General features: G+C 35.6%; 3 protein-coding genes across 3 annotated transcripts; all 3 read right to left on the reverse strand.

Annotated features, from left to right (window-relative positions):
* Window positions 1-8,683: 8,683 nt before the first annotated feature.
* On the reverse strand, window positions 8,684-15,966 carry LOC145050470 (uncharacterized). The gene is made up of 10 exons (XM_078998715.1): window positions 15,589-15,966; window positions 15,375-15,464; window positions 14,878-14,935; window positions 14,375-14,799; window positions 13,960-14,281; window positions 13,579-13,881; window positions 13,360-13,503; window positions 9,045-9,125; window positions 8,874-8,905; window positions 8,684-8,737 (listed from the first exon to the last, which is right to left on the reverse strand). Exons 1-10 carry the CDS (start codon window positions 15,964-15,966, stop codon window positions 8,684-8,686), a joined length of 1,887 nt encoding a protein of 628 aa, XP_078854841.1.
* A 16,720-nt stretch (window positions 15,967-32,686) lies between these two features.
* LOC145054214 (protein NOI4-like) lies at window positions 32,687-33,805 on the reverse strand. Its single transcript, XM_079002355.1, has 3 exons — window positions 33,665-33,805; window positions 33,115-33,306; window positions 32,687-32,919 (listed from the first exon to the last, which is right to left on the reverse strand). Exons 1-3 carry the CDS (start codon window positions 33,668-33,670, stop codon window positions 32,893-32,895), a joined length of 225 nt encoding a protein of 74 aa, XP_078858481.1. The 5' UTR covers window positions 33,671-33,805; the 3' UTR covers window positions 32,687-32,892.
* A 6,801-nt stretch (window positions 33,806-40,606) lies between these two features.
* LOC145054215 (acetyl-CoA acetyltransferase 2-like) lies at window positions 40,607-43,780 on the reverse strand. Its single transcript, XM_079002357.1, has 13 exons — window positions 43,641-43,780; window positions 43,277-43,345; window positions 42,921-43,019; window positions 42,653-42,826; window positions 42,462-42,567; window positions 42,223-42,361; window positions 42,058-42,135; window positions 41,905-41,970; window positions 41,726-41,811; window positions 41,279-41,489; window positions 41,156-41,197; window positions 40,975-41,061; window positions 40,607-40,849 (listed from the first exon to the last, which is right to left on the reverse strand). Exons 2-13 carry the CDS (start codon window positions 43,323-43,325, stop codon window positions 40,760-40,762), a joined length of 1,227 nt encoding a protein of 408 aa, XP_078858483.1. The 5' UTR covers window positions 43,326-43,345; window positions 43,641-43,780; the 3' UTR covers window positions 40,607-40,759.
* Between the last annotated feature and the right edge of the window lie 28,309 nt (window positions 43,781-72,089).

Consider the following 72,089-nt stretch of genomic DNA (forward strand, 5'->3'; position numbering starts at 1 on the left):
AACAACTTGGAATGATAAAAATCAAGTCTTGTACACTTACAAAGGTTCATAAGAGTGTCAAGGTGGAGAATAGAGACTTGCTTGCTTGATCTTTGCTTCCTTCCTCCTCCTTCTTCCTTCTTAGCTTCAAAAAAGCACCAAACTGGCTCTAAAAATGGAGGAAGATGGTTAGGGTTTCTTTCAGGGCTTGAGGGGATAAGGATGGACAAACCCTAGCCTCCTTATTCCTTTAAATAAGGAGAAAAAACCCAAAAGATTAGGGTTTTCATTCCAGCCATCAATATGTCGTGTTCCAAGAGGCAACACGCCATGTTGACCTTAATAAAAGTTGTGCTTCTTCTTATATAGACACGCCATGTTGGTTCCTCCAACACGCCGTGTCCAATCCTCAAAAGGGAATTTATTCCTAATAATTGTTCCTCAAAATTTCGGGTGTTACAAGCACCCCTAGTGGGGTCCAAGGGGCATATCCCCTGGCGGTGGTCAAGGGGCGACGCCTTGAAATCTAAATGAATTTCTATATTAGGAAAGACTTTAACCATGCATTTCCCATCAAAAATAGGTTATGATATCATGATGATGTTAGATTTGGTTATATCTAAATAACCATATTTCTATACTAGGAAAGACTTTAACCATGCATGTAACCACGATAAAACAACTTCCAACCATTTTCTTACATATATATAAGGATGATAAGTGTTCTAAAATCAGGTTTATCACTCATATGCACGAAATTGATCATAACTAATTCTCCATCTCATCAAACACAAAACTACATGGTACTTTCTATGTTTTAGATTTGAAAGTGGCATGACTTTTGAATTGCCATTCTTGGATTATCCCAAATTTGATTTTGTGATACTCTAGGCTATAAGGTCGAAATCATAGATCTTGGAAACTGATTGAAATCATGATCCTAGAAATAATTCAAGTATATTGATATTCTTAAGACCCCAAAACCTAACATGCAAGAAGTAGTAAAAAAAAAAAGCAATATTGACACATAATTAGAATATGAAAATTATCATATTGTTGATCCAAAATAGAACACATAAATGTGTTGGGTTGAAGTTTGTTATTAATAGTTAGTTGTTTTCAACCAATAAAAGTGGTCACAAAATGCATGCATATATTCCCTTACAGCAACAAACCAGAGATACAACCAAGGGCAAAACAGTCCAAGAAACTTTAAGTTGGCTTGAAAATTATAATGCAACAACAACAACATAATTTGAAGCAAAAGAAATCACCATTTATTGAATAAACAATCAAATATATCACTATTTATTCTAAGAATAATAAATTCACTAAAGTAGTTAAATATAGTAGCATAAAGCAACAACAACACCACAATTTGAACAAAAAGAAATCACCATTCACTGAATCAACAGTCAAAGAAATCATTATTTATTCTAAGCATGATAAATTCACCAGAATAGTTAACAGTATGTATCTAGTACTAATTTCAAAAGAGTTTGCTAGCCAAGAAATACACAAGTATCCGAACCATGAAAACCTCTTGGAAAAGATTTCCAACTCGGGTATCCCCTTTATAGGCAAAAACCTCCACAAATTCACTAGCAAACATCAAGAAAAATGCCACATCAGCTTCTCAGTTAACTACACGGGCCAATAATGCTTTTCCGGTTCTCGGGGGTCCACAAGCAAAAACCCACATGGTAATTTCGCCCAAGGTTTCATATATGTACTATCTTCTTTAATGCATAATACAATCTACAAAAGTTCAACACGTATGCCCGATTAATCTTTCTTTCATCATTTATATCCCAAGTCAAAATAAGCAAAGTGGACAAATTAGTAAATTACCTCGAGAAGTTCATCTTTGGCAGCATCAACTCCTTCCACGTCATCGAAAGTTATGGATTGTTTCTTACTCAGTTTTCTATCTTTAATTTTTTTTCAAAATTTTGCAAACTGTTATGGTAATACCACAATTGCCAAATATTGATCCAGATAGGGGCTGTAACAAACATGTTAAATACTAACATTTTCATTGATTCTTATGAGAGTTGTCATGTCAATGGGCAGGCCAAGAGGGCACCGAAAAAAGATGTCCTTCATTACTCTGGATCAATATTTCGAGATTCCATCTTTCTGGTTCATATTTCCCTATTTCGTTTTTTTGATTTCAAGGTTCCATCTTTCATGTTTTCCATCTTACTAATGACTTTTTTTCATTGTAGATTAGATCTGGATACGATAACATAACAACAACGAAATCCTTCAGAAAGAAAGCTTCAAAGGGTTGAGATTCCATATGGTTATGATTGGAAAGAAAGAGAGAGTTCTCAGTTGTGGTTTGTTAAAGATCGATTAATAGTTGTTTCCTTATATAGTTCTGTAAGTTTTTCAAGTATCAGTTAGGGCATCCACAATCCACTGAACTCTATAGATTTTAATGTATTGTCACATCATCTATTAAACATCTATACAATACCACACACAACCCATTAAACACTTATTCAATCCTAATCACCACTTTATCCCTTCTATTGAATCATTTAATGATCATTCAATTCTACTCCATGTAATCACCCATACTTCATTCAACTCTTATTCAATCCTAGTCATCACCCCATTCAACTCTTACACTACTTGCATTGTGGATGCTCCTAGTTAAATCTATACTCCAATCTAGGGAGGTTGTAATTGTGTTAGAAGAAAAAGCAATAAGAGAAAAATAAGAGAAATTATCATGAAGTAGACTGAAATCCCATATTCCAGTAGAACCACGTACCTGGTTGATATTTTTGTTTACATATATGTGATTGATATAATTGTTTGCTAAAATATTCAAATTGAAGTTGAATCCTGAATATTCAGGTTTCAGTTCTAATATAAGAACAATATGAAGACAGTATCAAAAAGTCCATGACTAAGATCAAAATGCTATAAAAAGAAATTTTGAGTAGCAAAATTATAAATTCTCAACAGAAATTATTCATAGAAATTGAAAAGGCAATGGAGGTTATCCCAATAGAGTTTAACCATTTATATAAACGATGTTATGATGTTCTAGAATGATCTCTGAAAGATTCTAGAACATTATGGAAGACTACAAAAGATTCTTGAATATACCGAAAGACTATAGAAGATTTTAGAACATCATGGAAGACCATTGAAATTATGGAACATTCTAGAAGATCGTGGAAGACACTGAAACGTCATAGACTTCTCTAGGACATGGTAGAACATTCTAGAAAATATGGAAGCTAGTAAATAGATATATAGTATGGTAGATAATTCTAGATGTATCTAGCAAGTAGAAAAGTCTATAAACCTTTCTTAAAGGATATGGTAACACGTAACGCTTTGGGGAGTGGGGTGTGGTTTGGCTATAGTCCTTGCCACGGTGGTGGCAGGGGAACATCGGGCCCTATGCAGTTCAAACTGCAGTCAAGCTAAGAGCAATAGATTTTGGCCGCACCTCTCTCTCTCTCTCTCTCTCTCTCTCTCTCTCTCTCTCTCTCTCTCTCTCTCTCTCTCTCTCCTTTTGATACCACTCCTTGTGTGTGGCAAAAAACCACACTTTTGTCGTAAAAACTGACACCGCGCTTACGTGGCAGTGAAGGGAGTGCGGTTCTTGTGGCACCACTCCCTCCAGCCCAAATAGGTGTGGATCTCATTTTCTCCAAACCACCCCACCATCCAAGAAAGCAAATTGTAGTAGTTTCTCAAAAGTATAAGTTCTTTTCAAGTGGTCTTAATAAAAAGTGTTAGTGTTTCCTACATAAAGAGTTCTGTTTAATACTATGTTCATATGTCTCAATCTTCAATATATATCCTGTCTTCACATAGATATGATTCACTGTCTTTCCATACACGACCACAATGTTTGCATTTGGATACTGAAGCAACATATATTTTAATCACTTTATAAAAAATTAAGTAAATTTTTAACTATTTTTGATCGAAAATACATTAAGCTTTAGTTTCGAAAACTTCCTTGGAAGATTTTTCGTCAATGTAGCAATGCTCGTAGCATCTGAACAACTTTTCTGAAAATTTTCACTGAATCAACGTCATTCCTGTCAAAAGGTTGGGGAGGAGGAACATAATTGTGAGTTACTAGATTTTAGTAGACGTGAGCCGGAAAAAGAAGACTATGGTAAACTAAAGTATGGAAAAACAGTTTTTGGTTCACGAATACCAAACGAAACAAGTTCCTCGTTCATGAGCATCCACCATTTCACTAGAAAAAAGTAATGTGTATTTTTTTCCATTGAAATGGTGCATGCTCAGGAACGAGGAATTTGTTTTGTTTGGTACTCATGAACCAAAAATAGTTTTCTCCTTATTTTAGTTTCCTATAGTCTTCCTTTTCCTGCTCGCATCTACCAAAATCAACTAACCCACAATCATGCTCCCCTCCCCAACCTGTTAATAAGAACAAAGTAGGTGCTGAGAAAAAATTCACAAAAGTGGTGCAGATGCAACGAGCATCAACTACATTGTGGAATGATCCTCTGATGAAGTTTCTGAAACAAAAGATTAAGGTATTTTTGATCAAAATTGGTTAGATACTTACTTAAATCTTTTTGAAGTGTTTAAAATATGCGCTGTGTCAGTATCCAAATGCAAACATTGAGGTCATATATGAAAAAAAAAACATCGAAGCACATCTATGTGAAAACAGAGAAGTAGATCGAAGAAAATCAAATTGAAGATTGAGACATAAAATTCAATATCACCATTAAAGTTTGTTAGTTTAAATATCGCGATCACCACTTTTTAATATCAAATTCAATTGTTTGTCAGTTTGTTAGTTTAAATATCGTTTTCATCAAAGTTTAGTCTTTTAATCACTTGAGAAGTAGTTTGCTAACTATAAGATCCTTGTGGATTCGACCTTAGTTGCTGTAACTATTTAGTGGCGATTAAAGTTATTTTTGTTCGCATCAACGACAGTGATCAACTTTTTCTTTTAAAACCTTTACAAAGTAAACAAATCCAACCATCATAAAAATCCCCATGGATTTCTTCATAAACAATTTCCTCTGTACCCATGCATATAAAATCAATGCCCTGAAGTAGTTTATGGTTGACTTCTGTTTATAGGAAATTCATTTTAGTTTGATATATTAATGTCAGGGAATGGTTGATGGTTCTGAGATTTTAATTTTACAAGTAAATTATCAACACTAGAGTTTTGTGTAGGACATGTGCCAAATGATGGCAGTATGGCACCTCTCATTAACAAGCTTCAGAAATTATTTATTTTTGGAGTCTATAGGTGCTATAGTTTTTTTTGTTTTTGGTGTTGTTTATTTTTGTAGTGCTTATGTGTTATAGTGTTTATTAATGCTAGCTTCTGTTTTGGAGTCGTTAGGAGCTCTGGTGTACTTTAATGTTATCGTCTATTTTAGTGTCCTTAGGTTCTGTAATGTTCATTTATGTTGGCTTCTGTTTTGGCATTGTTTAGTTTGGAGTCCTTAGTTGCTGTAGAGTGTAGTGTTTATTAATGTTGAGTCCAATTGGTGTTATAGTTTTTGGTGATGCTGCTTTACAAGCTTCGAATTTTAATATCAATTCTGAGGTTCAAAGAAATTTCGGTGTTCATTAATGATAATTTGATTGCACGTATCATTAAAAAGCACTCCAACCATTATACATAAGGTACTTGACCAAATGTTAGTAAAATTATAACTGTCATTTTGTTGCAGAATTTTACAACCATGATCTTGCAAAGCAGAACACAATTGTATATAAGATCCCGACCTTAAGGGTGTGTTCGGCACGGAGCGTTTGAGAGTTTCTAGCTTCTAGCTCCGTTTTGAACACAAAGCCCCGTTCGGCACTACAAGCTTCTAGGGTTTAATTTAAACAAAATGCTCCAAATCCAAATGTTACTTCATGTAGCGTTTAACAAAACGCTACAAGCTACAAGCTACCCATTACCCACTACAAGTCACCAGCTACCAACTAATTTTGCCGAACACGCCCTAAGAACTTGGTGATTATCTTTGAATATTATATTAATATGTTCTCATCCCAAACAAATAAACATACCCAATTTTTTTAGTCATTTTCTGTCACTTTGCTTAAATTTAGTCTAATCAACACTATCGACAACCTATATCCACCCTGCCAAAAGATCTATATACTTACAAGAAACACAAAATCTAATAAAAGCAAAATCGAGTGAGCCATCTTGAGAAAAACCTATAGATAATTAGTTTGAAATCAATATCCCCGACGTGCACACTTTCTAGTGCCATTTGTCCAAACAAATACAGTGACTTAGCTTCGGTAGATCACCAACTTACAACGTACACAAACATAATCAACACATTGCTATGTTTAAACACTTAAAGTAAATGTTAATCTTATTAAGTTTAGCACAAACCTCTACGAGCAGCAAGCAGTAAAAATTCATTAGCTATATTTTCAAGATCAGCCCCAACTGTGTATGTGAAGCAACAAGGTCACAAATGACAAATGACCTGGCACTCGTTCAATCACTGAATACCTTGGAGATATGCGTGCCATTGCTGATGACCTGGCACTCTCCCAAAGTCCTGTCACAGAAGAAGACCTATTGGTGCATATTTTGTCACTACTTGAATATGGAACTATTGTAGTTGCTATCAAAGTGTCTGAAACACCACTCTCCTACTCTGAATTGTTTGACAAACTAAGTGATTTTGAGCGAGCCCTTAAGGAACACACTGCCTCCTCTAACCCAGTGATAACCACTGTCGATTGCACTTCACGACAATCAAACCGATGCCAACGTGGCCCCAACAATCGATTTTCCAATCAGCAACGTAGCCCAACCAAGCGTAACCAATGGTTTTCCTCGGGATCTGGTGGTAGTCGCCCAAACAAAAACAACTCTTTTTGTCAGTTCTGTAACATCCCAGGTCACATGACTAGTGATTGTCAAAAGCTATCACGATTCCTAAGAGAAAACAATGTCACTATCAACAACTCGCAGCCACCTAGCTAATCATGTCGCTAATGTCACTATGTCCGGTTCACCTGCTATCTCACCACTCTGGCTATTTGATAGTGGTGCCACTAACCATGTCACAGGTGATCGTTCTACTCTCTAAAATATCTCACGCTACTACAAAAACGAGCATCACTGACGGCCAAAACCGTTGGTAATCCGTCGCTAATACTCTTTACCGACGGACTTCTAACAGACCAATCGGTATATTTACGCTAATTGTTAACGGATTTCCGACGGCTACTACTAATTTTTAGCAATGGATTTTTTCCGTCAGTATTTACTAACGGATCACCGACAAAATAATTTTTGCAACGGATTACCGACGGAATAATTCACTAACGGATTACCAACGGAGTTTGAAATAAACTCACTAACTGATTAGATTTTTGTGACAAATTTAGCGACGGATTTTGACATTATAAAAAAATTATAAAGTAATGAAAATATTAAAAATAATTACATATTTCAACACAAAAAAGTCTTAAACATACATCAAATCTATATTTTAAAACCAACAATATATATAAACATAAAAAAAAATCGCTTTTCGACATACATTAAATTGTGGCTGTTCATTATTTGGTTAAAACCGAATTGTCCAATCGGATAATTTGGATTGGACTATTTGGTTCGGATATTCGGATTTTTGGATTGATTTTAAACTAAACCAAATTATTATTTTTGGATTTCGGATTGGTTTTGGTTTCTAAAATAAGAACCGAATAGTCCAAAAAAACCGAATAACTTATTATTTATTTTTAATATATATCTTTAATCATTTATAAATTTACTAAATTATTTTTTTTAATTATTAGAATCTTTCAACCAAGATAATACTTTAATATATACTTATCAAAAGTTTTTTGTCAATGAAATATTAAGCTATAGCTAATTTTTCTTAATAGTTTTTTATAAACTATAATTCATAGCTAAAAAGTTTTATTTAGTTACTTTTAAAGAGTTAGCTAATATTTAAGTTATACATTATTTAAAATGTATTGGTTCATAAAAACCGAATTGTAAAAACCAATCCAACCGAACTGTAATTTGGTTGGATTGGATCGGATTTGAACTTAGTTTGGACTATTCGGATCCATGTTTTGAAAACTGAAATCCATGTGGATTTACTTGATTGGATCGGATCAAACCGATCCATCCAAATGAACACTCCTACATTAAATCCATATTCGACATTTAATGAATAATACTAAAAAATAGTAGCAATCCTTCTTGATTAGTTTGTGGATTCCACACCTGTCATTGAGAGATAATGTCCCGTTATGTACTAACTTTTTACAGATTTGCACTTCTATTTCCCATGCTTGCCATTATTTTTGTCAATATAATTTTTAAACATTAGTTATTTAGATTTTAGACAACGTTTATTCAATAAAAAAACAAGACCTTACTTCTGCACATGATAGTAAGCTATAATCTCCTCAACTCCTAATAAAACCTGCATCATAAGAACAATGATGATAAATTATTCTAAGCACTTAATAAGTCATTAGTCAAGAAATAAAACAAAATAAAATGTGTTAATTGTTAAATGGGTAGTAATAATTATTGAAGAAGAGATTTAAGTACAACCCACATAATTTAACAAACATGTTACCCAAATATTACAAATATCAAAAATCAAGAGCCCTATCATTTATATAAAGATTACAGCCATGAAATTTTAGTTGAATAATTAGAGCTTAATTATTCAACATTTCTCAACTGTTCTAGAAAAGATGGATTTACAATGGGAAACACCTGCATAACCACCACCACAAATAAACTCCTCAACAATTTTGAAATATTTTTTTACAAATTTATACATAAAAATAAACAAGATGAATTCACCTCATGTAATAAATTGCTTCCTTAACTTGACATGTAGAAAACTCACTTTATTCTTGAAGGTAGAATGAAAGAAATTACCTGTATTAACGATTAAAGCAATTAAAAAAAAGCTAAATTTAATGAGAGAATCTCAAAAAGAAAAGGCATATGGGATAACCGGAAATATGGCAGAGTACTTTAATTGATTTGTTGATTATTATAATTTATAGCATCTTACTTTCATTTCTCTTAACAATTACAGAAATCCCATCCAAATACATAGCTGTTTTCACTGATGTAATTGTGTAAACTAATCGAACTATGATGTCACAATAAGAACATAAAAAAATGGAAGTACAAAGTTATGATTTTTTAGATTTCTTAATAAAAATGCAGATTTTACCTTATCTATAAGTTGCAACGATCCATTAGTGGGATGAGATATCTCATTCTGACACTTTCAGCCCCGTTCCCAAACCCGTAACTATTCGTGTCATCCTATCTCTAGCTCTTCCCCACAACTGGACCCTACGCCAACTTAATGTCAATAATGCATTTCTTCATGGGACACTTCATGAAGAAGTCTTCATGAATCAACCACCAGGTTTCATTCATCCTCAATTTCCTAATCATATCTGCAAACTACGAAAATCTCTTTCCGGCTTGAAATAAGCAACACGGGCATGGGACATAGAGTTGACATTTATCCTTCTTACTTGTGGTTTTCACAAATCACAAGTTGATGTCTCTCTCTTTATCTACAATCATGATAAAATATTGTGCTTTTCCATGGTATATGTTGATGATATAGTTCTCACTAATAACGACAACAATTTCATCACTCACTTTATTGGCACCTTATCAAATCGGTTTCCTATCAAAGACTTGGGACCCCTCCATCATTTTCTTGGAATTGAAGTTATTCCCACTATTAATGGCCTCTTCCCATCCCAACATCGTCATACTCACTTTATTGGCACCTTATCAATTCGTCAACTCACCGAATCACTTGAATGACTCGTCGAGTTCCATAATGTTTGCAGCAGTAAACCCTCAACCGTAAACTCCTGACCGAGAACCCTTTGGCCGTAAACCCCTTGGCCGACTCGTCGAGTTGATTAAAGGACTCGGCGAGTCCCTTTAGTCCTTCCCGTGTTCGGTCCTTTACAGTGGAAACCGAGGCTCCAAATCACAGATCCAACCACTTTTGGTGTAGTTACCACGTAAAGTTGCAAACTTTACGTGTTATGAAAAGCATCCAAGGCTAGAAACACTTAATAAAAGCTTGAAAAGGGACTTAAGCATGAAGGGGGGCCAAGACTCGATAAAGTTGGCAACTTTAAGTCCCCAAAGGCCCTGAGATATCCAGATCTAAAGCCATATGCTCATAACAAACTCAAATCCAAGAATGATCTCAAACCATGCTAACAATGGCCATGAACTTCCATAGAAGGAAATCTAAGCAATGAAAAGCCAAGGTTTCAACTTTATACCTCAAAGTAGCTGCAACACTGGAGGAAATCCCGGATCCATTCAGCACAACCTCTTCAAGCTTCAAGTTCCTTCCAAAAGAGCACTAAGAATCACTATCCAAGCTCACACACACTTAAAGAGAGAGAGGGGGCACGAACTAGGGTTTCTCTCGACAAAGTGGGGAAATAAGGGAGGCTGCAAATGAGACATAAGTCCTTTAAATAGGGTACCAATCCCTAAAATTTTGGGTTTCCTCTACAGCGCCTACTCGCTGAGTCGGGGCCTTTCGACTCGTCGAGTAGGGTCGAAATCTCGCAATCCTTTAAATGACTTTACTCGCCGAGTTGGGGCTCCCAACTTGCCGAGTCCCGGCACTAAAACCCTAAAAGCTTGCATCCATTAAGCAATTCCTGGAACAGGTGTTACATAATGACCATAAAGTTTTCACCTTTATGCCATGAAAGCCCTTCTAGACCCTAGATCTGAAAGGGTATTCACTTAGGACGTCCAAGTCCCAAAAGCTAACATTCTTGGACCAAAATATGGAGAAAATGCCCTAAAACTATATCTAAGCATATTATAGACAAGATAGGAGCTTTATACATCTAATGAACCAGAAATGAAGCTAGACTTTTGGATCTACTCTTCTCCAACACTTTCTTGCTCCTTCTTCAAGTATCTTCTTCAAAACCACAAAGAATACACCAAGAATGACTCAAAACTCTCAAAAGTGTACTAGGGTTTGGGACGATGGAGACTGCAAATGAGGCCAACTTTTGGAGGTTAAGGTGTTTAAATAGGGTGAAAAACCCTTAAAATTAGGGTTTCATTCTACCGGTCCTACTTGTCGAGTTGAGGCTCTCAACTCGTCGAGTAGACTTCTCATTCCGCGTCCAATTTCCATCCCTACTCGAAAAGTTTGGGGCCTCCAACTTGTCGAGTTTCTATACAAAAACGAATAAATTTTAATTAAATACATACCAAGAATCGGGCGTTACATGGCGGCACCGGATGCTTCGCCGGTAATGACTTCCCGACGATCTCATCTCCGTCTCCACCAAGTATCCAACCTGTGGTCGTGTAGGAATTTTTTTTCTTGAAAATACATCGATGGAACTGTCACTTATGATCCACGCAAACGATCTTTTCTTGTTGTACCCACTTTCGATCGAATGGCCCTTTCTGAGTGAACTTGATGTAAAGCCATGGATGCGGAATTCAATGCTCTTCAGCAAAATAACACATGGGCTTTAGTTCCTCAATGACCTGGTGTTAATGTGGTTGATTGTAAGTGGGTATATTGACAAGAATAAGGCATGTTTGGTTGCTCTTGGTTTTACTCAGCACTATGGAATTGATTACCAGTACACTTTTAGTCTAGTTGTAAAACTAGCCATAGTTCCCTTAATACTCTCATTGGTCGTTTCTCGAGGCTGGCACCTTCGTCAAATTGATGTCAGGAATACTTTTCTTCATGGATTTTTAAATAAAGAAGTTTATATGTAGCAACCACCAGGTTTTGAAAGTCCTCAATGACCTCAATACGTGTGCAAATTTAAAAAAAAAAAAAAAAAAAAAAAAAGGCAATTTATGGTCTAAAGCAGTCTCCACGTGCTTGATTTTCTCGGCTTAGTGACAAACTCTATCAACATGGTTTTCACTCTTCCAAACTCGACACTTCCCTATTCATATTTCATCATTGAGATATTACCATCTCCATGTTGGTTTATGTCGATGACATTGTCATTACGGGGTCTTCTCAAAAAGCAGTTGATAAGTTGATTCATGCATTATCTTCTTCCTTTCCAATTAAGGATCTTGGACGAGTGAATTACTTCTTGAGATTGAAGTTGTTCACAATTCAGGGGGAATCACCTTGATGCAACATAAGTATGATTTTGATTTACTGCATCGTTGCTAATATGGTGAATTCTAAAAGTGTTTCAACCCGATGTTTGTCACTTATAAACTGGCATGTGATTATGGCAAAGCCCTTGGTGAAGATGATGCTTTTCAATATAGAAGTATGGTTGGCGGTCTACAATATCTCACTTTAGCACAACTTGACATTTCATTTGATGTTAACAAAGTAGGTCAATATCTTTCCAAACCCACAAATATCCATTGGGAAGCGGTCAAGAGAATTCTAAGATAAGTAAAAGGCACGATGACCACAGGGCTACACAGTCGATGGTCTAATTCTATGCTTCTAAGTGTGTTTATTGATGGTGATTAGGCTGGATGTTTATATTATCAAAGGTCTACTAGAGGTTTTGTTGTATTCTTAGGGCTAAATCTGATTTCTTGGAGTTCTCGCAAGCAACCTACAGTGTCTAAATCGGTCCATTGAGTACAAAAGTTGAATACAAGGCTATAGCTAATGGTATTGTAGAAGCAACATGGGTGCAATCTTTGCTTAAAGAATTGGGTGTCCGACAGCCCCGACCATTAGTCCGTGGTGCAATAATCTAGGAGTTACTTATCTAACAGCCAATCTTGTGTTTCATGCACGTATAAAACACATAGTGATGGATTTTCTTTTTGTCCGTGAGAGCACAAAAAGGCGCTCTTGATGTTCGTTTTATATTGCCAAGTGATAAGTAGTCGGTGGATTCACAAAACCAACAATGCATAACATGTTATATCAACTAAGATAAAATCTGAATTTTGTCACGGTTAAGATTGAGAGGGAATGTAAAACGGAAACCTAATAGATAGATTAGCATGATTCAGATGTTGTATTGTAAAAATTAGATCCAATCAATGAGGATCTAATCCTTATCTCTATGTTATGATTGTACCTGTATAAATATAATTGAATATATCCCTATGGGATCGCTTCGCCGAATACCCTTTTCATAACCTTCAAACTTTATATTAATACATTCTCATCCCAAACAAATAAATATATGCAATAACTTTAGTCGCTTTGGTTAAATTCAGCCTAACTTTCACTATTGACAATCTATATCCACTTTGCCAAAAGATCTATATACTTACAAGAAACATGAAATCTAAAAAAACCAAAATCGAATGCGCCATCTTGAATGAATCCTATAGATGATTAGTTCGAAATTAACATCCCCCGGCATGCACGCTTTCTAGTGCCATTTCTCCAAACGAATACGGTGAGTTAGCTTTATTGGCAGTATCATCATTATAAATCTTCGTTGTTGCTCTCTCAACAGCTTCAAGAACATCCTCCTTGGTCACAAAATCAACACCTAACAACATACCCGATCATAATCAACACATTGCTATGTCTAAACACTTAAGTAAATGTTAAGTTTAGAAGAAACCTCTACGAGCAGCAAGCAGTACAGCTTCATTAGCTATATTTTCAAGATCAGCACCAACTAACCCTGGTGTACGTGAAGCAACAAGGTCACAAATGACTTTTTTGTCCTCCGTCATGGGTACCTTCTGTAAATATAAAGCAAAAATCTTTCTCCTTCCATCTTCATCCGGTTTACCCACAACCACTTTCCTAGAAAACCGACCCGGTCTCATCAAAGCAGAATCTAGTAACTCGGGTCTGTTAGTAGCAGCCATAACCACCACAGTTGCACCCTTCTCAAATCCATCCATCTCAGTCAAAAGCTACCACATTAATGACAACATTTCATGTCAACTATTTCATTGTTTGACTTTGATCATGAGCATTAAATTAAAATTATATTTACCTAAAGTCTGGTCACGTTCAGAATTCATAGTATTTCCACGTTGCCCTCCAACAGAATCTATCTCATCAATGAAAATAATAGACGGTGAATGTTTTCTTGCCTCTTGGAAAAGATTTCGAACACGGGCAGCCCCTTTACCGGCAAAAACCTCCACAAATTCACTAGCAGACATCGAGAAAAACGCCACGTCAACTTCTCCGGCCACTGCACGGGCCAACAATGTTTTTCCGGTTCCCGGGGGCCCCGCAAGCAGAACCCCCCGTGGTAATTTTGCCCCAAGTTTCATATATCTACTATCTTCTTTGATGCACAAGACAATCTACAAAAGTTCAACATGCATGCAGGATTAATCTTTCTTTCATCATTCATATCCCAAGTCATAATAAGGAAAGGGTACAAATTAGTAAACTACCTCGAGAAGTTCAGCTTTGGCAGCATCAACTCCTTCCACATCATCAAAAGTTATGGATTGTTTCTTACTCGGTTTTCTATTTTTAATTTTTTCAGAACTTTGCAAACCTTTATGGTAATACCACAGCTGCCAGATATTAATCCACGCAGGGGCTATAACAAACATGTTGAAAACGAACCTTTTCATTGATTCATATGAAAGCTGTCGTGTCAATGGGCAGGCCAAGAGGGCACCAAAAAAGATGTCCTTCATTGCTCGGGATAAATGCTCAGAGACAACTATGCAACCCGATGCTTGTTGTTTTGGTACAAAGGCTACAAGTGCACAAAAAGAAGCTCCGACAATAACCATGTATATCTTTCGACTCAATTTGCCATCAGACATCATTGTTGTTTTAGGGGTTTTTCTTTTAGCTTCCTGTGTGTCTGTAATGTAACTCAAGAAAATTATCCAATGAATTCATGTTGTCAATGTAATCACACATTAAAAGAAAAGTTGCATACCATCTTCGGTCTCTGCAACAATAGTACTGTCCTCTTTGGCCTCCGATTGACACACAAACTTCACAGATGTTGCAGATACTCAGTAATGCAAGAGTATATATATAACTCATACATAAAAAATATATATATAAAGTACCCATGTCCCAAAACTTGAAGTTTTAATTCTAGAAATTCAAACATTTAACTTTTACATATGATAATTATCATAAATATCTACAATCAACATTATTCTTATTAGTTTTTGGAATTCAAAACCAATTCCTTTCACTAGAAAGAGAGTAGAATTTAATTTAGACTTTTATGAATGTACAAAGGAAGTCAAAAATTGGCTGCTACAAAATCACCTGATTATACTATATACCATTGCAACAAATATTGGCCACAACTATGCACTTAAAACGCAATTTCATGAAACAAATATTGGCCACAATTATGCACCTAAAACGGAAATTCATGAAGAACAGATTAATTTACCAATAAAAATACAGTCCACGAACCTTTGTACCCGTTTGCACCACATCATCCCAGCCCGACAAAGGGCCCCAAAAATCAGCGCAGTTCATGTTGCCACCAAAACCGTTATGTTCCTGGATGAGGAAAATCGCGTAAAGAAAAACAGAACCTAAGAGTAATAACATGATGTATACGACTGCATAAGATTAGGAGATGCAGCATGCATGCATATGAAAAAGAAAAAGTATTTCGGTTGACCTTTTTAAGGACTGGGGAGATGGGCACTGCAGCATGGTTCGAAGAAAGACGAAGAGACAGAGGACGCGAGGAAGAGGATGGTGGCGGAGTATATGAGAAACTCTTTTTAGAGCGAGAAGTATTAGATGCGAAACTCTTTTTAGAGCGAGAAGTATTAGAGAAACCCCTTTTAAAGATAGAATGACGCTGTTGAGTGGAATTTATGGCGATCATCAGCGGGGGGATCAACAAAAGCGGGGGGGTCAACAAAAGGTTTGCCGTCGTTGCCATTGGGGGTTTCGGTGCCTGCGCAGCGTTCAAGAAAAGGTTTGTCATCGTCATGGGCGCTTTTGATGTCTGCGCAATCATCATCGGGTGATTCAACAAAAGGTTTGCCATTGACACGGACAGTCTTAGTGTCTTCCGCAATGTTTTTAAGGAGTGAAGAAGCGTATGTTTATGTATGGCGGGAGTCGAGCAATCGCAGACAAGAGAGACTTAGGTTTTATTTGAAAAAATAATTTTTTTAACAGGGGTAAGGAAATAAGGAATGGAACTCCAATTCTTCTTATAAATTCATTTAATTTTTTGATTTATCTCAATGAATCATAAGAATTTAATTCAATTTCATAGAAATTTATTAATTAATTTTTTAAACCAAACACGATTTTTATGAAGTTTATTTTTTCAATTTCTTCAAAATCCTACAAAATTCATGAAACAAATATACTCAATAGATTTAAAAATCCTAGAACATTAAGCCAAATCATGCACATGGGTCGGGCCCAACATTCATATAAATAGGTCTAGCCCTATGCATTTATCACGGTATAAAATCTTATAGCGTTCACTTGCCGTGATTTAAAATAGCGGTTCTCGCGGTCGAATGATGGTGGAATTGCGGTTTTTAAAAGTTATATATATATATATATATATATATATATATATATATATATATATATATATATATATATATATATTATAGAACCATCTAAATTGACTTCAGTTTGATTAAAAAACACAATTTTATTTCACTGTTAGTTTCTTCCTATATTGCTTTTGAACTCATATTATTTGTTATTTTGTAATTCATCTCTAACATCTATGTATTTCGAATGTGTTTTTATTAGACCTCTAGTAGAAGTTTCATAACTTCCCCCGACACTTACATTATGTATACTTGCATTGTTTTTTTTTATAGATTACAAGAAGAGGTTTATCAGGTTTTTATTTAACGATTTCAATCTTTCACAATAGTTTTTTGTAATAAATTTCAATATACTAAACTACATGTAGTTGGTAAAATATTCTTATATACAGTTTGTGGTGCAAAATTAAACTTATAAAACTCTATAAAAATATATAAAGTCTAACATAAGCTCTAATAGAGGATACAAGAAATATGGTAAAGATATTTGATTGAATTTTGTTAAAACTATGTAGTTTTTTATGGTTCTATACCTAATATTAGGTACATAACAGCCACATATTCTCCATATATATATATATATATATATATATATATATATATATATATATATATATATATATATATATATATATATATATAATCAAAAAAAGTAACATGTTTATAAGTTAACACTATAACATATTGCACAAAAAGAGTTACAAGTTAAATGCATAAATGGGGTTTGATTATAATTACAAATTAGTTGCATTAACCAAGGTTTAATTACAAATTAAAAGTTTTTATATCTTTTTGGCTTCCAATTTGTTTCCATCTAGTTTCTTTCGAGTTCTAATTAGGTCACAACATTAAAAAAAGGAGATTAGGATTATAATATTACAAGTTGTGGGCTAATCCATATCAAAATACTTATTCTTTTATAAATTTGTATAAAAAACCCTAAAAAACCCAAAAAAAATCAAATAGCGGGAAAAAACTGGGATACCGGCATTGAAATATCGATGAAATAGCGGCCAATACCGGTTGATAGCGGCGATAATCTCAACTCCAATATTTCATAACGCTATTTGAAACTGGTATTTTGCAAACACCTGTGAAATGTTATTCCACTGAGATCGAGATCTCGATGCTATTAACTGACCAGGCTTAGCCCAACATATAATAAGTGAGCCCATGCCAACATACACATGCAAGAGTCACAAAGACAATTAGCATCCTATATAGTATAGTGAGAAGACACACCTCAATTTGAAGACATACAAATCTCACACTCAAGCTTTTGATACTGGAACTCCCCATACTAATCAATACATAATAAGACCATAATAAAAAAAAATTAAGGTAATAATCCACACTCGACGGTCTTGGTTCATAGATGCTCTACTTGGGGTAAAAGACCATTTTACCCTTCTAAGATTAGAACCCACTTCATTCGACCTAATATCCATTTTGTCCAAAAATCACCCTTTTGGTGCTACGCCTAGTGTACACCATGCTCTATGCCCAGCGTAGAGCCTCTGATGGGAAACAGGAACAATTTAAGCTATGCTAAGTGTAGCCCAAATTAAGCCCATCGTAATTACACTGTATTGCCAACTTCACATTAAGCTCTTAATACACAATGACTAAACATCAATTTTTCAGATCTATACCTAATGAACATCCTAATTGATAAATTTTCTGACTTTACACCTTTGCATGGCTAAAAGGGGCATAAGACCAAACCCTAAGTCCATACATCCTTAAAATACTCAAGAGCTCATGCATGGATGGATGGGAGTGACTAAGCTCCCATTTTTTATGACTCTACAAGCTCAGAAACGACTATAAATGATACTCATAAGGTCTGGAGTAGCTCATACTCATTAATACCAAGGTTATGGGACAAAAAGCAAAACTATTTATTGGCTAACTAGATCTAACATAAAGGAACGTCAAGATGCAAACTTTATACCTCCTAATGTTGGATGATGAAGTGCAAAGTCTGGATCTACAAAGCACGGAGCCCAAAAATGCTTCTCCAATGGATTCCTTCTTCAAGAATGCACATAAAAACACACAAAGGCTTCAAAACCTCCACAAGGTGGCTAAGGGTTCGAGGACACTAAATATGAGGGTGAAGGTTGAGCACTGAGAGGCCCTCATGGAGTTAGAGCCTTTAAATAGGGTTCACAACCCCCTCAATTAGGTTTTATCCCTTCGATGGAATCTTTCACCTACGCCAAGTGAAGGAGGCAATCCTATGCCCCGCGTTAGGCACCTAAAATGAACAAATGCCAAAATTAAATATTGAGAAGCATACATGAGGACATAGGTGTTACAGTTGGATTTTTCCATAATCTCCAAAGTATATCTCTATTGGGGTAAAAACATATTGTGAGTGTCGGAAGACACATAAATACTACGAAAATAGTTTAGATCCCTAAAGCTTTCCATCGAAATTTTTTAGCGCAAAATGGTGATAATGTGATGGAGGAATCCACTGAAGATGCAGTTAAGATGATGTCATCTATATAAAGTAGTATGTAAGTCGTATATGGACCATATCGATAGATAAACAAAGATATGTCATGATTACCAATACATAAAAGATAAGCATCAAAACGTTGAAACCAAGCTCGTAGAGCTTGTTGTTGAAGCAAGCAAACATGATTCGAAAAGTGTGTGTCCTGAAAACTGGGTGCTTGTTACATCTAAAAGATTTCAAGCAAAACATTATTGACATCAAGTAGCCTAATGATGAGATACAACAAGATCGAGAACTGTACATATAGTAGTTGGTTTAACCACGAGGTTGAAAGCTTCATCGCAATCAATACCCAATCGTATGGATAAACAAAATCAAACTCGAAAACTATAACGTCCCATTTTTCACAACCCAAAATTTTTCATTTTTATTTAGGTAAAACTTTACAATTTATAAATAAATTATTAAGAAAAACCATTTATTCCAAATTATATTTATTTAAAATCAGAGTATTATAGAAAATGCGAAATCCTCAATGTTGTTGAAGACTGTGTATAGTCCCACCTCCGCCTTCCCATGGACACCGATGATACCTGAAACAATAAACAATCATAAATCTTAGTGAGTTTCCCCCAAAAATACCACACATAACCAAAAAAAATAAACGAGCAGTGAGCTCAATCAGTCATCGGACTGGAATGCACAACTATACCGGGTTTATTGGCCTTAACGCCTCAACCCAACCACATATCCCGAGCCTCCGTGCCTACAGCTTACAGCCAGCTCACACCAGGTATATTGACCTACAACATAAAGAAGGACCGCCACAACCCCAACCCAAAAACAACATGTCGACATATAAACAATCAAGGATTAAGTCGGCACATAATACAGGCAACGTCAATCATACAACTCACTACTGCCTACTAGTCCTCTTACAGCATATAGTCCTGCTACCAACTAAACTCCACGAAATGCGTAACCATAAGTAACAAGAGGTGAGATAGTCACCCGAACAAAACTCCAAAACTTAAGTTTTCTTGATATTAGGGTTTTCTAAACCCCAATTAGGGTTTCCAACCCAAACATGTGTCACTCGGTCTAAGGTTAGATGCTAAGGTCATTTAGTATTTAGTAAGTCAGGCACCACTCACTGCCACCTCGAGCAGTGGTCGTTGGCGGTAGCCACCCTGTCACACCCCCGAACCAGACGGCGGAACGTTCGGGGGCTGTCGTGACTCAATTGAATACCATAACATTGAATATATATGAAACATAACAACCTTCGTCACCATTCATTAATATAGTACAACCAGTAGCGTTTACATGTCATACATTGTTTAAACATTACATTCCCAAAAATTAAATTGTTCGGTTCGTACATAAATAAACTGCAAGCCGTCACTGAATATGTTTTCCTTTGATTCACTGGTTCCCTGAGAATACAAGTATTTTGAAAAACGTCAACATATGAAATGTTGGTGAGTTCATAAGTAGTGTTTGAAATCCAATGTTTGTATTGTTTGAAAACCACCAGAAAATCCGATATTTTCTGAAAAGAAAAGCTTTTGAAAACGTTTGTGAAGATCCATAGGTATGCTTGTTTGTTTCTATACTTGTAAAAAAAAATTGTTCATTGAAGTTGTATGCATTTCAAATCTGTATGTATTGAAAACCCTAGGAAAACCCGATGTTCTCCTAATTCCTTGAACTACATGAAGTTACATTGAAACCATTGCATAGCGTATAGTGTCAGTCCCAGGCGACGTTGGATTATTTTTGAGCATGATTAATTACTACAAACCCGCATTACACAAACGCCCAGTTTATAGCTATACTAACGATCCCGAAGGCGTCGTCCGTACTAATCACGTTATCCAATCGCCCTGACTAGGTGTAGTCCCACATCCGAAGAGAAAGAGGACACGAAGGCCTCGATGAATCCATTAACCGGTTGGGGATAAAAATGTACGAGGGGTCCCAGACCCGCCTCGCAAAAATGTAGACTTTACTAGCAATACCAAAGGACCCTTGGGGACCAGTAGTATACAAGCCATTGAAAGTCCCTCTACGTTGTGCCAAGTCGGTGAAACCCAACACTTCGTAGAAAAAAAATGTCTTCGGGCCTTAAGATCAGGTCATTGGCTAGCTAGGCCCAACAAACAAGATTTTACACTTTTGGGGCCCAAAGATGGTGTGTAGACGTCTGTGCACACTCGCATGTAAATTGAGTTCCCAATCGTTATTTGTATGAATCGTAGTGTCGTCGTGTTAGTAGTTTCGGATTTTCATTGGTTCGAGACCGAACCAATTCGTTTCACAACGATTTTGGTATTGTAGTGTATTGTATTTCGTCGATAGTCGCGGTACCATTATTTGATCAAATTGCGTATATTGAATTAGCCTTGAAATTTTTCTGTTTTCAGCCCCTCATTGTTTGTAAAATTTACATTTTCAACCCTTTTATTGAATACTTCCCGGTTTGGTCCTTAAATTAATTTTCTTGACATTTTAACACCAAAAATTATTGAAATTAATATTTTTCAGCATATTTTTCATAGAAAACAGTTTAAGTCCCTGAAAATGCAGTTTTCTCGGTTTTAACCCTTCTTTTTCGCAACTTTGACAATTTTGGCCCAAATTGTAAAATTTTTGCAACTTTGGTCCTTTTTAAATTTAAAAAGCATTTTAAACCTTTGAAAAGGACTTGGAACACTTATAGTCCACTGTTTTACAGAAAAATGCAGTTTTGGCCCTCCAAATCAGAAAATCTCGCATAATGGGCCTCATTGGGCCGAAAATGTCATTTTTAGCCCATTAAGCTTGAAATTTATGTTTTTAATCCTCTAAATGAGTATATTTCCAGAAATTGCTTTATTGAAACTGTTTTGACACACCTCATCCATCAGAATTCGTGATATGTCAATTTGGACCCTTAATTTTGTATTTTTCACATTTTAGGCCCAAAATTTGTGTTTTTAACCCAAAGAAAATTGTTACTAAACCACTTAACCATTTTTATTGAAACACTTTGTATTTAGAAATATATTTGAAGCTAAAATCATTTAACACAAGATATATCTCGGTTTTGAGGGGTTTTATGGCTAGATCCAACATTGTAACACACAAATGCATACATATAAGCATGGAAATCATACAAGGCATACAAAACACATATAGATCTACACTTTCACTTGTATTTCCCCCCCCCCCCCCCCCAAAACTCATAAAAACAGAAAATAGGGGGTATGAAGCTCACCTTGGGTGTGGGGCTCGGTTTTGCAAAGAAAATGGAAGGAAAATGAAGTGATTTTCGGCCTTAGCACCCTTCCTTGGTAGATCTCGAGTTTGGTGACTTCTAAGGTGTATGATCACAAGTTGGAATAGATTTAGAGGAGGTTTTTGATGGAATGAAATAGCTAGATCATATATATAAGTAAATACTTACCTAAGATGGTGATTAGCTTGAAAGATCCTCTTGCAAGCTTCTTAAAATCTCGAATTTATGGGGAGGAAAGGAGAGAGTTTTCTTGAAGGTTCCTTGAGAGAATTTGTGAAATGGGTGTGTGTGTTTGAGATGTGGCCGAGAGTGAGAGAGAGAGAGAGGAGAGGATAGAAGTGATTTTGAAGTGATGCTTGCTTGGAAACATGAGTTGTGTGCATGGAAACCCAACAAATAAAAGTGAGGTGGCAACCCCAAAGTCAACTCTCCCTTGGGCTTGGTTTGGGCCGAAAACATGGAGGAAAAAAAAGAAATTTGGGCCTTTGCCCCTAAGCCCAACATTAGTGTTAATTTGGGTGAATTTTCTCATAAAAGAATATAGTATGATTTTTCCATTTTTGTTGAACTAGTTTAGGGTATTCATGGATCAAAGCTTTCAATTCATTTCATTCTAGGCCCAATATGGCCCAAAATGTTGAAATAAATTAGATGTGGGTCCAATTAGAGCCCATTTAGGGTTCTAAACCCAAGATAGTCAAATTGGAAGTTTATTGGTCCATTAGGTCCAATAAGGAAGTTCTAGTCCAAAATGGACCTAAATAAGAACTTCTAGTGTTCCCAATTGTTTGATGACTATTTGTAGTACTTGCATGATGTATTTGATTGAAGTTTTTGATTCACATTAGCTTGAATGTATAGATTACATGACACAAAATTTCCAGTTGTGACACACCCACTTGCGGCAGTGGTGGCAGTTTCGAGTTAAAATCTAACCAAACAACTCCCGCTACAATAACCATGCAGAAAACACACACACGCACACACCATATTACATGCACACAGCCACCTCACATAGTGGCTGGTGGTGGCAGGAATTGGCAGCAAGGTGGAAGCCACCATGGTTAGCTGCCATGGTGGTTTTCTACATAGATTTACGGCCAACAACAAGCATACAATGAGCAGCTATGTTGTGGTACACACATACATGCGAAACACACACATACGAGCGCCCACAGTAGCCTCCTTCGAGGTGGTAAACGACGACCGGAGCAGCAGAAGGAGGAGTTGCATGAGTTAGGGGTGTTGATCGGGTAAAATTTTCGGGTTTCGGGTAATTCGGGTTTTTCATATAAAAAAATTTACACGTTACTCTACCCAAATTAAATTCGGGTATGGGTAATTCGGGTAATGGGTCGGGTAAGGGTAATTCGGGTGTTACCCGATTTTTAAATTTTTTTTTAATTTTTTAATGGCACCTAGAAATAAATGTAATGAAATAAGTATGTCGTGCTAAACTTTGAACATTGAGATTTTTTACTCAATAATATTTGAAATATCAAGTATTCTTTCCAAACTTTCGATCTTGGGTTGAATTCTTTATTTTTTTTTTCTATTTTTCTTGTGGAACATGATCATTAGTTGGGTTGTCAACTTCAATCGTCTCATCTTATACTTCAGTATAGTCATCCATTGGTGACGAATACCAACGAAGAGCAGACGAGGTACGAGGGGTTTTTGACGTGGGGAAAATAGAACGAGCCTCAACGAGGAAAATTGGGATTTGGGAATTGGGAGGGTTAGATAAACTCATAAAGGGACATTATTTCTTATATATATTTCGGGTAATCGGGTATATCCGAAACCCAAACAACTTACCCTTTACCCGACCCGAAAAAAATTCGGGTTACCCACTTACCCGAAAAAATTAACCCGATACCCGATTTACCCGACCCAATTTACCCGTTACCCGAAAAAATCGGGTGGGTAATTCGGGTAACGGGTATTTTTTACAGGGCTAGCATGAGTGGTGATGGCGACGGGCTACCTAGATGTTGTGGGTCAGAATGAAAGCGGAGGGGAAAAAGGAGTGGTTGCAATGGAGAGACGGTGGTTGCGTCAGCCACCAAGAACAACAACAACAACCATAATATTTTGCATCAAACCCAACCCTTCTCTAAACGATCTTAACGTGCACGGTTCTCATCGGTCCATGATTTTGCCGGCAGCGAAGGTCCACCGATGGTCTTGGCTGATCGAAATAGTAAGAAAATGAGGGTTATGGTGGCTAGAGAACAAGATGTGGCGGATGGAATTTAAAAAAACTAGGGTTAGGGTTTTCATGCTTCTTTTAAGCGAGAAGGGAAAGGACTTGGTTTATGTCCCGTGTCTAATTCAAACTTTGAATTCATTTTTACTAGATTGGTCCCTGTCTCCATAATTTAATGCAGATAAGGTCCAACATTTACAATACAACCCCCTTGCTTTCATAATTCTTTTCACCTTAGGTCGAAAAGTTAGCATACAACCCCTGCCTCCGAAAATCTATTCATAACAAGTCCATATGTTACAATTTAACCCTCAATATCAGAAAATATAACTTTTAACACTCCAAGTGTACACCCACTAAATTAACACGACTTTAGGGCTAAAATAAATAAATAAATATATATATATATATATATATATATATATATATAAATACATCTTAGGGTTTTAGGGATTATTATTTACTTATTTATTTATTTTAAACGGGATGTTACAGCTCTCCCCCACTTAAATTAGATTTCATCCTCGAAAGGGCACTCACCTGGTGGAATGGCCACGTCAAGACATTGACATTTTCGATGGCTAACTCGATAACATGGGAAGACCTGAAAACCATGTTGATGAAGGAGTACTGCCCAAGGGGCGAGATACAAAAGTTGGAAGAGGAACTTTGGGGTCTCAAAATGACAGGCTCCGACATCCTGTCTTATACTTCAAGATTTAATGATCTAGCCATATTGTGTCTAGGAATGGTTATGTCGGAAAGCAAGAAGGTCGAAAGATACATTTGGGGACTATCTTCCCAACTTCAAGGAAGCGTATTGGCCTCAAGGCCAACTACCTTTGATAGTGCCAAAGAACTGGCACAACAACTCATCAATCATAAAGCCAGTCATGGCACTGTGACAACCACCTCCGAGCAAGCTAAGGGAGGAAACAAAAAAAGGAAGTTCTGGAACAAGAAGAAGGGTCAACCTGCTCAAGACCCTGCGAAGAAACAACAAGTGGTTGTTGTAAGCGCCGCCACAACTGCTGCCAACCCAACTCCAATAAGGCAATACACCGGGAACCTGCCAAAGTGAAACAAATGCAACTTTCACCATAATGGCGCTTGCCGTGAAATGTATTGCACCAACTGTAACAAAAAGGGGCACACCGCTCGATTTTGTAAAGCTCCAGTTCAACAAAACGCACAAGCTGCCAACGCAGGAGCAACTCAAACCTGCTATGGTTGTGGAGAGGCAGGACACTTCAAGCGGAACTGCCCAAAGGCGAGAAACCCCAACACTGGTGGAGTAGGAAGAGTTCTGGCGATAGGTCATGAGAAAGTAGTTGCAGACCCAACTGTGGTCACCGGTATGTTTCTCCTCAACAATACATACACATGCATTCTTTTCGATAGTGACGCGGAGAAAAGCTTCGTGAGCTATAAATTTAAACGCTTGCTTAAACAAAAACCACAAATACTAAAAGACACATTCACCGTAGAATGGATAATGGAAAAACAGAGAACACTAACGACATTTACATTGGGTGTACTCTCACTCTAAACAATCACTCTTTCCAAATCGACCTTATGCTGGTCACCATAAAAAGTTTTGATGTCATTATTGGCATGGATTGGTTATGCCCTCACCATGCCGAAATTCTATGTCACGAAAGGGCCGTTCGCCTTAATTTGCCAAGTGGTGAAACCCTCATCGTCTATGGCGACAAACCCGGTTCAAACTTTCAGATCATTTTGTGTGTCAAGGCCCAAAAGTACCTCCGCAAGGAGTACCACGCCTTCCTAGCCAACGTCGTGGATAGGAATCAAGAAGCTAAAAACATAAAGGACATTTCGTAGGTCTGTAATTTCCCTGACGTATTCCCAGAAGACCTTCCAGGAGTGCCCCCTGCTAGACAAGTCGAATTCCGAATCGACCTAATTCCTGGAGCTACTCCTGTAGCGAAATCGCCATACCGTCTAGCCCCAGCCGAGATGCAGGAACTGTCCAGTCAACTAAACGAACTACTGAGCAAAGGATTCATTAGACCAAGCTTCTCGCCTTGGGGAGCACCAGTTTTGTTCGTTAAGAAGAAGGACGGATCGTTCCGTATGTGCATTGACTATCGCGAATTAAACAAACTCAACATCAAAAACCGGTAACCTTTGCCTCGAATCGATGACCTCTTCGAGTAACTACAAGGAGCGAGTTTCTTCTCAAATATTGACCTTAGATCTGGATACCATCAGCTACGAGTTCAAGAAGAGGATATTCCCAAGACAGCCTTCAGAACGCGCTATAGTCACTATGAGTTTGTAGTGATGCCTTTCGGCTTAACAAATGCACCCGCAGTGTTTATGGACCTGATGAATAGGGTGTGTCGACCTTACTTAGACAAGTTCGTGATTGTTTTCATCGACAATATACTAGTCTACTCCCGAAGTGAGGAAGAACACAGCCAACATTTACGTCAAGTCCTGGAAATACTGAGGGCAGAGAAACTGTATGCAAAATTCTCAAAGTGCGAGTTCTGGATTCGAGAAGTGGATTTCCTCGGACATGTAGTCAGCAAGGAAGGAATTCATGTGGACCCTTCAAAGATCAAGGCAATCGAAAGCTGGGCAGCGCCAAGAACACCCACAGAAATCCGTCAATTTTTAGGACTCGTCGGTTACTATCGAAGATTCATCCAAAACTTCTCCTAAATCGCAAAACCACTCACCACCTTGACTCAAAAAGGAGTGACCTTCGCCTGGGGGGATAAGCAAGAGGTTGCGTTCCAAACGCTGAAACGAGCCCTGTGTAATGCTCCGATCTTGTCCCTACCAGAGGGAACAGAGGACTTTGTGGTTTATTGTGATGCATCAAACCAAGGTCTTGGATGTGTGTTGATGCAACGAGGAAAGGTCATTGCCTACGCCTCAAGACAGCTGAAGACACACGAGGTAAACTATACGACGCATGATCTCGAACTAGGAGCGGTAGTTTTCGCCCTAAAAATCTGGAGGCATTACCTCTACGGCACCAAATGCACTATCTTCACCGATCATAAAAGCCTTCAGTATATCCTCAACGAAAAAGAACTCAACATGAGACAAAGACGATGGGTAGAATTGCTAAACGATTACGAATGCGAGATTCGTTACCACCCAGGAAAAGCCAACGTGGTGGCAGACGTTTTAAGCATAAAGGAATACTCTGGCCGCTGAGTAAAGGCATTAACCATGACCATCCATTCACACATGTCCACACAAATCAAGGAGGCACAAGAAGAAGCCTTGAAACCAGAAAACGTGGCAGGCGAGGCATTAAGAGGAATGGACAAAAATCTTGAAGTCAGGGATGACGGAGTTCAGGGACATTGTCATGAAAGAAGCTCACAAAACTCGTTACTCAGTGCATCCCGGCAAAGACAAGATGTATTTAGACCTCAAGAAGCTGTATTGGTGGCCGAACATGAAAGCCGAAATAGCTACTTTCGCGGGGAAGTGTCTGAATTGCGCAAAAGTTAAGGTAGAGTATCAGAAGCCCTCGGGACTACTTCAACAGCCAGTGATACCCGAGTGGAAATAGGAGCGAATTGCAATGGACTTCATTACCAAGTTACCTAAGGCAACGGGTGGACTTGACACCATTTGGATCTTTAAAACCGATCCAAAAAATTGAACCTGCCAAATATGTAAAACCAAACAAGGAAACCAACCCACGGAACCCGAACCGACCCAACATGTGTACATTTTAAAACTTAAAATGAATATATTTTATTTTTATTTTTATGCAACTTATAGGGCGTACACATGTTAAAACTTAAAATGAATATATTTTATTTTTATTTTTATGCAACTTATAGGGCTTACGTCAATTTGGCATTTTTATTGGGTTGTTGAATTGTATCTTTAAGTTTTTTTGTTCGTGTTAAACTTTTAGCAATATACTTTTGATTGTGTTTTCGTTGTAAACTTGATCGTTTTAATCTTTCTTTAAACTATTTGGCAGATTTGGTGTTAAATTTGGCTTGAATTTGTTTCATTTTCTTTATAATAGGCGGAAAACGGGTTAGAACCCAAAATCCAACAACCCGTTGAACAAAAAAAAACTGAAAAACACAACCCTAAAACCGAAAACCAAACTTAACATGTTCAAAGCTGAAAACCCAATTTTTTAGTTTGAGTTTGATTTTATCGGAAAACCGACTTATGCTCAGCCTTACCTAATTGTTAGTTACGGCCGTTAGCAACAAGCCTATCTTTATAGCAAGCTAGGGAGCCATCTTCATTTTGCTTTTTTATTAAACAGCCAAATGCAATTAAATAATGTCCACATCGCTAGGTCACGCACAAAGACCCATGTTTTATTACAGATAAGTGCATGATATTCTTTTCCATTGCATTAGACTTGTTAGCATCTTTAAACGTTTGTACGTAAGTACATGTAAGTAAGTTAGTACATAGAATAAGAGAGTTAGGATCTTTAAGGTAGCATTTGATAAGTGAGACCGGACATAATAGAACAAAATTGGTAGACATAACATTTGGTTAGGAAGGAACTAAAATTGAATGGAAAGAAAGACCAAATCCCAAATTTTAGGACTAAAAATATTGGAACAAAGGTTGACAAGAACATTAAAACTCAAATACCCTCCGGCTCCTTCACAATTTATACCAAAGCAAAGAAAACTTGTTTTTTTTTTTATTTCTTAATAATTATTATAAAATATTCCTAAATATCATGGTTCGTATTTTTAGTTTCCAAATAGAATCTAAAACTTTCTAGGTTGAATTTATATATACGTATATGTTAAATAAAACATGTATCTAGTAATTATTACTATTAAAAAAAACCCTAGAAAAGTGTTTAATTATAGGAAAGATGTGGTAATTTTACTGCTGTTTCGTTCATGCATCGTCGTACCAAACACAACACAAATAATTTATTTAGTTTTGTTATGTCTGGTTCAGTTATGGTTATGTCATGCCCAGTCTTATCCATGTATTACAGATATAAATAATAGAAAATAAGAGAAGATGAGTTGAAAAAAAAAGGTTCGTTTGATAGTTTCATGGTTTGGGCGATGCATGGTTTTGGACTCATGCTAAATATGGTGCCATGGCCGATGTACGTAGGGTAGGGGCAAGATGGGCTTGATTAGGGCGTAAAATTTCAGGGGACCATTTTTTTAATATGTTATACATTTCGGCACTTCAAATTTATGATCTCGTTGCTAGGGTCATGATTCCGATTCAGATAGGGAAGTGATTTGTACACAACAGTTTTTTGCCTTACACAACAATATATGCTTTATATAGTTGTACAATACAACAATTTAAAGCATAAATTGTTGTGTATAGAGAAAATTTGTTGTGTACAAATCAGTTCCCTTCCGGATACCATCGTTCTTGGTTCGATCAAGAACCAGTTAGAAATAGGGGATGAACAGATTGTTTGGATTCTCTGAAAGTCGTGATTCACTATCAAATTGAAGTATTTTGATGATATATATCGAACACTCAATTAGATGAAATTCAGAGATACGAAATCAGAGAATGTATGTGAAATGTTCTACAAAAATATATACCAGAAAATGACCAAAAAATGGCTATATGATTCCTGTCTGAAAACCATCATAAGACAGTTACAAATTGTCATCAAAACTACCAAACTTGACATAAAACCGATCTCACGGAAAAGGGTCATCAAAACTACCCACCCTTGGACCTCGCTCCCATGGGCACTGCCCCCGGACCTCCGTTCTTTTAGGGTATTCGCCCCTAAATAACAGTGTACTTTGAATCTTGAAAACTTGAATAACATCCTAACTTGTTCAATATTCAACAAGATCACTTTTGGTCAACAAATTTAATCCTATTACACTTAAATAATATTGATGATATTAAATCACCAACAGAACCTAGGTGACAATATCATAGTATTTTGTACCTCTTGCAGTTTCGTTATTAATATCAATGTCGTCTGAGTACAAGAACTATATGCTTCGATTGATCATCTTTACAGTTAGATGCTATATCAAATTTAACATCTCATGAATCTGATCTCTGTTGATTTGATTATTATGAACAATTCTTTCCTCTTAGGCTTGAGACGTGTTTCTAATGGTTTTATCAATTTTAATTTTGTGGTGAATAACAATGTTATTCCGATGATTAATTTATTGGTCTGGGTTAACTAATTTTTGGATGTTTCCTTGATCAGTAGATAAATTGGGATTGTCGTAAGTTTTAACTCAACAATGTTTGTCTTGGATCACTTCATATATAGGTAAATGCTTGAGGTTTTGACATAACCAATCTTACATCCAAAATTACATTGTAACTCATTTTATTTCCAAGTGATGAAGTACGGATTACCCATCTTGTCATCGTTGTTTCCTAGCATTAGCAAACCATCTTGTTTTTCTTTTATAAATTTGTGATTTTGCTGCTTTTTGATGCAAGTCATAAACTTTATCCCTGCTTGATGTCAGATTTTTTTTCAAATGAGGGTAACCGGCAAAAATAGGTAAAACCTAATAAATGCAATAAATGAACCCATTAAACATAATCTGAGGCTTTAATAAATCCAAGAAGCACCAAAGGTAAAACCGATAATTTTTGAAAACTCATGAACTTTTATAGTATTTGCCTCATGAAAAAAAATAGATTTCTGAAACTTATGCCCTTTCACTTTGAGTAGAAGTTATATCTTCTTGTTATTCACAAAGTGTTTGATAAAATATCCATCTATGATTTAAGATAAGTTGATCTAAACAAATTATGACTCACACTTTCATATGAGAAAATCAGATTTCTAAAACTTGTCGTCGTTTTAAAAAAAAACTTCAGTTTATATAATTTAATTCGTCTCACGTTAGGGGCTAAGAGCTGTTTTTTGCACCTCGTTGGCATTTGAATCCTTAGAATCGACCATGTATTATGCATGTATATATGGCTTTTATGTTCGATGCAAAATTCGACCTTGTACATATATCATTTTACCTATTATACATTTTTCATATCATTCTTTTCATGGATTTCATTTTGTATTTTCAAAAATCAATTCTAGATCTTTAAATTTATTTTCATTTATTGCATTCCATGCTTGACTTTGCGCTTTGCGGAATTTAATTTTTATATAAAATAAAGTTACAATATAAAATAAAGTTATAGTTTTTTACAACTTCAACCTTTTAAACTATATTATAAAAAATCACTTTTTACAACTTTTGTTTTCAACATTTTAAAGTTTTTTTACAACTTTTTTTTAATCATTTTTACAATGTTTTTAGAAGCTTTCAAAACTTTTTTAAGAACATTTTTTAAATTATTTTACAATCAAAACAAAAACTAGATCGAATATTGAAATAGATGGAATCTCATAGAACCAACAAACTCAAAAAATAAATAAATAAATGAATTGAAACCCATACAAACAACTTTGTTATCCAATATGTTATATGTATGATTTCTCTTTCCTTATTTGATCTGTAAATAGATTGAACAACAAAGTTAGTTTTGTGGGTGTCGATCTATTTTTTATGTTGGTTGGTTCTATGGGTTTCAATCTATTTTTGTATTGGTTGTAAACAATTTCAAAAGCATACAAAAATATTTAAAATGGTTGTAAAAAACGCTGTAAAAAAGTTAAAATTGTTGAAAAAAAAGGTTGTAAAGGTGTAAAAGATTGTATAAAAAGTTGTATTTTTAATAAAAAGTTCAAAAACATTGTAAAAAAGGTCTTAAAAAACTAATACGTAAAGAAAAAGTAATTTTAGGCAAATCTGTAAAAAAAATAAAAAATAAAAAATATAGTTTGAACCAAAATGATAACAAACTTTGAAACTTTAGCGAAAAGAGTAAGAGTAAAACTACAAAATGATATGCTATTCCAAGTTTGCTTCTATTTTATGCAATAAAATCGGTTTGTTGGCAACTCGAAGACAATGAAAATAAGATGCTTCCCAAACAGTGTTAACCCTTAAAGTCTTGGTTTCAAAGCTTTATCTAATCTCAAAAAATTGTGAGGATTATATACTTTGAGCGTGGTTTAAAAAAAAAAGTTGGTTATCATAGACATAATTTTACACATTATTACAATGTTATATAAACATGTTTACATATTGTCATGACATAAATTATTACTTCGAAATAGTTGTCAATTTAGTACTTGGTCCAAGTCTTGTGTAGTTCTTTCTAAACTCCACAATTAAGCATGTAATAGTATAAAAGGTCTATACCCATGAATAAACAAGAACCTAAACACCAAATATTGTGAAATGAATTGAATAATAAACCATACAACAAAACCTTATTATTGACAACAAAAATAAAACAAGAGATACCACAGAGAAAAGACACCAAACAAAGCCAAATGTATTTTTTAAGTTCACAACATCATCATCTATATATGGTCAAGAAGACAAATAATAATCTTCCATTATACACATATTTATATTTTTTATTCATGCCTTGAAGCAGAACCATTTCTTCTGCACAATAAAGGTTATTAGTTTCATTAGAATGAAGTTAAGAATTCATAAACTGATATCTAAAACCAAATCAACTACAGATCATTGTTGTTTAAATATATTAAGATTAGTATTGTATTATTTAAAATCTGGTATAAAAATGAAGGACTAATTTCATATTTGAAGCATTGTAAATGAAAGGCATGATTGGCTTACAGATTGAGGCTTCCCAAGTGAAGAAGCTCCACCAGATTTACGGGGTGTGAAGTCACTTTGAGCCGGTGAATCTGTTGCTCCGCCTGTCTTTTTCTCATTCCTAGCCTTGTTGAAAATTACCGTAAAGCCCTCGGCTGATGCAGGGTCATTCACATCCCATTCACCAAACTTTGGTAGTGGTTGTCCTACTTCCTGTAAAATTACAACAACCCTAACATCATTGTAATTGCATCGAAGCACAAATCCAGATTATAGGACGAGGAAACAGTTCATTAAAGTTTCGATAGCTAGATTAGTTCTATATAAAACTCAAGCAAACCAAATATGATTCAAACGGATACATGAACGTATATGAAAGCAAGCAAAATCAATCGAGTCTCGAGCGAATTTACAATGATATAGACAAAATGAAAAGATGAATTTGAAATGAAATTGATCGAGTATCGGAGTGAAATCAAAGAGTAACAGTATCGAACTAAATTACAATTATAAAAATAGAATTGAAAGGTGAAATTGAAATGAAAATGATCGAATTGAGAGATGAACATACCGCCATGATTCAAGCACAGAGAGATGATGCAAAGAGAAAGTGTAAAGAGAATTGATTTGATGGAATGAGGTTTTGATTTTTGAAAGAATCTTATAAAACCTAACTTTTCTTTTCCCCTTTTGCATAGATTGAAGAAAGGTGTAGGAACGAGGTACAGCTGGACGCTTGTGGGATGTCTAAATTAATTATTTTTGTTATTTGCATATTAATTATTGAATATTTCTAAACTATCCGCGATTAAAATCATATTCCCATTAGTCTATGGTGAAACTATTTATTTGACTATTTAAAATAAGAATCGACTATATGTAAAATAGAAAGTGATATATTGACATAAATTTAGAAAATACTAGTTTCAAGATGCTCCTTGTGGTTTAGTGAACATCACAATTTGAGTTTAACTTTTAGATTTATATCAATTGAGTTCATGTGGAGATGTGTTTTTCAATTTTTGCAATGTGAGTAAAGCCTACTAACCTCGTGTAAATTGAGTTGGTAATGGGACATACATGTCTTCAACATGAGGGTGGTTTGCTCTTTCTCATATCCGCCATTGAAAAATTTTGAAAAAGATGTGTAACATTCCAAAAATACCAAGAAAAATTTTTGATTGTAAGTAGTAAAATCATCTTATAAACATCACAAGTCAAGTAATCCAAAACATTAGTATATTGTTTCACAAAAATATCAGAGTAAATCCCAAAATCTGGTAGTGCGGAAATCATCGGTGAATGCAATACAATCGAGTTGGCTCTTTTCCCTTTCTGAAGTACCTGAAACATTTAAAACTTAAACCGTAAGCACAAAACTTAGTGAGTTCCCCGAAATATCATACACCATACATAACCATAAACATGAAATACGACCTATGTCAAACAAGCCTATTTCATCCCAAGTGATATGGTGTTACATCATAATCTTACAATCACCCTTGTACGACCTATTTCAACCAACGAGCATATTCATCCCAAGTGAATGCTACAGCCTAGTTGTAGTCTTACAACACCTCTGCAGTTTCCATGGCCTTCCCCATTAACTTTCATGCAACATAATAGCAAGAGTCACAAAGACAACAAGCACATACGACACCTAACCCTACATAGTATAATGAGGAAACTCACATGATCAACGAGTTGTAATCCTTTACTCGAAAATCTCACAGAATTAGTTGCATGAACCTCCTAAACAATCATAAATCAAACCTCATGCTACCACTCAAAGCCTCTCCGAGTTTAACTAAAAGTCAAACTGGTCAAAAGTCGACGGTCAAGGTCAAAGTCAACTCAGCAAGCTACCACGTTGTGGCCAACTACTGGCCATGTCGTGGCTATCCCATAACAAAACAGTCACGATAAACTCTGCCACCACATCGTGGTTTATGTCTAGAATATTCGAATGAATTAAGCCCTTAATCCATTAAGTCATATACTCATACCTTCTAGAAAGCTTCATTGTACTCATATGCATCATAAAAATCATTGCTTTGAGGACATGCATATCCAATGCATGTCCTTTACTCAACTTAGGCCAAATGAGAGAAATGGGGTCAAAACCCCATGCATGAGCTCAAATCTACATAACACTTTAGATCTGGAGCATCTAACCTTCTTGGGACCTCAATGATCAATAAAGTTACCAAACTTATTGGATCCATCCACTCAAACCAACATAAATATGAGAAATGTGCAGAAAAACCTATATCTAGCAGATTTCATGAAAAATATGAGAGCTTATGGATTTACAAAAGTCCAGAAGATGCACCAAAGGATGGAGATGAGCTTTCTTGAAGAATGGTTGCACTAGAACACCTTTTTACTTCTTCAAAAACCACAATAACACCACAAAAGGCTTAAAATAGAGGATATGGGATTAGGGTTTGCTTCAAGGCACTTGGAGGTGATAGAGGTTGGGGGTGCACGAAACCCTATCACCTCATCACTTGGAGGTGATGGAGAGGACTAGGGTTTACTTCTAGGGTTTTGATCCTTAGGCGTCACCATGTCGTGGTCGCTTAAAAAGATCACGACTCAAAAGATGTTGCCATGTCGTAGTGATCCTCATTTACCACATTGTCGCCACCAAAAATCCACAAGATTGAAGCATAAAACTTACACCTAAAAACCAGATGTTACAAGATGGTGTTTTATGGATGTCGTCGTCCTACAACAACGGTCACTTCAGGGACATCAAAGAATTCAGGTTGACAGTTATGGTCTTACTAGTATCCCAGATCGAAGTTTTCTTTCATAAGGTGGGTCGACGCACCTATGTGCCCTATATCGAAGAAAATTATTCATGGGTTCTTAAGATTTATCACAAGTTTCAAGATTCACTTATAGTTGTTCTATTTGAAGCTAAGAAATACAAAGTATGTTAATTTTGAGTTGGATTTTATTTTTCATATACTTTGTTTTAAACATATACATAGATTTTTTTTTTGGTTTGTAAGTTTTGGCTGAAATGCATGAACATGATGTAATATTTTGGTAAAATGTTAATAAAAGGCAATATATTTCATTATACAGTGTTGTTGGGTTTATGATGTAGTTACATTCAAATATCAAAGAACAAAAGTCAAAGAATAAATGAAAGCAATGTCAATGACCAATGAAATGCATTTAAGCTTAGTATATGTGATTTGTAGTGATGTAAAAATCGACCTAGGCGGCCTCTTATTGTCTACGATTAGTGCTAGTCGATCGAGTTAGATGGAGTCGGTCTTGGGTGTCTATAGGCGGTCTAAGCAAGTAAAAAAGTCAGACAGTCAAAAATTTCAAAAAAAATCCTCAATTAGTCAAATTTATGATATTGGATGACTAAATTATAATGATTGATCACTTAAACTGTTAAAAAAAAGATCCCGAAATAGTCTAAAAATTATTATATACAATGATTTAAATATTCAAACGACTGAATATGCAAAAGTTTATGGTTTTTTTTACTTATTTTGTTAGGATATAAATAATATTTAATTTTAAAGAAAATAAATTATATTATAATTAAGGGTCTCCGCCTAGGCACCGGTTAATCTCCACCTAGACCGATTAGTCCTTTAACCCCAGTCGACTGTCTGACCACCGTCTAGCGACTTTTACAACCCTGGTAATTTGAATAACTTACCACAGTGATAAGCTATGTCACTGAGCAATGTAATTTTACTATGTGTAATCAATCTAAACTCATTAAACAAAGGAAACGAAGGAAATTTCATACAAAAAAAAGAGCATAATTGCTTTGCATATGCAATTAGAGTCAACAAAATATCATTACATTATTTTCAAGTGAACAAAGTATTGATTACATTGCACTCTATTCTAGCCTTCACAAAAGAAAGCAGTATTCAACAAAACCACCACAAAATATACCAATGGTCAATAAAACCATAACGAAAGATACCATTAGTCAATATAATGTTGGATTAGGTGTCTAAGCCCATAACTATAATTGGTGTGTACTTAATTTGATAGTAGCATGGTCCTTTTGGGTTGCCTTCACCCTAGCAACTTGACAGGATAATTTTTGGAGAGAGAGGTTGAATTTATTATTTGGAATAATAAATTGATTTATTAATGTATTATGAAAATAATATATTAATTATAAATCATATTATTTAATTAGTATTTAAATGGAAATTAATTTGGAATTAATTTTGGGATTAAAAGAACTGATTAAAGGAATATGGGCTGTTTTGCAAATCATTGATAGTTGTGAAACTGGGCTACTGGACTCCTTAGAATGGAGTAGACGAAAAATATAGGGAGGCCCTATAGATTTTGTCCAAGGCTCCCTAATAAGGGTCCATGAGCTGCTTAAGCCTTAAGCAGAAAATTAGGGTTTCCTCCAGCAAACCCTAGCAGCCCACAGCTATATAAAGACCCCACCTGTTAGTATTTTTGACCACTGCTTGCTTTCTACAAACCCTAGCCGAAATTCTGAAGAATTCCCTCCTCTCTCTCTCCTCTCATCCTCTTGCTAGTGGTGTTTGTAAGCCATTAGAGGTGCGACATTTGAGGCACTAAGCTTTCAAGAGTCAAGGATCTACAAGGTGTTCTTGTTATTAAGGTAAACATCAAAACCCTTTTATTATGTAATTTTCGATTTATATATGCCAGATCTAGGGTTTTTCTTTGGTATTCAATTTGCATGTTCAACTAGTGAAAAACTTAGATCCAAAGCAATTAAGGTTGCATGAACACATATGATGTAGTTATGCTCAAAACTCATCATATAAATCATAATAAAAGCTACCATTGTTCAATAGATACCATATAAACATAAACCATAAATCAGAAGGTTTCCTAACCACCCCACACACCTCCTGAACCATCTACATCACCACCATTTGAACCTCATGAACCATCTACACCACTACATCACCACCCTTTGAACCTCATGAACCATCTACACCACCACCCTATAAACCTCCTGAACCAACTGCACCAACACCCCTTGAACAAGTAAACCAGCTACCAATACCCTTAAAACCTAAACCCCTTGGACCTCTACCTCTACAGTCTATACCTCTTGGACCTCCACCCCTAGAGCCTATACCTCTTGGACTTCCACCCTAAAACCTACACCTCTAAGACCTCCACCATAGAACCAATGCCTTTTAGACATCTACTCCTAGAACTTGTACCCCTTGGACCTTCACCCTATAACTAACACCCTTTGGACCAACAATAGCTAAACTCTCACTATGACTTTATGACTTTTAAATTTCACATGACATATACATAGGGAACAATAGGCATAGATGTTTCAGTCGGATCCTCTACGTTTAACCTTATACTACAAGACCTTGTTTTCTTACTATGTTTTCTATTTGTAACATTTTATGGTGACCCTTATACTTGAATTTACTCTAAAATGACTTTACCCCGCGACTTAAAATATTTGTATGGTAAAGTCCTCCCATGGTCATTAAACACACTTATTTCCTTGTTATGATCAATGTACCTTGACACCACAATGACATCTTGATCATTACCTGGTAGGAGTAGACTATAATCCATATAGGTATCATGTATTAGAAAGTAGTAGTAAATCATTTAGTCTTACATGTGACATATCCTAACTCATAAACCATGACATTTAAATCATGTATTGAAAATTTATCTATGTTGATGAAATCAACATAACTACTCATACCTTTAATGTATCTAGTCCATGGACTATCAATGAACTCCCCCCCCCCCCCCCCCCCTCCCCCCATGACATATACACATGATAAAAAGAAAGTGATTATTCAAAAAATGGTGTGCGTCAATATTTTTAAGCATAAATCAAAAAACTAAATTCATTTATTATAGTCAGTTTTGGGATCCATTATAGGTGCACTTTCATGATGGATCCATATTGTAGGAGGTATTTTGTAAAAAGTGTTAGCTTAAGAAAATTGTTCTTCAGATAATGGTCGTCAAAGAAACACAAGTTGGTTAGGGTTAATGTGCCTCGTCACTTGATGTAAGAGATTTAAGGGTTTCTTGGGTTTTATTAACTGTCATTTACGGGTATGTAATAAAAAGTAGACCATAATTGACACTCTAATTGCAGTACGTACAAACCACGGAAAAAGAAGGCATGAGTTAGACGAAAATACTCTCACGTGGAAGATATGTGTGTCTCCTTAATGGCTCGATTTAGGTAGGATTAGTGGGCTACACTCACATTGCAAAAACTATAAAGCACAAGGACTCATATGATACAAGTTGAAAACTTGGACTAAAATTGTGATATTTTCTAAACTACAAGGATGATTTCTGAAATTTGGTCTTTAGAAAATGATGCTTGTGTAACGTCTAAATCGATCGGTTTTTCATTTGACTGCAAAAATATATATATCATATTTTGAAAATATATTAATTAAAAGAAAAGTAAACGACCTTTTAAAGTCCACTTAAGATAGAAAACGACTTATTATGTTTGTTTTGTTAAGAGTGACATTATGGCATTTTCCTAATAATCTTATAATCGTTCGACCATTAATCGAAGGCTTTATATCATAATATAACATCAACATAGGTTCAGATTAGAATAGTTAGCTTATATAAATAAATAAGTATTGTAAAATAAAACTCTTTCAAAAATTGTTAGGAAGGAAGCAAGCATATGTGTGAACCTATGTGATCCTAATAGAGGTTTCTGGTCTTGTGTTTTTTCATTGTGGGTCATGTTGTTTTAAAACTTTTTTCATGCAAAATGATAAAACATGAGAAAACGTGCAAAGAAAATCAATACACGCTTATATCTTTCGCGTTTGATACTTTCAATTTCGTTACGCCAGATGTTGTGGAGTTCCTCAATAGAGTTCAACGGGTCATGCATAGTAATGTTATGACCCTAAGATCTATGATCTATGGAGTTGTTTTTAAAAGAATTAGTTTCATCGTCCAAAAAGGGTTAGCAATACAGATTGTTGCCCGTTTACCTATGTCTATGTAAAACTTTTATGTTTTAATGAAAATTAAAAAAAATCTGGAAAAAAATAAATATTGAAACTTGAGTCTACTTTCGATGCTTGTTCAATAAAATTATCATGAATTATGAAGATCAATCATTTTCAATAAAATAAAGTTCTATTATTATTACTATTCTCATTATTACAGAAATAGATTGTTAAATATCTAACTAAAAAGATATCACCAAATCTCTTGTACCACGAAGATCCTAAATACTGTCACCAGAGATGCATTCAAACGTGTAAATCGCTGGATACACATGTTTTACAATATGGTATGATCAAATTGATGTAAATACCTATATTCTATTTCAAAATAAATAAAATAACTTTGTTTATGTCGTCTAAATAAATAAACATTTTGCTTTTCATTCAAATTTGTAACATCTTCCAATTTACCTTGTACCAGAGTTTGTATTTTGTTAAATGCCAAGTTCTTTAAAAATGTCATCTCACAAACAGCAAAGAGCAATGCACAACAATTAAACAAGCAACTGCCAACATATTTTTATTTATCTAAAATTCAACTACATGCACGCTTATTTATCGCTCAGAATAACTCTTAATAGTGCAAAAAAAAAAATCAATAACTTAAACAAACAACCGAAAAAGAACAACATTCGTCTGGCAAGATTTCAAACAAGCTCTAGAACAAACGCCGATGCACCTCCTCCTCCATTGCACACACCCGCTGCTCCATATTTCCCACCTTTATTCTTCAAAACCTGTATATTAATTATATAGCCCACCATTAAAACCACCTTAAATATTTATATAAAGACAGATGAGACTGTGTCTAGCTGATGTGGGACACTGACACTGTATATGAAACAATTGTGAACAAACGTACCCCCAATAGTGTGACCAAGATACGTGCACCACTGCAACCTAGAGGATGCCCTAACGACACACCACCACCATGTACGTTAAGTTTTGCCTGGAAGAAAGTAGAACACCCAAATATTATTAATGCAATCAAGCAATAATATAACAAATATGCGATTCATTTTTTTGTAAGTCTTAATACTTACGGAATCCAAATTGAGCAGTTTTTGGTTTGCAAGAGCCACAGCCTGTAATCCCCACATGAAAGAATTAAGATTTGTAAAAAGTAGGTATAATCTAGATTAGCTAGATTAAAGCGGGATGCTTACTGCAAATGCTTCGTTGATTTCATAGAAATCTATTTGAGAAGCTTCTAATCCAGCTCTTGAAATGGCATTGGGTATAGCAAGAGCTGGAGAAGTTGTGAACAGCTCAGGTGCCTGTTCAGCATCAGCATATCCGGAAACCTTAGCAATCACTTTCAACCCAAGCTCAAGTGCCTTCTCTCCACTAACCAACACAAGTGCAGCAGCACCATCACTGTCATAACAGACAACATCTTCCTTATTAACACAAATATGTTGCAAAAATGGCCTCAAAGATCCCTAACAACCCGCCCAATGAAAAAACAATACAGAAATCTGAACACAAGAATAATATACTTGGAAAACTCCAAAACAGAAGAAAAAACTACATTCCTCTAGGGAGAAATTATACTGTATGATAAATTGTTACAATCACATAAACTAATCTCTCGATCCACAAACGTGGCTTACTTTATGCCAGAGGAATTGCCGGCGGTGACACTACCACCGCTTTCCTTGAAAGCTGGGCGAAGTTTCCTCAATTTAGCAGGATCAAACTGAAAGAAAATGAATTCAGATTTAATTAAATAATAATTTCAACCATAAAAGGCGAATTAAATAGATTATATGATATAGGTACAACACAACACCTTTGATAAATCGTCATCCTTGTCTACAATTGTTGATGGTCTTCCTCTTGGCCCAGGAACTTCAACCTGTAAAGTTCCATACATCGCCATTAGCATAAAATTTAAAAACTCTTAGCATCCATTTTTTTTAGTAAAATTAGTTTTAAATCTTACAGGAGTAATTTCCCAATCAAAGGCACCACTATCTCGGGCAGCAATACCACGCTCAAAACTTTGAATAGCATAGTCATCCTGCATGTATCAGTTAATCATAAATATTTTTTTGAACTAAAAGATGGTGAATTCAAGAATAGAAAAAAAAGTTTAAATATATTATACCTGATGCTCTCTTGTAAGTTCATACATATCAGCGCATATTTCAGCAGCATTTCCCATTTTAAAATCATTGAAAACATCCCACAACCCGTCTTTCAAGATTCCATCAACAAGAGTGTCATGTCCAAATTTAGATCCTTTCCTGAAATTCAAAACAGTTTCCACCTTCTTCTGTAAGCCCTTACAATAATGAAAACAAAATTTAAGAAAATAAAATGATTAAATTTAAAGGTAACATTCACCTTGCTTCTGAAATGTATTTGGGGACATTAGACATGCTTTCCATGCCACCAGCCACAACAACATCATTTATTCCCAATTGGATGCTTTGTGCTGCCAACATAGTTGCTGCAATTACCAAAAACAAAATATATAAATTTTTCCACAATTTAATCTCAAAAATGAATAAAGATCATATTTTAAAATCACATACCCTTCATCCCTGATGCACAAACTTTGTTGACTGTGGTGCTGACAACAGTATTAGGGATTCCTGCACCTAATGCCGCTTGCCTGGCGGGACCCTGCCCTAAATTTGCACCAAGAACATTTCCAAAAATAACTTCTTGTACAAGTGATGGATCAACATTTGCTCTCTTTAAAGCGCCTGAATTTTTACAAGAAAAGCAAAAATAGAATTCAGTATGCAATACACAATATAATATGTTTTGGATTTTATAAAGAAATGAAAGGAAACTTACTTTCGATTGCTATGGATCCAAGTTTTGTCGCGGGTAAAGATGAAAGAGAACCAAGAAACCCACCGAGTGGTGTACGTGCAACACCAACAATACACACATCTGTAGTGTAGATTGAGAGATTAGTATCGAAGATATTAAGAATGAAATCTTGAAGAGAATATAAAAAATAAATAGATAGATCTACATATAGTTCAAAAATTGTGAAGAATGAAGAAATCAGTTGTGAGGGTTAATATTTTATTATTCTTTTTCAGAGAACAGAAAAAGGAATCTATTCATGAACAATCTAATAAAGTATTCCATAGGACAAGAATTCCAATAAGAATATACATGCAGATGCAGCAATATTAAAATACCTCTAGGTTTTATCGAATCTGAACCATTGGTTGCAGCAGCTGGAGCCATATCGATATGTAATCGGATATCTGTTCGTTCAAAAGAAAAACGAAAATCAAAAACAACTATACAATTTTAACCACTGTACTCGTATCATTCAACAGAATAATCACTCTAACGCATTAAAATCATGATAGTAAAATGATGAAATGCTTATAATCAGATACATAAATCGAAGGTACTCGATCAAACCAACCAAAATCAATAAGCATCCGACACTAGATCTATATACAAACAACTAATTGCCAACTTAAATCCGAATCTTTATACGAAAACAGAGAGTATAACAAGTTTAACATGAATTGAAGGGATATAAAACCATACCTTCGGATTTGAAGTGGTCTGCGACTGATAGCAGTGTTTGTAGATAAATGTTTGAGAGAGCAAACAGAGAGGGATGTTACTAGGAAATCGGAGTGATGACGCTTGTATATATACAGGGAGAGAGGATGCAGAAAATAGGCTGCTAGGAGCCATAGAGGATCGCAGCCTGCCTGCTTCTTTAATTTTTTAAGCTTAACTAAACAACCCGACCTTATTGACTTGTTGACTACACTCCGAATTTGACCCAACACTCACTCGGATCTTTTTATAATATTAATTTTTTTGTCTTCTTTCTACTTTTTGTATACAGATCCATTTTTCAATTACAACAACTTACGTCTATCACAAAAATAGACGGAATGAATTTGGTCGGAATAGACTGATTTATATACAATTTCTCTTAGTTTAATAAATAGCCAGATATAATTCTAGTGGTAAGCGATTTTTTGTAAACCAATTCATAATTTGTTACATATTTGAATAAATTTTGGGTAATTTGCCATCTTTTTGATCGTTTTATTGTGTTTGTTTTAGCTACAATTTCGTTTTAATTTAACTTCTTATAGATAAAATATGGGAAATGACTTACGAGCCCAATGAAGTTTCCAAACCGTTCAAAAAACATAAGTCATGTTTTGTTTGTTCAAGAAAACCCGCCGAAGCTAAAATTTTCTCTAAAAAAGTCAAACTAAGTTACACTTTTGTTCAATTCTATGGAAGTCAAAGAAAAGAAACAGATGGCGTGGCTTATTACCATATCAGGAAAATGACTTGCGAAACCAATAAAGTTTCTAAACCGTTCAAAAAACCATAATCATGTTTTGTCTGTAAAAAAAAAAAAACTCAAAGAACTTAATCTTTTGAACAGAAAAAACATGATTGTGGTTTTTTGGACGTTTGGAAACTTCATTTGACATTTTTAGACAAAAGGTTAAATTCGTTGGATTTTCTTGAATAGACAAAACATTATCGGAGTTTTTTGAACGGTTTTGAAACTTGGTTGGACTTGTAAGTCATTTTCCCATAAAATATAATTTTACGTTGCTCATAACTACCATCTATAAATATCCTGTAGTACAATAAAAAATAGTACTCTAGCTTAGTTAACCCCATATACCATCTATACATATCCTTTAGTACAATAAAAAAAGATAGTATAAATTAGTTAACCCCACATGATACTTAGGTGGTGTTTGTTTTTTGTCTACAGATCTGCGTGGCCTCTTCTGTCTGCGCCGCGCAGACATTAGCCTTCGCAGACTGTTTGTTTTTTTGAAGACTGCAGACCTAAAAATGTCTGTGCGCCCTCTTCTTGGCGCAGATGTGGACCAGAGTCTTCTAACATCTTCAGACATCTTCTAGCCTAAAAAACATATATATCTTTATTAATTTTTAGTTTTTTTTTTTAATTTATAATTTTTCTAACTTTATTAATGATAAACAATTTGAAAAAAAAATACAAAACTTAAAAAAAAACGTTCGGCGTTACAAACATGATATGTTTAACAAATTTATAAATAAAAAAATTATTATAATAATAGTCGTTGAAGTTGTTTATATAAATATAAAAAAAATCATAATATATTCTTATATTTTTTATCAAATTTTATAAAACATTATTTAATACAGTATCGTCAATTTCTCGAGAAAATATTTATGATACGTTTTTAATGGATTTAATTGAAAAAATCGAAATTTATTTCCATCCATTTGTGTATCAAATTCTTTGATCAATAATTATAATGTTTAATTATAACTTTGCAACCAAAGTTGTTGGTTTTTATAAAATATATACGTTAATTCATACCATTTTTATTTTTATTTTTTATACAATAATACATAAAAGTTGTTCTACATTCGTTAATTATTTATAACAAGGTCATAAAAATATTAAAAAATCACTTTGAAGTTTAAAAAATCAATTTATTTAAATTTCAGTTTATTTTAGTAACCTGCAGATGTTAAAAAAAAACAAACAGTCTTCCTTTTTCAGACTGCAGACGTTTGGTCCACCTCTTCTACTGCAGAGGTCTACAGATGTGGTCCGCAGACTGCAGACATTTTGTCTCGGAAAAAACAAACAGCACCTTAGAATCCACTTTTAAATCAAATATACAATGTTTTAAAATTCGGGTTGACTCGGTCGATCGAACTGGTTGGACCATAATCTGGTTAAGAGAGCGGGTCAATCATAATTGGGTATTTGCTTATTTTGACTCAAAATCGGTTTCAAAAACCCGGTTGAACCGGTGACACAAAACCACTAAAAATCCAGGTTGAACCATTGACTCGGAATTTTTGGTACTTTTTTTTATCCCATTAACTTTAGATAGAAAAGCATATGTATCTGATTGAAATTTAGAAGGAAAAAAAAAAGTTTCTCATGAAACAGGATGTAAACAAGACATGATCAACCTTTCTCACATATCCACTACATTTTATATTATGTATTAACAGTACATACAAAATGAATTAAATATGATATTTTTGGCGGTGAATTTGCAAATAATTGTTATATATCTTCTAATGCTTCTAACTATGTACATCGTTTCTATTTCTATGTATTTGAACTTGATGTATTACTTGTGTAATGCAGTTCAACACATAATATATCAAACGAATGAAAATTCCAAATATTGGGTTAACTTAGCGGTTGAACCTATTGAAAATGTTGACCCTAAGTCGATTACCACACCGGATGAACTAAAAAACTAGGTTTTAAACCATTACAAGTATATAATAACTATAATGACCTAAATCTTTAAGAAAAAACCACACATGTCCAACCTTGATATTTCGGAGATCTTGTATGAAAATCAAACTGAGGCCGAAAAAGAAAATTCCTTTAGAATGTTATTAAGTAAATTTTCCACCATTAAATTCAAAACATAAAAATTGATAACAAGCATCTTGTAAATTTCCTATGTGTAAACATATATCTTATATGACCATCTTTCACTAGTAAATCTGTCAATTTAGTATCAAGGCGAATTTCTTGGATCATAAGTGTTAACTATATCTAAGTGGCATCATTATCATTCACGTTGACTATGTTTTCATCTACACAAAACATTTTTTGCACTCTTAATTCAACTTCTTCTTTTTCTAGGATCTTCCATAACTTCGTCAACTTCATCCACATTCAATGTTACATCTTCTCTATGTTTCTTCTTATTAGATCAAAAATTATCAAATTTTATAGTATTATTTTCAAATTACTAAACTTGAATCGATTCTTCATTACGATAACATCCTAGAACTTGTTTGATAATAAATTGATTGATAGCTCCTCTAAGACTGTGAATAAGTTGTTCTTTGTGACATCCCCATTTTCACGGCCAGAAAAGACCGATTTGCTTATGCTTTGTTTTATAAATCAGAGTGATCGTTTAAAGAAAACGGTTGCAGAATTTGTTCCCAAAATAAAATATGATAACCATTTATCAAAACATTTCTCAAAGAGAATGTATTTCCATAAAATAATAAAACCTCGGGATGTCATGTTCCGATACAGACCAAAAGCATAAACAATATAAAATAGACCTTACAATAGTTATTCAACTACTGATCTATAATCCAAAAACCTCTCGTCAAGTCCACCAACTTATACTCTTGTGTCATTACCTGTAATGCAAAGAAAACTGAGTGGGTCAGGCTTGGGAGCCTGGTGAGCATATAGGGTTTTCAACCCACAATAATACAATTATTATATTCAACCATCAAACAATCAACTCAATTACTCATCCCTATTATGTTTCTTAGGATTTTACCCTAGGAATTCAACTACTCGTCATTCCTTCATTCCTAAGGATTGACCTAAGGAATTTACACAAACTTCCATTGCAACATAAGGCGCATCTGCCAACATTATCCTTTAAGCGCCTCTGCCAGGATTACGTCATACACTATGAGGCGCGACTGCCAGGTTTATGACATTCTCTTTTAGGCACATCTGCCGACATTATCTTATAAGCGCATCTGCCAAGATTATCCTATAAGCGCATCTGCTATTATTATGACAATCTCTATTTGGCGCATCTGCCGACATTATCCTATAAGCGCATCTGCCAGGATTATGACATTCGCTACTTGGTGCATCTACCGATATTATTCTCCAGCACATCTGCTAGCTTTATGACATTCTTTAATTGGTGCGTCTACCAATATCATTCTTAATTATCTTTCATACCTCATCACTTTATCACATACCAACTATCTCATCTACCCATGTTCTACCCAACATATTTGTAGATATAGAATACACATACAGTTTATCTCTTTTAAAACTATATAAAACATTCATTCCATACTCATCTCAAATAAACAACAATATATAAACACATAGCACGTATTTTATACCAAATACTTCATATTTATGTGTTAGAAGAAAGTAACCATACACTCTCCCAAACATACACTTAATACATTCAAACAATACTTGTATTATACCCGTGTTTATGAAAGGGACTATACACCCACACATATAAACAACCTCATATTATACACGTAGCATGTATTTCATAGAAAATACTTAATAATTATGCGTTAGAAGAAAATAACCACACACTCACTTGACCAGAAGATGATCGGACAGCACTACGGCTTATAGAAGTAGTAATCCACAACAGATCTGGAAGATCTTCACAAAAATCGAACTTCTCGCGGGCAGAGCTTCGACTCGGGAACCGCACTTCTCGGGATCTTCGGGATCTCGGGACTTGCCTCGGGGCTAGAGTATGATACCGGGGCTTCGGGGTGGAATCGGGAGTAAAAATGCAGAGCTTCGGCACAAAGATGAGAAGAAATGAGCAAATAAACCCTGAACCCTCGCATCCTATTTATAGTGAAAATATCTGATGTACTCGCCGAGTAGGGGACACCTACTCGCCGAGTTGGTCCATACTCGCCGAGTAGGGGACACCTACTCGCCGAGTTGGTCCATGTGGCGGCTTTCTGGTGGTGCCACGTGTCAAACTCTGGGTGGTGCCACGTCACCCCTATCGCGTATTAGCCTTCGAACTTAGAAAAATCATAACTCTCGCATACGAGCTCCGTTTTTGACGTTCTTTATATCCACGCGTGGGTAAAATCAAGATCTACAACTTTCGTTTAGACTCCGTCGGCTAAATCTTGACCGATCTCAAATTTAACAGTAGGAGGCGTTTAGACTGTTAAATGACCGCGAAAAATTCGTAACTCCTTCATACGAACTCCGTTTTCGTCCATATTTTTACCGTTGAGTTCCTATTAATGAGACCTTCAACTCTCATTTAGGTCGCGTAAGCCAAAAACCGCTCGAACTAAAATTCGAGTTTCGGGTCGTGCACTGCTAAGCCGAATCTTAGAAAAATCATAACTTCCTCATACGAAGTCAGATTTGGGTGTTCTTTTTATTGACGCTCTTATATTAACATACTCTACAACTTTTGTTTAGATTGATAAGGCTAAATCTCGCTCTATCGTAAATTCACTATTTACGCTTCCCGGTGCCGTGCCGGTTTTGCCGTAAAACTTCGACAGGTCATAACTTCTTTGTTATAACTCGGATTTTGGCGTTCTTTATATGCACAGAAACCTTGTAACATATACCACAACTTAGTTAGGATTATTTATCCTAAATAATCTTCTATCAAAAAGTCATTTTTGACGCTTATCGTCTCTAAATTGACTAGCCCTGATCTACGGGCGTTACATTCTTTTTGTCTTTTACATTTAGAAAAACCAGATTAAAAATTTTTAGTGTGACGTCCCATTTTCACAACAAATAACTTTTATTTTTATTAAGGTAAAACTTCCCAATTATAAACCAATTATTTCAAATTACAATTATCGAAAATCAGAGTAATATAATAAATGCGGAATCCTCAATGTTGCTGATGAGTGTGTACAATCACGTATTCACTTTTCCATGGTCATCGATAGAATCTGAAAACATAATCAACTAGGTAAACACAAGGCTTAGTAAGTTTCCTCCAAAATGTTGCACACAACAGAACATAAACAAGCATGCATATGTTGGATTAGTGTCTAAGTCCATAACTATTTTGGTATGTACTTGACCCGATGGTGCATGGTCCTTTTGGGTTGCCTTCACCAAAACAACTTGATAGGATGAATTATGGAGAGAAATGATTAAATATGATTTATTAATATATTATGAGACTAATATATTAAAGGAGAAATCATATTGTTTAATTAATATTAGTCAATAATTAATTGGTAATTAGTTTTGTGACTAAAAGAGATTAATTAAACTTAAGGGACTAGAATTGTAATTATAAGATAATTGCAATTTGGGCCATGGATTGCCTTGTATTAAGGAGTGGACGAATTCTATGGGAAAGCCCATAAGGAAATCGTCCAAGGCCTTAAGGAAATGGATCCATGGGTTGCTTAGGGCTTAAGCATCCAAATTAGGGTTTCCTTGTTAGATAACCCTAATAGCCTCACTATATATATGACCCTTATGACCCAAAAAACGTGGCTAAGCTTTATTCTAGGGTTTCACATGTTTTTGGGCAGCCTCCATCCTCTCTCCTCTTCATCCTCTTGCTTATGGTGTTTGTGAACCACTAGAGGAGTGACATTTGTGACTCTAAGCTTTCTAAAGTCAATACAAGGAGATTTGGGATTGTTATTGCTACATAACAATCAAGGTAATATATTAAACCCATTCTTATGTTAGTATGATTACTTGAATGCTAGAATTAGGGTTTATAGTCTTGGATAACTTGCATGTACAATAGAGAAACCTAGATCCAAGCATTAGGGTTTGTATGAGCACATAGGATGTTCTTAGGACCAAAACCCATCAGTGGTATCAGAGACTTGATTAGTTTCTATTGTATTGATGCTTGATGTAACTGAAAAATTCGATTTTTGTGTTTCTGGAGGCTGGACTCGCCGAGTCCATTGATGAACTCGCCGAGTCCATGCTGACTCGACGAGTCCATGCCTGACTCGGCGAGTCGGCTCGTCAGAAGGAGGGAAAACCGGGATTTCTTGCTGTTTTTGCTTAAGGATAGTTGCCTTATCATATTAGATCAATATAAATCCGATTTTATGATATATTTGACTATATTCTTGATCTAATTGAAGATATTTATCAATTAATAAAATATTTGTTTCCCTATGTGATAATTGATTAATTATTTTGATTAAATTGATAAATTGTTTTGCAAGAAATCATTAAATAAATCAAATATGGATAATTATGTGATTACTTGTTAATTTAGATTATTTTTTATTTGACCCTTGTGTTATGAAAAGTTTCATATTTTCCCCTTTAGGTTTTATAGTTTAAATTTGAACCCAAAAGTTTTGTTGTTTTGAAATTTAAATAGTTAAAACCCTAATATTTTGAAAAAGGTTTCAAAACTTGCCCTCAAGTTTTGGAATTTAAATTTTGATTAATTGTTTAATTTTTGATGTATATTTAAATTCTTAACCCTAATGTTTTGAAATGTTTCAAAACTTGCCCTCAAGTTTTGGAATTTAAAAGTTGATTAAAAGTTTAATTAGGAATGTTAAATTATAAAACCCTAGTATTGTTTTGAAAAAGTTCAAATCACACCCTTATGGTTTTATTAATTAATTAAGGTGTATAATTAAAAGAGATTTAGTAAATCCATAAAGTCTTGGTATACAATTTAATTAAATTAAAAGTATAATTATTAAATTAGACCACCTAATATTTTAAAAAGTGTAAAATACACCCTATACTATATATATAACATTAAAAGTCTAACATTATATATATGTATGAGTAAAAGTCAGTCTTACCGTTAGTAGGCCTCATTCACGAAGCTAGTCTATAAGGGGTGTTTAAGGAAATTGCCTATAAAATGGAGATTGAATGGGTATCCACTCTTACCCACCGCACTCTTGACTAGTGGAGGGTCGTTAGCCGAACGTGTAGGATAGGACGAAAACCTTCCACTATAAGTATAATGAATTACAAAAGTAACTAAATGTTTTCATAAAATTCCCAATCTTAGTTACTTAGGCAAAAGTGAATTGATGCAATTCCATGAAATTACACTTTGTGCCCTTGCGAAGACGTTAGTGGAGCGTGTGTGGTTTACCGGCACACTAAATGGTTCTAAGCAAAGGTAGCAAAGGGTGACCCAATGTTTTTCATAGTTCGGTGGAGCGTGTGTGGTTTACCGACACATCGAATAGGTGACTGTAACATGTGGGGGCACCATGTAAGTTTGCATGGTTATTCACACCCGCTTTGTGATCCTCGGCATCCTAGTCACAAACAAGAGGGGCATATCGAGATTTAAATATGCCATTGAAATGTTCAATGAATCTCAAAGGATCTAGGAGTTTTCATAGATTTAAAACTTAAATTTCTTTTTCGTTTTTCATGGTGGAAATTAGTGAATCGTCATTCACTTACCTTCAAATGTTCTGTAATTTGGGTTACGACATCCCTCTCCCGAGTTGTAGAATATTGTGTTGGGTCCTAGCCTTAGTATCTCATTTGGGTGATTTACTAAGGACTCAATCAATCAACTAACTTGAATTCGTTTTCTCCCGTTTTGTAGATGTCAAAGTTCGACAACTATGGTCTTCCCAAATCCCGTGGAACAAGCATTCCACATGAAGATGATATTCCACGATTCGATCGAGGAACAAGAAATCATGCTTCACTTCCTCCACCTCCTCCAATTATTCTCCCTAACCCTCAAGTTCAAAGGCTTGAAAAGTTCAAGATCACTCAAGCCCTTTTGGCAAGTAAACATAAAGAAGGAAAGTCGGTGTGTGCACACGTCCTAGGGATGAAGTCACACATTGATAGGTTAAGAATGTTGGGATCCGTTGTTTGTGAGGAAATGGCTGTTGATTGGGTTCATCAGTCACTTCCTAACTCATATAGTGAGTTCGTAAGAGAGTACTATATGACGAACCGCGACGTGACCCTTATAGATCTCACCTATATGCTTATTGCTGCTGAATCAGCAATGGTTTGGCGCAATAGAAAAGCAAAGTTGATTGGTGAATCTGCCTTCAAGACCTCTATGGATATAGACAATGGCAACGAAAGACATACTATGATCGAAAAGTTTGATCATAAAAGAAAGGCAATGTCTGAAGTAGTTCCATGTCATGTTCCAAAAGAGTCAATTTGCTTTTATTGCCAAGAGAAAAAGCATTGGAGACGAAGCTGCCCTATTTACCTAAGAGATCTAAGAGATGGGAGAGTCGAAACGTATGGCTCTAATATAGGTAAAATCCATTAACTAACTCTTTTAAGCTTCTATTCTAGATTCTTAATACATAATGTGATAAGATTACAATTGATGTTTTGTAGGATCGAAGAAAAGAAAGGAAGCTTAAGGGAAGAAGTGAGCAAAATCTAACCGTGAAGGAATGGATTTCGATCGCATTTCTCGAAGATTAGATTCTTGAGCTACTACTTAGAGTTATAATTAGATTGCTAAGAAAGATGTATTAGCATAGTTTTTTAATGAATTGCATTGTAAGGACAAAAATTTTCCGCAATAAAATAAATTTTGATTTTATATTATTTATTTATCCTTGCAATGGTGTATATGAAAAATTGATGTTTGGATGTTTCTATTATTAGCAATCATTGATTTGGTTCTTATTATGTCATTTGTGGAAATGTCGAAGAATTTACCGAATAAAGAAAGTTTCTCATCACCCAAGTTTCAATTGGACAGAAACTTGGAATCATGCAACTTGGTTGCACGATGAATGAGAAATTTCATATTTGGAAATTAGACTAATTCATTGACAAAGTGTCAAGTGAAGGACTAGGAGATCGAATACACAAAGTTGCGTGTTGATCAAGTCCACCATAAGAGTAACAAAGATATTCGTCATGATTTACTAAAGGTTTAGTAAATATGATTATACTTATAAGATTAAGTGTAATTCGAAATTGATTAAAAAGGTTTAAATCAATAGCAAAACGAACAAGAAGAATCAAGTAGGCAGAAAGATAAAAGTTTCTCCATTCTAAGAAGAAGGGAGAGTAGCTTTTATACTTTATGATAGGTCTTAGTGATAGGTCTCAATTGATCCTCTAAGTGAGTTTTAGTACAATTGTATGTTTAAGAAGAGGAATCAAGGATTGGAGAAATGGTTAAATCAAGAAGTCAATCATACTTCGTTCCAAAACAAGTCTTAGAGTTAAGATTGTGATATTGAGTGATAAGTATTAAGAAGGTTCATAGCATTCATCAAATATGGAAAAGTTGTGATGTCTTGGATAAGACAAAGACCAACTAGGACCAATTTATGAAATGTTTTGATAAAAACTACGCTAACTCTTGAATAATTGTTTGTCAAGAAATGTTTATTGACAAGAGAATCTTATATGTCAAGGAGTCAGTGGGAGTCTTAATGGTTTGAAAAGGCTCAAGAACAAATCAAATAAACCTTATCGATCATCACTAGCACACGAGTTGAGGTTTACAACCTATCGTGTTGACATTATTTTGTTTCTGTGCCAATCCAATCGAGTTAATTATGCATGTGAGTCCTATAAGTTCTCATTTGAATGCATAAAAGGTAAGGACCTTGATTAATGGAAAGTACATTGATAAGAAAAGGTGAGCTGCTTAACTACTTGGAAGACATGGTGGGCAGCTGTGCTACCATAAGGCAAGAAATCGAGATTAAGAAAGTTCGATCCATATGAGTTTGAATTTGTCGTAAACTTTGGTTTTGACAAATTCACATGGATAGGAACAAATACACCGTTTAAATCTAAGTGTCATAAGATTTCCTCCTTCATGAAAATGATTGTGAGGAAATGCTTTCACTAAGAAAGATTTTAAGAAGATAGTGATTGTAAAATTGCATTCTCGAATTCAATTATGGTTACGGTATCCCTTTCCATAATTTGAATTGTGAGGTTTGGCAATTGTTTAGACACACATATGAACTATCTAAGGCAAAGGTGTATAAGTTCAAGAAGCCTTGATAAAAGATTATCAAAGCATTAGGTATTGGAAACATGAACTTAAGAAATTCAATAAGTATTGTTTTTCTGAAAGTTAGGTTGTTTCTGAATGCATGTCAAAGCTAGTGGGAGCATAAGTGTTATGTTTTATAATAATCATCATGATAGTGGGAGCATAAATGTTATGATTGTATGATTATTAAGGCACGTATTGCAAGTTGGCAATATTAATTATAGAAAACAAGAGTTATACCTTGCAAAGTCGTAAGGGTTGTAAAGTTGTTTTGCTATAATTAAGGGAGAGAATATTATGCTTCATTTCAAATCTAAAGGCTTAGATTGTGGAATGTTAATAATTTAGTCAAGGAAACATAGTGTGTTCTTAAAATTTCGATTATGATTACGGCATTCCTCTTCACAATTCGAATTTTGAGAACATAGCAAATAAAACATTATGGCAAAAGATTGATAAAGTATCACATCTTTATGTAAGACATTATGCATCGTGTCCCATACGCTTCGGGTATAGGATCGATTGCATAGGCTATAATATTTGACCATTCTAAAATTTTCCAAATGTCTAGCGCATTTAGAGGGAAAAAGGACAAGAATCAGTTTTGAGTAGTTGGAAGTATAGTATTGGAAAATATGGAAATGTTTCCATATTGGATGGACCATATCGACATTATTATGAATAGATAAGATTCTATTAAGAATGAGTTGTCATATGGAAAATATGGAAACGTGTCCATATTGGGAATTGAATATTGAAAATCTATGACTAGATTAGAAACTTTTATGCAAAAGGATGGTCAAAGGAAAGTACTTTGAGTGAGAGACATCATATCTAAGGAATTGTATTGTAACAATATCCGATAGAGAACTTTGTAATATAATTGGAAATAGTCTTTGTGACTTTGTGACTTTGGTGCAGTGATATTATGAAAGGATCATTGCATAAAATGTTAGAATCTAGCATATTCTATAAGTGGCAAGAATTTGATATTCTTTCACTTATGAAAAAGGATTAGGAGTTGTGAAATGAGAATGATTGGAAATGTGTTCACTGTGATCTATTTCACAAAGTAAGAACCATAGGTAAACATTGTGTGCATGCTAGGAGCATGGGACAAGTGTAATAATTCAAGTAAGAAGTTGATTACCCGAAACGACAAATAATGAGTAATCAATATGGTGATAAATAAAAGGTGTTTTATTTATGCTCAAAGGTTTGAGGCCATATAGGATTAGTATTATCCTTGTGTTTCACTTTGCATGTTTTGACTTCCTGAATAATTTAATTGGTTTAGAACGGTCAAATTATTCGAACGGGCCACAGTCGTTCAGATGTTGGAAGTAGGTATGAATGAAGACTGTCATGAATTGGTGTGTGGATTGTCTAAAGAGCATTAGACATAAGCAAATGTTTGCTGCAACGTTCATGAGTGCTTATGAATATGAATTTGAGCATTGGATTAAACCCACGCTCACTTGGATCACTCCATGAATTGTATCACGAGTGATTGGTGAGACGATAACATCTTATATTCTTGAAACCGAGATGTGTGAGTTGTATCTTGCGAGTCGGTTGCATATTGACAATATGTAAACGCACCAGTAACTTGGTGTCATAAAACATATTATTGTGTGTAATTCGGTGAGTGAGTGCAAGCAAGCATTGTATCAAAGTTTATCCGTTCCTTTTATCCAAAGTAGGATAAAAGCGATATATTTGGGCCCCTCGATGATTTAGTGACGACAAACGTAAATGCTCACTAGGGCTAATTTGATTTGTTCAATTAGTGAGTCATCATAAATCGAAGTCGAGAAACAGTACAAAGAGAATGATTAGAAATCATGTCTTATACGATATCTAGAATGGAGGAATATATGATCCCTTATCTAAAGGACACGCGTATCTGATAGGATCAGAGTTGACAGCGGCTTTGGAAAGCTATGATTGCAGATCAGGATCTGAAGTCATATGCATAATAGTTATTAGACTTATCCAAGTGGGAGACTGTTGGATTAGTGTCTAAGTCCATAACTATTTTGGTATGTACTTGACCCGATGGTGCATGGTCCTTTTGGGTTGCCTTCACAAAAGCAACTTGATAGGATGAATTATGGAAAGAAATGATTAAATATGATTTATTAATATATTATGAGACTAATATATTAAAGGAGAAATCATATTGTTTAATTAATATTAGTCAATAATTAATTGGTAATTAGTTTTGTGACTAAAAGAGATTAATTAAACTTAAGGGACTAGAATTGTAATTATAAGATAATTGCAATTTGGGCCAAGGATTGCCTTGTATTAAGGAGTGGACGAATTCTATGGGGAAGCCCATAAGGAAATTGTCCAAGGCCTTAAGGAAAGGGATCCATGGGTTGCTTAGGGCTTAAGCATCCAAATTAGGGTTTCCTTGTTAGATAACCCTAATAGCCTCACTATATATATGACCCTTATGACCCAAAAAACGTGGCTAAGCTTGATTCTAGGGTTTCACACGTTTTTGGGCAGCCTCCATCCTCTCTCCTCTTCATCCTCTTGCTTATGGTGTTTGTGAACCACTAGAGGAGTGACATTTGTGACTCTAAGCTTTCTAAAGTCAATACAAGAAGATTTGGGATTGTTATTGCTACATAACAATCAAGGTAATATCTTAAACCCATTCTTATGTTAGTATGATTACTTGAATGCTAGAATTAGGGTTTATAGTCTTGGATAACTTGCATGTACAATAGAGAAACCTAGATCCAAGCATTAGGGTTTGTATGAGCACATAGGATATTCTTAGGACCAAAACCCATCAGCATATTGGGTCCATATTCTTCGGACTGGATTGCCCTCACGGCCCTATATTACACCTAAGCCCACATCATAAGTCCAGATTGCCCTTCCGTACCTCAACTCATGTATGGATTTCTCTCGAGCCGACATCATAAGTCTAGATTGTACTTCTGACCCTCAGGTTATGTCTGGATTGCTCCCGAGTTTGTTGGCTTCCGTAAAAAGTAGTATCACCTCAACCTTAACCGCCACAATATGTCGACATATAACATTCAAGGATCAAGTAGGGACATAATACATATAATTATCAATCATACAACTCACTACCACCTACTAGACCTCTCACAACACACTACTCCGCTACCAGTTAATCTCCATGGAATGCGTAACCATAAGTAACCAGAGGTGAGATAGCCACCTGAACAGATGATCCTACTCTAGAGCTACAACCAAACAAGGAACAGACAAGAAAGCCTAGATCAAGAGTCCTCAGGCTATCCTACATGACTACATACAACCCCTAGGGCACTCTACTAGACGATAACCAGCCTACTGGTACTTTAACCAACATACCACTATTGCTGCATCCTAACACACAAGGACAATATGTATAAATCTAGCAGATCATTACAACATATCGAAATCCTATACACAAGGATACATAATCAACTCTCCAAATGATAACCAAAACTAGTGGGTCGACATTAGTGCCTTCGACCCACGAGTACAATGAGGAAAACTCACTTGAAATGAAGAACCCAAAAACATTGCGACACACTTCCCTTTCTGTACTGCTTGCTCCCAAGAGCCCTCTAGCACCAAAACATGGAAGAATCTTAATCAACAAGCCAAATCCTTCAAGTTTGACCCAAAGTCAAACTAGTCAAAAAGTCAACGGTCAACGAAAGTTAATTGTCAACTACCCCTCACGACATGACCATCTATTGCTCACATCGTGAGCCACTAAAGGACAAAATAATAAAGACTCTTGATCCTCACGACGTGAAAGGAACATGCTCACATAGTGAGATCGGTCTGAAGGACATTTTGATGCATAAACATCTTAATCATTTAAGCCACTAATCCATATTCTCCAGAAGGCTTCATAACACCCCAAAGACCATAAAAATCGATGCTTTAAGGTCTTGCATTCCAATGCTAGAATTGAGCTCCAATTAGGGCATTTATGAAGAAAAGGAGGTCAAAACCTCAAACATCAACCAAACTTCATATCCATCACATATAATCACCAATAGACTCTAAGGACCCATAAAGTTGCTAACTTTATGGAGTCCCAACACTCTGACTCAACTATCCATGGATAAACATGCATAAAACCTTAGATATAGCAACAAGGAAACATGAATATTGATTACTCACAATGGTCCAAAGATGTTTCTAGAAGATGAAAATGAAGCCTCCAAGCTAGATCTATGCTCCACAGGTGATCCCTTATTCTTCAAGCCATGAAAATACTATCAAAAGCTCAAAAATCACATGTAGAGACTAGGGTTAGGGCTTTTATGTGTTTGAGGACGAAGGAGGCTATTAAGGAACCCTAAAAATGAAGTTTATGTGGTTTAAATACAAAGGGGACCCCAAAAGATCATGGGCTTGGGTTGCATCACATCTCACGTCATAAGCACATATGTCTCACATCGTGAGCTCAATTAAATCAACATTTTTAATTTGATTTCTTCTCACATCGTGGTTTTACCCAAAACCATGTCTTTGACTCCTTGAAGCCCTAAAATGATCCGTTTTGAAAACCGTGTGTTACATTTAGTTGGAGGCATCTTTTTTCAATATAAAAAAATCTATGTTAACAATATAAAAATATATATTAGTAATTAATTTAATGCAATTATGAATTTTGGACAATGTTTTAACTAACTAGAACATAAACTCATAAATCCATTATTTGTTCAACTACATATGTTCACCATTCGAATTACTTCAATTGACAATTGAACGCCAAGTGTAGTAATGGGAGTCTGTACGATTGCGATTCTCTCTTACTCTTGTCGTTACCGCAAAATTAAAACTGTGACTGTAAAACATCGAAACATAAATAGGTAATGTTCATATTCTTTTTTCTTGATGTATACTTAATTTGACCCTAAACTCAAATTTTAGTTTTAAATTTGAGTTGCATTTAAACGTTTAGTGTCATGGCATATAATGTCTTTATATTTGTATCTAAATATGGTTGATATTTGTAATATACTTAACAAACCTAATACTTATTGTTAATACAACATGAATCATATTAGCATCATACAGTTGTTCTATATTTCATATTTGAATGGAGGCTCATTGTAGGTCGTGTACGATTGCACCATCATTTAGGGCCATCACTATACATATTTAAACAAATAAATTCAAAAACTTTAAATGATAGATAATTCATTATCATACTTCTTTGATAATAAAAATTGAATTAAATTTACATTTGTTAACATTTTTTTTTCTGAAACGACAAAATTTTACAAAGAAAAAAATCAATGTCTAACAAGGCAAAAGACACGACAATAACAACAAAATGAAAGAATAAACAACACTGGAACAACACCAAAATGACACCTCAACCCCTACACCCAAATTATAGTAAACTAAACGATGAACCACAACAATTAACCTGATTAAAGTTTTCGAAATTACCCCTACGTCTAATCCACCCAAACACCAGAGTAATGATATTGTTAGCAAATTTAGAGGGTGACGAATAATTTTCTTAAATATCTTATCGTTTTGGCATTTCCAAATACTCCAAAGACCTCCGTACAAGATGGAAATAAAAATCTTCCTTTTTCTTGGGATAATTCCTACATTTAGCTGTAAAATTCAAAGACTCCGGGACCGTATAGAAATTATCAAGAGGGATGTCACACCACCTGAAAATCCATCTGAAAACCTCCTTAGCAAAACAACAGTGTTGGATTAGGTGTCTAAGCTCATAACTATAATTGATATGTACTTGACCCGATTATAGCATGTTCCTTTTGGGTTGCCTTTACCAAAGCAACTTGACTGGATGAATAATGGAGAAAGATGATAAATGTGATTTATTAATATATTATGAGAATAATATATTAAAATAGAAATCATATTATTTAATTAATATTGGTCAAGAATTAATATAGAATTAATTTTGTAGTCAAAAGAGGTTAATTGAATTAAGGCGACTGATAATGTAATTATAAGATAATTGCAATATGGGATGAGGAACACTTAGGAAAGGGGTGGACGAAATCTTATGGAAGCCCATAAGGATTTCGTTCAAGGCTAGTTGTTCTTGAAGATTCCTATGGGCTGCTTAGGGCTTAAGCAACCAGATTAGGTATTTGACCGAAACCCTAATTATGTAGTGATGTTGATTATGATGGCATGTGTGGAATAAGAAAGATCTAGTGAATCATCATGTAAACTCAAGAACACAAGGAGTAAATAAATATGTGGAAGCTCATATTAGATCTAGAAAGAATATACAAAATGAGTTTTTACAAAGTTTCTCTCTCTAGTCTAGCACTCCAAATGGTTCCTTACATAATGGGAGTCACTCACTTCCTATTTATAGGAAAGACTCAACCCATTTACACATACAAGAGGGTAATCCTAAAGCACTACATCCAAGAGTGACTTTGTACCCTAACATTCTCCCCCTCAAAGTTAGGATTGGATGTCCCGAATTCAGTCTCCAACGAGCTAGCGCGATCAAGACCAAACTCCCCCTCGAAGTAACACCGGTCTTCAAATATGCAAATAAATATCCGACAAACCCGCTTCGAATACCCATCATTCTCCCCCTTTTTATAATCAATAAATGATTATAAAACTCATTAAGGGTGAGAAGCGCCCGAGGAATAATCTTCACGATACTCCCCCTTGATGTGTACCAAAAATGAAACACCAAAAATCTTTCATGGAAAAACAATCACGAAAAAGCCACAAAATATTTCCAATTTATGAAAAATTTTGACTTTTTGGGTGAAAGTTGCAAGATTTTTCAAAATCCGGGTAAAACTGTCAATAACAGAATTATGCAGGGACCCGTTGCGCCAAAAATAGCCTAATATGCGAAACTATATCCCATTTGCGAAACTGGGCATAAAGCGTAAATTCTCACAAACTGCAGGGGCTTGAAATGCATTTTCTTCAAATTCTCAGCAAAAACAGTCCTTTTTCGAATTTGGGTATGAACTGTCAAGCATTCGAAACCTCAGGGACTATTTTCAAAAGTTATGCCTTTTGTTCCCCAAACATACGAAGAGTACCCTAAAATGTCAAAGTTGGCAAACATTCGAAAGGTTAGGGGCTGTTTTCGAAACTTTTGCTTTTCTTCTTCAATTCATACGAAGCATTGTGCCAATTCGTACGAAATTTTGTAAAAAGGTGTCAAAAGTTTAAGGACCATTTTCAAAAATTTGTCTTCTTCTTCAATTCGTACGAAACTTCATAATTCGTACGAAACTTCATCTACATAACCCAATTGAACAATTTCTTTTTCTCCAGCCATTGTTCACTTCGTACGAAATCATCACCACCCTTCGTACGAAATATTTCTCTCTCCCCTTCGTACGAAATCTTTCACTGTCAATTTAACAAACACCAAGGCATACGAAGCCTTACTTATGAACAGTAACCACTTCGTTCCTTTCAACCAAACTTTTGTAAACCTCATTGATTCCCCAAAATTGAGCATGTTCGTTCTTTGAGCAACCCAGCACACCGATACCTGAATTTGAAAATTAATCGATTTCATTCCTTCTTGACTTCGCGTCGACAATTTGTTCATCAATCGACCCAACTAAAGCTTTTAATGTTGATCAACACATCCAGGCTTCGAAAATTGAACTTTCAAAATCAGTCGACTCCAAAATCCATTCACCTTAAACCCATCTATCGACCATGAGTAATCGACTCCAACCATTCGAAATCAAAAATCAAAGTCCTTCAACTGTTCGTCTATGACCATCTGAATTTGATTCCAAATAGAAATTGCAAAACATGAATCGAACTCCAAACAAACAGCTTTTGTTCTCAATTAACTACCCAAACCTTCGATTATCAAATGTGAATCAACAACTTATAAGTCTTCCTTCCCAGTCAATATCAATATTCCTAGTCGATCATAAACCCAAATTGATTTCGACTGTGGAACCTATGCTCGAAATTGCCAATTCGTTACCAAACGTTCTTTGACTTCAAAATCAAATAATCAATTCATTCGATTTCCAGATTTCTCAAGCATTCGAATTCCAAATAATCAATCGAATCGCAAAATGATTTCAAATCAGCCTTCGAACATCGATAGCAAAGCACTGACCCTGATATCAACGACTTAGATAAGACCCTTTGACTCTCGATCACACAATGTTGAGACAATCAAAGCCAATTTATTCCCAATTCATCAGAATCCTAAGTTTGACTTTCCGGTCATTTGATGACAAACAACAAATCGAAACTTTTCTAAACAATTTCAGATCAAACCCATTGATTCATCAATAATCAATATGTTCTTCATTGATCTTCAACTGTTCTTGAGAGTACTTCAACAATCAATCAAAATTCTTTTAAGATCATAGAACCAATTTGTCGACTTCTTAACTTGATCATAATCGATTTTATGTTTGAACAAACTATATAAAATCGATTCACAAGACCAATTTAACAATCAAAACACATCAAATGTTAAGAATGAGGGATGAAAACGAAGACGAGTCAAGAATAGTGAAACATACAAGCACTTTATGCGTATGATTATGAATGAATGAACAATGAAGTAAACACGCCTCATAGCTGATTCAATGACTCTTTGGGCTTGTTTTGTTAAAATATTGATCCACGAGCTCAAAATTTTGGGATCAATTTTGGATATGAACGGTACGTCACATACGATGGGCTCCAAATGAACAGTAACGAAAAATGTATGAATTGAAATTAGGCTGATTTACATGAACAATGAAATTAGTTTTTGAGAAAATAATTTTGGTTTTGATGTTTGATCTAAACAAAAATAATTGGATCAATCAATGGGGTTTGGAACGGTTTTGATCCAATGAGGTAAATCGATCAAAAATGAAAAACACAAAGTATGAATCAAAATCTTGGACGTTTTGGAATCCATTTGAGAATTTGAGATACCTTTTTGACGAATTGAGATCCATTTTCAACGAACGAATCAAATTTGGAAGATCTTGGCTCTTTTATTGGAACAAGAAAATCTCCAATTTGAACATTGTACCACCCATTATGCGATATATACAACTCGTTCTTTGTGTTCTTCAACGATCCAAGAACATCTTCAAAAGAACCACCAACACATTTGGGTTTTGACATCAAATTCAATGCAACCTTTGGAGATTGTTGCTTTGGAACCCAAATTTGCTTCACGGATTTCGGCTTCACAACATTTGATGATTTTTGTGAATAAACCCGCTTGTTCTTCCGATTAATCTTCTTCTTCTTTTTCTTTCTCATCATTTTGCATCTTGAAGACTTGATTTCATGAACAAACCCACTTTCCACAACTTGTTGAGTTTGAATCAAATCTTTTGGAGTTTGATACTTGTAAATTTCTTGGATCACCGACTTCCGATAAGGAATCATTCCTTCAAACAAATCACAAGAACACAAATTATCATCGGTTTGAACTCCAATCGAGCAAAAAACATTTTCATCATGAACATCAACTTGAACTCCTTTTTCTTGAGCACCAAGAACATCACATTGAACTCCGTTGTCAAAAACTTCAACAAACGTAAGAGCACGAAGATCATTTGGGCCTTCAATAAGAGAAACATATTTCTTTTTGAACAAATATTTTTCTTCTCCAATCTTCTTACTACTACGTGTTGATATGGACCATGTAATATTAACCAACCATTTGATCTCACAAAGTGGTTGAAATATCAAGCTTCCATGATCATCCTTCAATCATCCATAAGAAACCCATAATATTGATCTTTATTGACTTTGTATTTGATATCTTCAACGATCACAATCCAATAATTGCAAGGCAAATTCACCATGATTACAAAAACTTGAAGATTTCTAGAGAGAGAAAGTGAATATGAACCAACTTCTAGTGAGAGAAAGTGATACAGACAAGTATTCTAGAGAGAGAAAATCGAATTATGAATTAAATCAAGGAAAAATTCGATTTCTAGAACACAAAACACTCTTAAAACATGAAGATCAATAAGAACATGAAGAATCACCAAATCAAGATTGCCATCAAGGATCAATTCTTGATCAAATCAAGAACACCTGCTCTGATACCAATTATAGTGATGTTGATTATGATGGCATGTGCAGAATAAGAAAGATCTAGTGAATCATCATCTAAACTCAAGAACACAAGGAGTAAATAAATCTATGTAAGCTAATATTAGATCTAGAAAGAATATACATAATGGGTTTGTACAAAGTTTCTCTCTCTAGTCTAACACTACAAATGGTTCCTTACATAATGGGAGTCACTCACTTTCTATTTATAGGAAAGACTCAACCCATTAACATATACAAGAGGGTAAGCCTAAAACACTACATCCAAGAGTGACTTTGCACCCGAACAAATTCTTCAGCTATATAAGGGCCCCTTGACATCCCAAAACTGGCCACTTGAACCCTAGAAGGATCACCAGCCAATTTTGAGCCCCCTCCTCCCTCTCTCTCTAACATTCTCCAATTGATTTTGGTGTTTTTAATCGATTAGAGGTATTACATTTGTGATACTAAGCTCTCAAAGGCAAGGATCTTCAAGCTACAATTGAAAGGTAACATTCTTACTTGTTTCATTATGTTAATTTGGATTTCTATATGATAGATTTAGGGTTTACAAGCTTTGGATGATTATTGCATGTACAACTAGAAAAACCTAGATCCACAGTTTAAGGGTTTGCATGTGCACCATAGGATTGATGTTTTTCTCAAAAATCATCATTGGTATCAGAGCCTAGGTCGTTTTTCTATTGTATTTGACGCATAGCTAAATTGTTCAAAGCTGAAAAAGTCGAAAAAAAACTGCTTTTGCCTGATGAACTTGACGAGTCGGGGCTACTCGACGAGTCCAGTATGTGACTTGACGAGACGGCTCGTCTGTTAGTAGATTTTTCGGGATTTTGACTAGAATTGGGTTGGGATAATTACCATAAATGTTGAATTGATAAATTTCGATTTTTTTCAATATGGTATTGATTATCCTCATCCAATTAGAATATAATTGTTCAATAATAAGATAATTACTTGTTTATATGATAAAATAAATTATTTGTATTATTTAATATGAATTGTCTTGCCATAAATGAATTAAGTCAAATTTAGATAATCACAAATTATTTGATTAATTAAATTATTTGAAATTTGATCTCGAGGGTTTTGAAAAGTTTCAAAACTTGCCCTCAAGTTTTGGAATTTAAAATTTTGATTAATAGTTTTAATTTTGAAATATTTAAATTCTAAACCCTAGAATTTTACAAGTTTAAAATTCAACTCTTATACTATTATAATATTATAAGATTAATAATTATATATATATATATATATATATATATATATATAATTATATATATGTATGTATAAGATAAGCTAGTCTTACCGTTAGTAGATCTCATTCAAGAAGCTGGTCTATAAGGAGTGTTTAAGGAAGTGGCCTATAAAATGATCGTTATTAGGTATCCACTCTTACCCACCACACTCTTGACTAGTGGAGGGTCGTTAACCGAACAGGTAGGATATGGCAACTAATTTCTCATTAATAAGTATAATGATCTATAAAGTAACTAAATGTTTTTATAAATTCCCAATCTTAGTTACTTTAAGAAAATTGTGAAAATGATGTTATTCCATGAAATTACACTTTGCAACTTGCCAAGTCGTTAGTGGAGTGTGTGTGGATAATCGGCACACTAATTTGGGACTAACAAGGGTGGCAAAGGGTAGCACCATGTTTATCATAGATCAATGGAGCGTATGTGGCTAACTGGCACATTGATTAGGTGGTAAATGACATCGAGAGTACCAAGTACATTTGCATGGTTATGCACACCTTGTTTGTGATCCTCGGTATCCCAGTCACAAACTCGAAGGACATATCGAGATTTAAACATGCCATTGAAAATTTCAATGAATCTCAAAAGAATCTAGGAATTTCAATTCATTTAAAACTTAATTGTCTTTTTCGTTTTTCATGGTGAAAATTGGTAAATCGTCATTTACCTACTTTAAATTATTTGCAATTAGGTTACGACATCCCTCTTCTGAATTGTTAATAATTGTGTTGGGTCCTAGCCCTAATTTCTCATTTGGATGTTAAAGTGGGGATTCTTATTTAATCTAAACTTTGTCACTTTTCTTTTTCAGGTGTCTACGTCTCCAATTAACAACGCTTCTAGCTCAACTCCTTCTGGCTCATTTTCGCTCATGAACTTGTGTGGGAGGGTGATGTTTGATGGGTCAAACTTTAACGATTGGATTCGCAACATTCGCATGGTCACCCGCTGCTAGGATAAAGAGTATGTTCTCGACAAGGAGCTGAAGGAGATTGACCACAACATTGCTACTCCCGAGGAAATTTTTGCGTACGAGACTCATGAGAGAGATGCTACGAAGGTTCATTGCATCATGTTCACAACAATGACTGCTGGACTCCAAAATTCCTACGAGGACTACTACCCATACGAGATGCACCAAGATTTGATGGAAAGGTACCATCAAAGTGCTAGGTAGGAAAGGTACGGGATCATCGCTGAGATGATCACTACCAAAATGAAGGATTGAGAGTCCATCGCTGCCCACTTGCAGAAAATGCAAAGATATGTGGACCGCTTGTTGAAGTTGAATGTCAACTTCGATGAGGAGTTGCCCATAGATATCATTCTACACTCCTTGCCTTCCTGTTATGATAAGTTTCGTATGACTTATCATATGAACAAGGTGGAGGTTAATCTAAGAAAGCTTCAAGGCCTGCTAAGGACTGCTGAGAGTAGTCTAAAATTGAAATCTATTGCATCTACTCCTACTACTGTTAACCCTGTCTTGGCTATTGGGCAAGGAAAAGGAAAGAAGAGAAAGGCTCCTTCTAAGAGCCACAAGGGAAAGTCCCATGATGGTACCTCTTCTAGTGGAACCAAAGATGGTCATGTTGCTCCCTCTTCCAACCCAAAGGATGCAGAGTGCTTCTACTACCATGAGAAAGGGAATTGGAAACGAACCTACCCAAAGTATCTACAACATATCAAGGATGGGAAGATAAAGCCCACCTTCGCAGGTATTTATGCTATTCGATCTAATAACTCATCACATGTTATGTCTTGGGTCCTCGATATAGGATGTGGTTTTCACATTTGTTCTGATATATAGGGTCTAAGAAAAAGTAGGGATGTGGAGCATGGGAAGATAAACTTGATCATGGGGAATAGGAAAGTGTTGCTTGTCACCAAGATTGGAGTTTACTCTTTAGTGATTGGTAGTGGGTTACGTTTAGATTTGAATAATTGTTGCTACTCGTCAGAAATAACACGAAACATTATTTCTTTTCATGGTTTGTATAAAAAAGGTTTTAGATTTTCGTTTAATAATGAAATTGGGTCTGTTAATGCTTTCTTTAATGGTACATTCTATTTTGAAGCATTGCCTTGTAATGGAATATATGAAACTATGATGGTTGTAGACAACATAGGAAATGATGTGTTGCATATTGATTCTTCTATTGGTTTGGACAAAGCATGCTAGTGGCATTGTTGTCTTTGACATTTCAACAAGAAGCGCATAGCCCAACTCCAAAAGGATGGAGTGTTGGAGTCATTAGGCCTTAGGGACAATGACACTTGCGAGTCTTGTTTATTTGGAAAGATGACCAAGTCACCCTTCACTGGTACCTGTGAAAGGGGTGATGGTTTATTTGATCTCATACATACTGATGTATGTGGGCCCTTTAGATCCACCACAAGGGATGTGAACCACTTCTATGTGACTTTCACCGATGATTATAGTATATATGGGTATATCTACTTAATCAAGCACAAGTCCAAAACCTTTGAGAAGTTCAAAGAGTTTAAGCAAGAAGTGGAGAATCAGTTGGGTAGGAAAATTAAGATGCTCTGATCCGATCGAGGAGGTGAGTACCTTAGGATTGAATTTCACGACTACCTCAAGGAATGCATAATTGTTTCACAATTGACACCACCTAGGACACCGTAGTTGAATGGTGTGGCTGAGAGGCACAATTGAGCCTTGTTGGACATGGTTCGTTCCATGAGGAGTCGAGCTTCGTTACCTATCTCATTATGGGGGTATGCCTTAGAGATTGCCGCCCATATCCTTAATCTAGTCCCGACTAAGAAGGTTGCCAAAACACCTCACAAGATTTGGATAGGGAAAGCTCCCTTGTTGGCACATATCAAGGTTTGGGGTTGCGAGCCTTTTGTAAGATGAGAGACTCACGACAAGCTTGAACCTCGAAGTGAGCAATGTATTATAACACCCCATTTGTTAAATAAATAAATTGTCAAGTTGTAGCCCTAAAATCACTAAATTATATAGCAAGGTGTTGGTCTCGAGGAACCAATTATCATAATTTTAGAGATCAGGGGTGAAAAGTGTAAAATCCGGACTTAATTTCTAAGTATTATTGAATTCAGGGACTAAATGGTAATTTATGGGACTTCATTTGAGGAGATTTTGGAGGCTAAGGGGCTGTTTGGTAAACTATGGATTTAATTTGAGAGGAGTTATGGAAACAGGGGTGTAATGGGTAAATTTTGTACCTAACTTGTAATGGATTTTATTGTTGAGGGTTTAAAGGGTAAAGTTGGGATTTATCTTGAAAAGAAAACAGGATTGAGGGACCAAAGTTGTTATTTGGATGCAAGTTTGGTTAGGATACGAGTATTAAACCCGTCACCTTATTCTACATGCTAAACCCTAACCCTAGCGGTATTAAGCAGCCGCCATCTCCATCCTTATGCCTCCCATCACCAGCCGCCACCCCATTTTCCTTTGTTTCTCCGACCGACCAAACCACCAAAGGACCGAGATGACCGGAGCGCTGCAACGGAAGTCTCGAAGGCTGGAGCAACTGTGAGCAATCACCGCCATCATCCCTTCGCCACCTCAGTCGCGTTTTCTCTCCACTGTCGCCCGTTTCCATTGAAGGTGATGTCGCTGGAGATTCGTGTGTGCTCCATCAGTGCATGTGTTTACTGGATGATGGGAAAAGACCAAGAGGAGCCTTCGCCACCACGTGAGGTGGTGGCTGTCATCGCAAAACCACCTCCTGCTGCCGTTTCTTTCCATTTCCGTCATCGCTGCCTTGTCTCATCACCACCAACTGTCATGGGAGTGGCCCTGAGTTCGTATGGGTGTGTTTCAGCTCCAATGCTTGTGTGTGGGTGTGGCTGTTTGACTGGGAACCACTAGGAACCACTGCCACCACCACGAGGTGGTGGCTGCCGACGTGAAATCACCATTGCCGCTGCCATACGCCAACAAATAGGTGGTTGGTTTCCCATTCCGAGCAAGAGTTGTGTTTTATGGGTGTGAAGTCGGAAAATCGTGGAAGACCGCCACTGCCACCACCGTGAGGTGGTGGCTTCCGCCGTGTACCACCTTGGGTGGGTGTACTTTCGTGTGTGTGTGTGTGAGTATGTATTTGTAATTAGATTATGGTGTGCGTGTGTTAATTAGATGGGCATTGTAATTTTAACAAAATGGAATAATGAGAAAGAACCCTAACCACCACCGTGAGGTGGTGGCTACCGCCGTGTTGGGTGGCAGTGTGCTTGCCCCGTTGAGTTGATTCAAGTTTGATTCGTTTGGGGTGCTTGAAACCCTAATAGGCCTTGTAAGCCCTAATGGGACCAATGAAGCCTAATGGGCTTAGTGAACAACCTAATGGGTCTAATGGACCCAAATTGACCCAAAGAGACCCTAATGGGCCCAATAAGGCCCAAAGTAGCCTAAAAGCCTAACCAGTGGACTAATGGGCTAGTATTTGGGTTGGAAAAACCATAATGCCAATAAAACCCTAATTCATGGGAATTGTTTGGGACGCGCACGCGAATTAATTATTAAACCTAAAATAATAATTAATTATCATTGGCAAACTAACTTAAGGCAATCATGGACTTAATGGATTAAGACCTTATTGGATTAAGTCCTTAATGGGTTAAGTAGGAAGCTTAACCCAAATCATCATTATATGTGAAACCCTAATTTCACTTGGGTTTATTATTGGGCCTTGATGATTGGGCCTTGATGATTGGGTTATTAATAGGCTTTGTGGTAAGGCCCATATGAGGAGTTGGGCCCAATTTGGAAAATTAGGCCATAGTTTGGGCCTTCATGATTATGAGGTATTGGGCCATTAGAATACCAAATGTTGGACTAGACTTTTTGGTTGGGCCTTTAAATAAGACCATGTATAGGCCTGGGCCGAATTTGGAAAATTGGGCCATGTGTTGGGCTTTGACTTCCTAGTTGACTTTGGGCCTATGGATTGGGCCTTGGGCTTGCTTAAAGCCAAGCTTGGGGTAATGTAGTAATTATCCAAAGAATGTACTTATGGTTATGTAGTGGAACCCAATTATTAATTGGTGTTATTTTTGTGTTGACAGTTCGAGAATCTGTCAGCCAGCAGCTGGGTTGAGTCTGCGGGACTTCAGCAGTGTGGGATTGTGTCTACGGGACTTCATCAGTGTGAGGTGAGTTAGCTTCCAGTAGAAGTGGGTCTAAGGCACCAAGGACGACCCACCAATAGGAGTTGTATGTTAGATGATTGTCTTTGTGATATTCATCTAGGTTTACTACTACCTGATATGTTACGTGCTAGTATGATATGATGTTATATGCTAGTAGCAGTAAGGGGAGATAGTCCCCAAGATTTCATACCCAGTCATGCTAGATAGAATATGATTATATGTTACATGTTATGTGGTAGTAGTAGAGGGGTGAAATAGTCCCCAGTATCTGGTCGAGAGGACCGAAGGGGAGGCCAGCACCCAGGTATGCTAGGCAGTATCCGATCGAGAGGACCGAAAGGGAGGCCAGCACCCATGTATGCTAGGCAGTATCCGGTCGAGAGGACCGAAGGGGAGGCCAACACCCAAGTATGTTAGGCAGTATCCGGTCGAGAGGACCGAAGGTGTAGGTCGGGCACCCAGATATGCCTGATAGTATATGTATGTTATGTGATTATATGGTATACGGTACGATGGGGGAACTCACTAAGCTTCATGCTTACGATTTTTAGTTTTGGTTTCAGGTACTTCGTGTTTAAAGGAAAGGAGTCGGCTTGATCGCATCGCATCACACTATGTTTTCCGCACATGAGATCTTTGGGATTGCACTCCGATATGGTTTTATGATGATATGTTTTGATTATTGACACTTTGGATTTGACATGAGATATTATTATGAATGTTTTTATACTGATGGTTTTATGTAATAGCTTATTTAAAAATGAAATTTTTGGCCTTGAATTTTGGGACGTTACAAGTTGGTATCAGAGCCTTGGTTTGAGGGATTCGGGCACACTCTCGGGTGTGTCTGAACTCAAACTAAGGACTTGGTATGAAATTTTCAAAAGTAAAATCATTTTATAAAAATAAGTTTGAAAAGATTTTGAAAGAGAAAAGAACTTCGAAAAGAATAATGTGTGTGATGCGTGTAATCAGCCGAGCTCAAGTAAGTTTTCCCCAAGATACTCATA

This window comes from Lactuca serriola, chromosome 5 (genome assembly GCF_051521515.1).
Source record: "Lactuca serriola cultivar US96UC23 chromosome 5, Lser_US96UC23_V15, whole genome shotgun sequence".
In the NCBI taxonomy this organism is placed as follows: domain Eukaryota; kingdom Viridiplantae; phylum Streptophyta; class Magnoliopsida; order Asterales; family Asteraceae; genus Lactuca; species Lactuca serriola.

What these genes read in the sequence shown, in the direction of transcription:
- LOC145054215 (XM_079002357.1), bottom strand. Translation starts at nt 43,325, where the DNA reads ATGGCTCCAGCTGCTGCAACCAATGGTTCAGATTCGATAAAACCTAGA. An exon ending in TTGTGCATCAGGGATGAAGG is followed by an intron (nt 42,568 to 42,652) that starts GTATGTGATTTT and finishes TGGTAATTGCAG; the next exon opens with CAACTATGTTGGCAGCACAA. An exon ending in AACTTACAAGAGAGCATCAG is followed by an intron (nt 42,136 to 42,222) that starts GTATAATATATT and finishes TGATACATGCAG; the next exon opens with GATGACTATGCTATTCAAAG.
- LOC145050470 (XM_078998715.1), bottom strand. Translation starts at nt 15,966, where the DNA reads ATGGCAAACCTTTTGTTGAATCACCCGATGATGATTGCGCAGACATCA. An exon ending in CCAAAGCTGAACTTCTCGAG is followed by an intron (nt 14,282 to 14,374) that starts GTAGTTTACTAA and finishes GAACTTTTGTAG; the next exon opens with ATTGTCTTGTGCATCAAAGA. An exon ending in AAGCGTGCATGCCGGGGGAT is followed by an intron (nt 9,126 to 13,359) that starts GTTAATTTCGAA and finishes GTGACATCATAG; the next exon opens with TTCGATTAGTTTACACAATT.
- LOC145054214 (XM_079002355.1), bottom strand. An exon ending in CACTTGGGAAGCCTCAATCT is followed by an intron (nt 32,920 to 33,114) that starts GTAAGCCAATCA and finishes TTTATTGTGCAG; the next exon opens with AAGAAATGGTTCTGCTTCAA.